Source organism: Ruditapes philippinarum, unplaced genomic scaffold, assembly GCF_026571515.1.
Source record: "Ruditapes philippinarum isolate M1 unplaced genomic scaffold, ASM2657151v2 ctg1168_1_1_1_1, whole genome shotgun sequence".
In the NCBI taxonomy this organism is placed as follows: domain Eukaryota; kingdom Metazoa; phylum Mollusca; class Bivalvia; order Venerida; family Veneridae; genus Ruditapes; species Ruditapes philippinarum.
The window spans coordinates 82,651-154,739 of NW_026866966.1; the positions used below are offsets into that span (position 1 = coordinate 82,651).

The following is a 72,089-nucleotide window of genomic DNA, read 5'->3' on the forward strand; positions in this document are numbered from 1 at the left end:
TAGCTTAGTACTTAATTTTGGCATACACTTATACTTTCTATGTGTAGCTTTAGAACTGATACGTTCAGGCAAGTTTATTATTAAACTCGTCGCCAAACGTTTTGGTGTAGGTCATCTTCTTTATAAAACAACTTACTTACATGTTATTTCTGGGGTTATAATTAATAAAAAATGCAGTTGCTTGTCAATAAATGAACCTAAAGTGAAAGTTTATCATTTGTGACACTTTACTTCTAAAACGCTAAAACCACTGTGTGTGTGGAAATATAATAAATACTGACACAATTTTATATTAAGTTCTCTAAATGAGTATCAAAAATAAACTTCCTTGTTTAAATTTCTTGGATTTTTGAGATCTGTGAACCGTGTTTCACCTTATTAATCATTTGACATTGGGTTTTAAATTTTATCAATTCTTTAGTGATTATTTAGCGAAAAACCAGTTCATTAAAAGTTTTGACTGCGTTATAAAAATATTAATTTATTCTTCTAGTTTTATCCATATTAACGAGACTACTGCGAATAATGCTCGCCATCCCTGAAACTGTTATGCATATGTGAAGAACTGGTACTCTCAGCAGATTATCTTCATTGTTTATGATATGTCTTTATGATTAGTTATGTGTGCACCTGATATCAATGACAAACAACGGTATAATTTTGTATATACGATATATCGTTAAAATGATTAATAAGTATAAGTGTAAGTTACAAAAGCTTTTTTCTATACAATCTTATGGATACTTGACTCATGGTACTTACGATTATTCTCATAATCGATATGATGATTACTAGTATTACATTAACTGTAAAAATATCTATTATTTGGTTTGCTTCTAAGGGATCACTTCTTTCCAAATTTACACATCACAACAACAGGTGTTAAGGGTTGTGTTTCAGCCGTAACATGATGCCCCGTACTTCACGTCAGTATTGTTGAGCAATGTTGAGAATTGAGTAACGCTCACGCCGGTGCAGGGGGGGGGGGGGTCGTGAGTAATATCGCACTTTTTCATTATCCTTCATTTACAGACTCAATTAAACAGAGTTTTCAATTTTCATATCATTTTGCTTAATATATCATTGATTCCAAGTTATCATTTTTTCGATATATTTGTAATACTATGTTTTAATTCTCATCTTTGCTGCAGTGAAGGGACAATTACAATAACGCTATTATCATGAGTTTCCCAATTAAGATATGCATTAACCATTGAAAGGAATAGCGTATTATGTGAAATCCTCGTTGCATGACAATTGAAAACGCAGAGCATAACTTCCAACGAAATCAAGGAAAAACACGTGATCGAAATCGATCATAGAAAATATGCAGAAAATTGAAAACATTATAAAGGATATATAGGGTATAATACTATAATATATTGACAAATGATATGATTAAAAATATTGGAATGTTAAGCTGGTTAATGATACAGTTTTTGTAGGTCGCATGTAGTTCTTAGAGCTTTGAAATTACGTCTTACGTAGATAAAGCAAATCACTTAATTTATATTTATTCGAACAGAAAATCTATTATAAATAAGTTTATACATCTTTTTTAGTTTTAGTTCGAGTGTGTTTGAAGCTATTACCTTATTGAATCATTCTCGCCTGACAGGATTTGACACACATGGTCAGCAATCTGTAGATTACTAGTCCGACGTGTGCACCGCTCGGTCTCACCGCCGTTAGATATAAACTACTAAGATTATTATCTTGTTTTGTTTTTTAATCAGCAAAATTCACACAAGACATTCATTTTCATGGCCAAACATTACAAATGTAAACATGCACAAACACATGACTGTTAACGATATATATTTTGGCTTGTGGCATAACCATGAAATGAATGAGACAGAAATCAAGCAAACACTCTTTAGACGGCAGCCTTTATACATTGTTGTTGAATTAGAATCAAAATAAAATATTCAGTGATTTCATCGCTTAATAAATTCGATGTGTTTGATTTCGAAGCGCAGAATTATATAATATGGGCTACGCTCTCGGAATAAAGTGCTGCTCATCTAACCGAAAGTACCAAATTTGAGGATAATAATAGCCAAGCTATAAGAACTACATGCAACGTGCATCAGTTTAACAGTACTTTTTTAATTTCTAAATCGTAAATCGAATAGGTAAAGAACAATTACGAATATTTATCACTACATACTATGACTTATAGAACGACTACAGGACAACAGTTTAAGTACCTTTATAGACTAGTATTACATCTGATATACTAACTACAGAAAAAAGCATGCACTCTTATATATTATATATAAAATACTTAGCATGCGTATCCTTATATATTGTAGAAAAAAGGCGGACTATTCTTAGCATGAGTACCATTAAATATTATATCTAACATACTGAATATTTGATAAATGCGTGTGTATTCTTACATATTATATCAAATATACTGGCTACAGAAGAAAAGCGTGAGAATAAATTCATATCATATTCAATAAACAACATACTTACAATATACTGACTACAGGGTAATACCGTATAAATTGTTATTTACTCTTATAATCAATAAGAAGCATACTGACAACGTGTCAAATTTGTGATTACAAGCGCAGCTATCCCAGCACATGCCTATCACTTATATACCGACTAGAGGGCAAAAGCGTGGTTAAAACCTTTACACATAATAACTAACATACTGACACGATTACTACTTTGAGATCACACGCATTAATATCCTACCTCATACCTATCAAATATATACTGACTACAGGACAAAACTAAACCATGGCAGAAGTGTAAAAATCAGAGTTAGCATAACTCGTGTAGCATAAAACACATATACTGACTGAAAAAAATGGCAACAATTAAGAAATACAAAACACTGGATTATATATTGCATACGTATATATGATTGTATGTTTTTCTTGGTTTTACTCCGTTTCAAACACAATGTTCTATCTCGTAGAAGGCTTTCATGGATAATTAACTAGTGCTAACTAATTACTCTGCAAGTGTTTAACCTTGATAAGCTGATTATTGATACACTAAGTATCTTTAGTTCGATTTAAAAAAATGTTACTGCTTTCAGTTAAATGACCTATTTTAAGTCCAGTTAGCATAGCAAAGCCAAGTGCTTAAAGCATAATTATATTGATGTAAAATATATGTGTGTATATACTTCTTTATTTCAAAGCTTGCCTTATTCAAAACAATGAGTAGCATAAAGATATAAATAGAAAGAAACTGCTGGATGTACAAAAGTGGATGGTAGGTAATAACGTAAAATCATATCTAAAGCCACGGCACAATCATTTGAAACAACAAATAGGTATACAAAAATATATGCGTAACAGATTCACTTTCTAGACTATTATTTGTCTAAATGTAAACGACAGAAAAAAGCGTTATTAAAGAATTTAAGATTCTATTATTTTCCTTGATATGCTTTGATATGCTAGATCTAACAAACTGATGAAATCTTAAAATCGTGATTGCTAATACGATTGATTACTAGTTATTCTATAACATACATATCAAAATCTATATATATACAATAACAATGTTAGAGTAAAAAACAATAATCGTATATACCTAAACAAACACACTTTTAGCATTTTCGAATAAAACTCATCATACACGTTCCTTGTTAAAAACATTGACTAGCGTATTGAGAAAAGTACTGCTCGATGTACAAAACACAGCATGCGAATGTTATGCAAATAGTTGACATAAAAAACCGTGACATAAACATTCCAATTATGTGAAATTGAATCAACAATACAGGTTTCTAAAAGTAAAATTTCAGAAGTTAGTTTAATAAATTCATTTACTAACCCATTTGATTCTATAAGATAATAGAAAAATAGAATATAATACAGATATCACAAAGAACGAGACAATGTTTATCTGAAATAAATAAATAAATAGATAAATAAATAAATAAATAAATAAATATAAAATAACATTACACATGACAACTTTTATCTAAATGTCTTTTAATAAGAATTTGATATACGCGTAGATTTTTAATATTCAAAATAATTAAAGAAAATTTTAGAAACTAACATTTGTGTATGAATTTCTCTTTAATAAAAAAATATAGAAAAGACATTCTCCTGATTAGCCATTTCATTTTGAAATCCATGGTCAAAGTATAAAACTTAATGAAATTGAAAAGAAGAAACATGTATCAAAAAAACTTTTTGAAATGAAAACATTTATCTGAAAAAGTTTGAGAAGTTTATATAAGCGGTTTTATCTTAAACTCATAAAAACATGAAACTAAGGTATTGTTTGCACTTTGATTTAACTGTTAGCAACTATACAGACGCTCCAATTCTAATAATTTGATAGAAAGTTGGATAGAAAATCCCTACCAATACCTTTTGGGCGAGACCCTGACAGCATTTGTTCTGTTTAACCTGTAATATTAACTTATACTGAGCACAGGTTTACATTTAGTATTTCAAAGCATACATTATGCATAGTTATACGTTACAAATGTTATGTAAATATTGAAAATATAGAAAGACAAGGAAAATTGTTTGGCAAACTTTTGTTTGGCAAAATAATTCTATAAAACATTTTTTCAAGAAGGCAACATATAACATATTTACATCCATAGGTTGGACAGTAGCCTTTCTTTTCTTTTCTTTTCTTTGTAACAGTTTGATAAAACATAGAAAAATACCAAAAAACATCTTCTTTCCTACATTTGATATTTAAAGCAAAACCTTGTTTAAAGTCAAAATATTTAAAAATATAAAAACGGACGTTGTCTGAGAATGTTTATGTTTTTAGAACAGAAGGAAAAATTAAAGTAAATAAAAAAATAGAATTATCATTGCTTTACTTTTATAAACAGAAAATAGAAAACACACACATACCTTTGCACAAAATTTACTGCAACGCGATTTACAACATCCACAACAGTATTCCTGAACGAAAATCAATGATTCGTTCTCCTCCAATAAATTATAAAAGTTGTTTTCTGTTTTCTGTGAAAATAAATGACAATGTAAAAATGTCCAAACTTTCATACCCCACTGTAAGATAAACATGTGCAAAAAGTAAAAACGAAGTACAAAATCATATTTACTGACGATTCTTCATACATGTTTATGTTTGTTCATTATTTGAAAAAGATAACAAAGACACGCCATTTTTGGAGGCATATTAAACTTAATTGCTGTATTGCGACTTTCCAGCCAGTGCTTCTCACCATTTTATGATTTAACCTAGTAAAAGGTAGACTGATTTATGTTGTTCCAGACTCTGCATCAAAGACAGAAAAAAATGCTATACCATGTAGTTTCATTAAAATTCAAAGGACAGTTAATGATTTTATGTTTGAACTGTAGAACTGGCAGCCTTCCCCAGTTATTTTGTAGAACGTTGCGGTATACACGGAAAACGAAAAACGCTCTCTGTGGAAAAAAGACCGCACACTACATGTTAAACGAAGGAGCGTAAACGCTAAATGTTTGAAGTTTACAAAAAATTTGGGTAGACATGTCAAATCATGGTACGTTTTGAGAAATCAAAGATGGCCGCCAAGATGGCCGCCAAATTATTGAAAAATGGCTAATACGCAATTTATATGACAAAATAAGTTATTTTTTGTATTTATTTTGGCACAGGTGATGTTTAAAACTTCACATCCTATTGGAACAATATGAAAAAATGGTCCTTTTCCTTTTTCTTATACATATACTCTTGTTTTCATAGAGAAATTTTGCTAAAAAAGCATGAAAAAGTATCAAAAATCGACATAGGGCTGGCATTTTTTCCTATCAGTCGAGGCATAGTGGTGAAAACTAATATTTTTACCATATTATACAAAGACCTAATCAACAACTCACTAATTGTACCCTTATTTTTATTTTTATTGTGTAAGAATGTGAATTCTGACATTCTAAAGTGGGTGGGTACACGAAAATTGAGTCCCAATTTCTAGTGAACTGATATATAACGATTATTAAGACTAAGGATAACCAACAAGATTACATTTTAAAATGTTCTTAAGTCTTTAATTTTTTAAAAGGTAGATTTTCATTTTACCAACAACATTAATTGGTTCTGTTGCCATGGCAACACAGTGGTTAAATGAGAGAAATCCGGAAAAGTATGAGGCTTTCAGTTTTATCATTTTAAGCATGTTGTAGAAGTTAATGTCATGATTATGCATTACAGAATACAGAGTTGGATACATTTGAAACATTAAAAACATCATTTCAAATTTCACTACATTTACTTTCCATGAAAAAACACAAATTTGAATTAAAACATCGGTAACATTTTGCTGAACCGTTTCTGTAACAATAACAACGCTTTAAGTTTTAGAGGCAAAAGATAATAATGAAATCTAATCAGAGTTATATTGAAAAATAAAATTTATCCTTGATGTTTGGCCCGATATGAGAAAAAACTTTTTAACATTCTTCATTTATTGGTCATTAAATGATAATAATAAATAACAAATAAAGCAAAAAAGATCCCAGAGATCAAATGTGATAAGAAGGAATAGACAATATGTCAATATGTTATGATGAAGAACGTCTTCAAGATAATGTGCCATAGATGCATCTGGGAAAACCTAAATGATTGTGTTCTCATCTCAATGCAATACAAGCCCAGCTGAAATATTTTAACAGTTGGAGAAACATTTGATAAAATCACCATTTTGTGTTAGAAATTTGACACTTTCTTCTATTCTAAAAATATAGAGCAGCATAAATTATAAATCCTGTGAAGATGTCTTGTTACGCAAAACAAATAGGCCATATTCCACCGTTGCCTCAAAATTCTTTATAAATCATTTTGTGACCTACAGGTCAGACCACCTAATGCTTTGTTATACGGTCAGTATGTCTTAAATGATCATCAACAAATTCCGCACTGTTCATCAAATGGCATCTTGTCTTATTACCAAAAACAACCCCTTCATTTATAAACACATTAAACTAGAGAAAAACAGAATCCGTAAAACGTTGTATAGAATCTCCATTGTTTATTTATTGAAAATCGGATACAGTAGGGACAAACTCCAGTATACATTAAGAACAAGCTACAGAAGAATGTACACAAAAGTCTCAAATTAATTATACAATATAAGTACAAATGTAATTCCGATATGTAAACAATATGAGTTTTATTACCGCAGTCTCACTTCGTCCTTTAGAAATATGTGACTATTTAAGAAGATGGCGGTCTGTTTCATAATGTCATAATAAATCACGTTGAAAAGAATTTAAGAGTATGTTTATATGAAAATAGTTTTACATAGTCATATCTAGATTTGTATAATTGTTGAAATTTCATTTAATGTCGAGTATTCCTTTTAAATGTTTATAACTATGATATAAATTTGTTGATTTTAACGCATTTGAGCATGTTATATATATCAGAAAGGCACTTAAAACATTTGGTGTAATGATAGATTTTGCTTTTGTTTTCGACCATTTTTTACCAGTTATAAGAAAAATATGTGTTTGTAAAACTTTGGGAGCGATTTTTGTTCCACTCACACAAAAAGTGTGTAAATTGTCGTCACGAAGTAATAAGCTATAACTGATATACAGGTAAGCATTCAAATAAAATCTCAAAGACATTGGTAATTATATCAACTGTTACAGTGTTGTTATTTTCTCATCATCAATAATTATCAACAAATCATGTGGAATAACCCGCGGCTGAACGTATCCAAAATTCATATAAGCTCTCTGTTTTAAATAAGTCATTATAAAAGTGCAGTCTTGAAACCATAGTTTCAATGTAATTGGAAATGAGGAAAAACAGCATTTCTCAAATTGTCCGGTAGCATGTAATGCACATGAACACTTGTGTGTTCCAAATTAAGATTAAGTTCAGGACGTATTTGAATTTGGAATTAGGATGAACACATGACTTTGATTTCTTTATTTTACAAACAATTTTAGTGTTGTCTTTATTTGAATAAGCCAAATTTCACTTTCTTATAGACTTTGTAATTCTGATTTGCCTTGAAAGATGACCAGAAGGTTTCAATATTATGAAATAATGCACGGAGGGAAACATATTAAGGTCTTCCTCAGTAAAGCAGGAAAGTCGCCACAAAGCCTTTGACGTAAAATAGGCTATATTTGAAAGAAATTTACAGAAATTTTGTTTTGTTGTTGTTTTTTGCACAAATCGGATAACTGTATTTCTTAGTCACAGAAGTTAAAAATAGAACTGACAATGCGTAATGTTTTCAAATATTCCCAGAAATAAATAAAAAGATCTTGAGCTTTTATATGTATGGCTTTTTTAAATGGGAATAAAACAACATTGTTAATCGCCTTCCGCGTAGCGGAAAGGGGATTATAGGAATGGACTCCGTATGTCAGTCCGTCCGTCCGTAACACCTTCGTGTCCGCTTCATAATTTTTTAAACCCTGAAAATTTTTTGAAATTACTTAGCACAATTGATCACCATAATGAGACAATATGCAGAGCGTCGCAATAATTGGGTCGCTACCCCCAAGGTCAAGGTCACATGTTAAAAGTTTTCATTTAATAATAAAAAGTCTACATTTCGTGTTCGCTCCATAACTTTTTTAACGGTGTAAAGTTTTGAAATAACTTTGCACAACGGATCACCATTATGACTAGACGTGCAGTACGCAATAATTGGGTTGCTACACAAAAGGTCAAGGTCACACTTTAAGGTCAAATGTTAAAAAGTCTACATTTCGTGTCCGCTCCAACATTTTAACCGCTGAAATTTTAAAAAAATGTCTTGGCACAATTGATTACGAGTATAAGAACATGTACAGAACGCAAACTTTGGGTTGCTACACCAAAGGTCAAGGTCAAATGTATAAAAATCTGCATTTCATGTCCCCTCCATAAGTTTTAAACCTATGAAATTTTGTTTAGATAGCTTGGCACAATTGATCACCATTATGAGACGATGTGCAGATCGCAATAATTGAATTGCTACCCCAAAGGTCAGGGTCACACTTACAGTTCATATATTAGAAAGTCTACATTTCGCGTCTGTCTCTAACTTTTAAACCTCTGAAATGTTTTTAAGATACATTGGCAGAAATGATCAACATTATGACACCATTGGCAGAGCACAATAAGCAAGTCACAACCCTGAAGGTCAGGGTCACACTCAACGGTCCAACGTAAAAACTTTATTTTTCATGTCCGCTCTATAACTTATTGACAATTCAAAGGTTTTAAAAATACTTTATCCCCACCACGACACAATCTACAGACCTCAAAATCCAATTCGCTGCAACCAAGGTCAAGGTTATATGTTCTCCATAACTTTTTGACTTTATGGGAGATTTGAAATAACCTGGCACAAATAATCGCCATCTTGAGACTATGTGCTTATGATATGCATGACACCACAGCAAGGTCATGGTTGGTAAAAGGTCAAGAAGTATACATTCATGTTTCTTGCGAAGCCCCGGAGTAAACTGTCTTTACACAGTGTAAATATAGGAAAACATGAAAATATTCTTCTCCATAACTGCAGGACCTAGTAAAGAATACTATTAATTTGCTTAAATCACGACCTTGTGGTCAAATTCATTTATGCCAGGGGTCACTTCAATTTACATATAGGATAAGCTAAAAAAATAACTTCTCCCAAATCCGATGCCTATAGCTAATTATTTCTGTTGTAGCCTTGTATAGATCAGTACAAAATTTATTCAAATGAAAATTTAACCCACCCCTAGGGTCAACTTATTTCATATGGAGACACAAAGGAAAACTTTTTAAAATCATATTTCTTTCCAAAACCAAATGCCCAGATCTTAGATTTTGGGTTAAAAGCATTGTCAAAAAAAACTTAATTTATTTTTTGTAAATCTTGACAATCTGGTCAAAGTTGACCTAACCCCAGGAGTCATTTTACTCTGTGTTATAAAGAAAAGGCTTTGAAAACTTTCTTTTCCATAAATAAAATGCTTTGATATTTAAGTGTGACGCATTCATTCTATGACCATATCAATTTATGTCACGATAAATTATATAATAGTAATAATAAATTACTTCTAAGTCATGATCCGTTTGATTATAATTACCTTTCCCAAGGATCAATTGATTTACATAGTCTAACTTATATATAAAATCCTTTATAAAATCATCCCTTTAACCCCATTGTTTAGAGCATGTGAAACAATTTCTAGAAGACTTTTACCATGTTTCAAATCATGAAAGGGCCGGGTCTGGGTTATACGCCAATTTCAATACTTCTTTTTTGATAGCTCGAAGGTTGGTTAAACTATCTGACTTTCATGGATAAATAACCAGAAGAGTAATGACCAATTTCTACTAAGCTACGGTACTAACTTTTTTGACAGACAAAAGACCGTAAAACTCAATGTCCGAGATCAATTGTTGTCTGTAGATCAAGAGACGCCTGGATTTCACACCCGACACTCTCCGTAAAGTGCTAAGTTTGCAGGCATCAAATAATGATCATGAGTCTGGATTAAAACAATAGCCGGTTGAACCGGGTGATGTTCCCCGACTAGGTTTTGGACACACACGCCCGGCGACTATATGCTCCCACATAATTTTTCGGGGAGCATAAAAATGGCCCTGCCTAGATGTCGATTTTTATATAAAAAACTCTTTAAGTCAGAAACCACAATGAAAGACCATTTGGTTGGAAGAATTGTCTTGTGTTCCTCTTTGATTGTTCAAATCATGGCCCCACTGGTATAAGTACTGACCTAGAATTTAAGACCTTGTGACCTACTTTCTTGTTTTTGAAGTTACCGAAATTTGGATAACAGATACAATATATCATGCCAGCTGACCTTAATCTGTTCTAGTGATCTCTTTGTATTTTGATTGTAAAACTTCAGATGTAGAATTATACACTGAGATCAGTAGACCTAGAATTGTATCTAATGCCAGTTAGAATTTCATAATACAAGCTACAACCAAAAAGTTTGAACTCAACAATAAATTCGATTGTCATTAAAACTTGATATTGGTTGACCTAGAATTTGAACCAGTGACCTATTTATTTCTCGTTTTAGCTGCAAAGTCTTAAATGTTTACCCTATGTACAGTTTTAAACATTTGATAATGTTTATATACATTTCTACCTAAGACTGCCTTTTACTTATTATTATCACCATTAATCATCCTTTCCAAACATAACAACATTCACATTTGACATGACCTTTATCTATGTATAGCAGTTTGGAAAAAGCAAATGCATAATGCAAATTCTTGAAATAAATTTATTCAACTAATTTCAAAATATTGCCTGTTACCTGTGTTGATAATTTGCTAGAATTAAATGTGACTTCTTTAAATGTTACTTTTTTTCAATTTGTTACCATGGCATAATGCACAGATTATTTATCTATAAGTTTGTGTCATTCTTAACAACATGCTTAAAATGCTAAAAGTTGAAAATGTCATACGTTTCAGGTGTGTCTTTCATTTTACTTCCCCGTTGCAATGGTAATAGAACATGTTTAATATTGATAAACAAAATATCAGTCTAAGTTTCTTAATTATTTATAACTTTAGGTACATGCCAAAGTGCAATACATGTTGACTATTCATAGTTTAAATTATCATAACAAACCAGTTAACAAAATACTGAGACTTACATTTCGTTACCCCACCCACTTTAAGAATATCAGAATCCACATTCTTTTACAATAAAAATAAAAAATAAGGGTGATATTAGTATGATCTTGTTCAAGTCTTTGTAGTATATGGTAAAAATATTCATTTACACCGCTATGCCTTAGCTGGTAGGAAAAAATGTCAGCCCCATATCAATTTTTTATAATTTTTTCATGCATTTTTAGCAAATTTATCTATGAAATTCAGAGAATATGAAAAAATAATAGAAATGCCTCCATTTTCATATTGTTCCAATAGGATGTGAAGTTTTAACATCACCTGTACCAAAATAAATACAAAAATGAACTCATTTTATCATATAAATTGCGTATTAGCCATTTTTCAATAATTTGGCGGCCATCTTGGCGGCCATCTTAGATTTCTCAAAACGTACCATGATTTGACATGTCTACCCAAAATTTGTAAACTTCAAACATTTAGCTTTACATTGGTATAATATTTATCCATGGACCTTTTTTGCACACAAAAGGTCCTCAGGGACTGTACTTTATCAATTCTAGGCCATGAAATTCTAATTATTTTATTAAGAGGTAGCTTGAAACGTTGATTGTGTTAAGGTTTATATAAACGTTAATAAAAAAAAATTATGGTTTTTAAAAAAGGGAGCGAGAAATCAGCAGAATTTAAGATTTTTATTTGGAAATACAAAAATTGAAATAGTAAATAAATTCACATATTTAGGAATCGTTTTTACAGTGGGGGTGTCATGTTCGAAAACCTCCGAAGCACTTTCAGGACAGGCATTAAAGGCAATTTATAAACTTAACTCTTATATGCAAAACATTCCTAATATCTCAGTTTCACATACACTCGACCTTTTTGACGAGTTAATAACACCTATTTTAAGCTATGGATGCGAGGCATGGGGTTTTATGGAAGCAGAAAGATAGAAAATATACATTTGAAATTTTGCAAAAATATATTAGGAGTAAGGCCACAAACTCAAAATAACTTCGTTAATGAGAGCAATTAATACAGCTTAGAATGATACGAATCTTGAAATTTTGGTTTAAAATATTGAAATCGGAACAACATTTGTACATTAAAAAAGTTTACAATATGATGATATTTAATATTGAACAAAAACCAAATTATAACTGTTGGGCTAATTCAATTAAACAATTACTTTAGAGACTAGGGTTTTATCATGTTTGGGTTAGTCAGGGAGTGGGAAATGAAATTTTATTTTTGAACTCGGTAAAACAGAGACTTAAAGATAACTACATGCAAAACCTGACAGAATCTCTACGCAAGTCATCAAGAGCTTCCCTTTACATTTTTTTTTCAAACTTTAATTTTAAATTGTATTTTGAACAAATTGACATACAGAAATTTAGAATAGCATTAACAAGATTTAGAGTTTCAGCACATAGATTATTAATTGAAACAGGGAGATGGCATAAACCAAACAAAATTCCAAGAAATGAAAGAAAATGTATAATATGTAGCAAACTCGAGGATGAATACCATTTTTTATTAGAATGTACTTTATATTGTGAAATAAGAACTAAGTATTTACCAAAGTACTGCTGGAAAAGACCAAACATACCTAAATTTATCGAATTAATGTCAAATGAATCGACTACTATGATAAGAAAACTGTCCACGTTTATTTATAAAGCTTTTGAAATCCGTACACCGATTTACTTTTCTTAAAAATATTTTCATTCACGCTTTTCTCCTACAACGTCAATTTTACAAGTATACTCGAACCCCATGATACCGTTGACAACACGATACCGGTGTATTCGTAAATCTTAGGATTTATTCATCAAAGCGCCACTTGCCGATTGTTTACATCGTCACGCAATAGTAACATTCAATACATCATCGTATAAAACCATTTTTACTGAATTGGAGAAATTTCTGGTAAGAATTTTATTTAAAACTTACTTATTTATAGATTTTCTTTCCTTTTCTTCCATTTTTAAAACAGTTTTTGCCTATCTATGGAAAGTTTCAATGTTTTAATGTTTATTTCCATACGATAAAATTTGACAGCTAGTGACGTCAGTCTAAGATATCTAAGATTTCACGTGATCCATTATTGGCGTGAAAAAAATTAAGCTATGGAAGACCATCATTGTCAAATTTAATCAGTAATTTTTCCTTTCTCTTTTTTTTTCTTTTTTTTTTCTTTTTTCTTTTTACAGAGACCTCCAAATAAGAAAAGAATGCGCCAGTATGATGGTTAAAACGCGATGGCACGATACTGAAACCGCGATAGCACGATGATGAAAACACGATGTCGCGATGGTACGATGGTGCAAACGCGATGGTACGATGGTAAAATCGCGAAGGTACGATGGTGAAAACGCTATGTTACATTGCGTTTTCAGCATCGTGTTACTCGCCATCGAGATTTCACCATTTTACCATCGTTCCATCGCGTTTTAATCATCGTACCATCGTGCGTCTTTGGTACAAACTAAATAAAACATCATGATTGTCCAAACGGAACACCATTATTACTTCTATAAACTGACAAATAATCCCCATAAAATGACAGTTTGTCTCTTATTGGTAAACTGGCAAAGTGACCTGAAAGTGAATAACGTCATGGCCAACGTTGGATCTGGGTAAAGAAACAGGATGAGAAAGACAGCAGTTTGTCTTGGACTTAAATCTGGGACATTCGCATTACTTGATTCCCTCTAATTATTGAACAGTTCTTACTATGACGTATTTAAAATCCTAAAGCATGCGTATTGAAATGTCTTCACAAACCTCCAAGGGTACAGATAATACTTTTTAGTTATAAACCATCATGACCCAACATTTTGTGCCAAATATCACAGGGTTAGAGACATACACAGTCTGATATCCGGAATTCGAAACCAGGACCCCATAGGACTTATCCGTACCGGCTAATCAATCTGGCAGCTTACACATTAGTTCTATACAGTAACATGAATGAAAAATATTCTGTTAGCCCAAATTGACCTTCAAATCTAAAAAAATCAGTTCAGAACAGGTTTAAAGATTATTGTGCATCTTATGCTAGCCTTCAGTGGAACAAGTATGCTTGGGATACAAGGGGACAAGGCATTTTCCCAAATGAAATAAAACTCCTCAGAAATTGTGTCAATCTCCATAAATAAAGCGATGCGAATAATTAAAAATGTCCAGAGAGCACATCCATGTATATACAAGTGTAACATTTGACATATTATTCATAGACAAAAAGTCATAAATTTGCAATAGTCAAAATATGCACTGATGTATTACTTATTAATGATATGCCATTTGTTTACCGGCAACTAAATTTAAAATGATTTATACCTGAAATAGCCCTGCATTGTTATTTGTTTCATTTTCAAATCCACCTTGCAAAAAAGATTTTGACGAGCGATGAACGGGATCAGCAAGCCTGATTTTATGGGGATGTCATTTACAAACTTTGTAAAATCTTGGGTAATTATATTTTTTCGGTTGTCTTTACTTAAATTATAAATCGTTTTATTAAAAGAGGTTATGATCCTCCTATTTTAAGACATATCGCATGCCTCGTGTAGAAGACTTTTACAGTTGGACGCTACGCTTTCCTCTTTTGATTACAGCTGACGGACCAAGAGTGAGACTCTAAGATTGACAGTTCTTAAGCCGTTTTGGATCGAATTGCCATAAAAGTGTTCTTCTGCCTTGCTTCGTCAGGTCCTTGTATGTGATTTTCCTGTTGCTCTGTCTTCCGTTAAAACATCGAGTACTTTGTTATGGTAATTGGGTTTTAATTCAAATGTTTATACATGATCATTTCGGTGTTTTACTTATTTTGCCTTTTGTTTTCATAACAACTATTAGAATTTCACTCGGCGGGGATTCATTTTACTTACACCGTCTCGTTTATAGGAACACGTCGGGGCTAAAAGTGAGGTTTGGTGCCCAATTAACCAATTTAAACACCCTAGCAGTACTTTTGAAGCTGACCGTTCCAAGGCGGAGACCGTCTGTGTTCCTCAAATGTATGTATGTCTTTCTTTTTTATACTGTTTTGGTGACAATTTTGTTTGTGTCACTTGCTTTATTTTTTACCCCCCCCCCTTTTCCCCGTGTCTCCTATCCCCTTTCCCTTTGCCCCTTTGCTTTTTGAGCCTGTTTTTCGAAAACTTATTTGTTTTCTTTGATTTCCTTATCATTTGTTGTTTCTTCTTATGTATCAATTTAGAGATAAGCGTGTCCATGTTCGCTCTGCCTTGCGTCCGGTTTTTGTTTAGGGTCCTATCTGGTTTCTTGCCACAGGTTCTTATTGCTGGGTCATGTGGTGGTTCCGTTCATTGAACGTCTATTTTCCTTGTTGATCTTGTTAATCATATTTTAATCACATGCACTATTACCAAATCTGGTTTCCATAATGACTTTTATAATCATGTGTTCACAATTTTAAATAATAAATTCATAATGCTAAAATTGCAGCGTTAAATGTGTTAATGTTCGATTAAAACATACATAATCCTTAATAAGAGTCCTTGAAACAAAACAGATTTGTTATTTATCGCAGACGCACGTTAAATGCTTTTGTGATACATATCGCAAGCTTTCAAATGCAAGATAGACGACTTACGAAACACGAGCTAACGCACGCTTTCAAAAATGATTGTAAACGATGCACGCTTGAGAAACGCCTTTATCAATTGCATGTTGCACGATTCACACACGCATAATATACGATAAACGCACGGCCGAAAAAAATACCTAAGACAACCAAAACGTTCACCCTACTGTTATTACCTTTGAAAATATTTGGCAATTGATCATTACAAATTGTTCATTGTACATCCAATATATGATGTCGATGTATATCCGAATTATCATCTTCTATTTTCAAGAGTTGAAGACATTATAATATATCATTTTCAATGTTTAAATTTGCCCCACGATTCGGTATCATTCATTGAAAACGAATGTTTGTTAATAAAAAAATTCATTAGAGTTAAAAAAGGCCCTAAAACTGAGCCTCGAGGCACAGCAATGTCTCATCAGAGTATGTTGTGCCTACAAACCTTTTTGTTTTCTATTTTCTAAATAATTTGAAAACCAGTTTAATAAGTTTCCAGTAAATCCATATTGTTTCAGTTTTAAAATAATACCCATATGCCATATTCTAACAAAGGCTTTACAAATGTCACAGAAAAACAAAACACATTGCTTTTCCCTCATCGAAAGACTTACATGTCTGATAATAAATGACTATTAATTGGTACGAGGTTGAATGTCCAAGAAGTAAGCGGGCCTGATGTATGTATGTTAGTTTATTTTCATGTAAAATGTTAGTTTATTTTCATGTAAAATGTTGTCTGAATAATAAAAAATAATACGTTCCAAATTTTTCCTATACAACTTATAAGGGAATTTTCCACAAGTTTAGAGATGTGTTATTTTGACTAGATCTATAAGTATAGTCAAAGGCTTACAAATGGTGTGAAAAGTTTTCTTAAGCATTTTGTGACTGATTTCGTCTGTTCCGCTGGCTTTATTGTCGACTAGATGAGATAATATGTCTGTAACATCTTCATTTATGTTAATTATATAGCTTTAATGTTTTTGGCTCGAATTGTGGTAAAATAGTATAATAGTTTTAAATGACAACTTGGGCTTTCTTAATGGATTCTGTATTTATCTTTTTTATGGTCACATCCGTGTTATTTGTGCCGTGTGGCGGCTGTAAAAAGTATCCTCGTACATTTAATCAGTGATGTTATAGTTTCGATCCTTGAAGATCGTTCAGTACAACATTATTGTTGTGCTTGTAGTATTTTAAGTTTAAACTTTTCGGCATTTTCTAGTTGGGTGGTTCCAATATTTCTACTTGAAAAATGTTGAATCACCCAGAGGATATGATGCCTGCTTTTTAAATTTGTCTTTTGACGTCTTATCTGTGATATTCAGGCTTCATAACATCAGATCCCCTTTCTAAATTCCATTAAAATTAGTTCCGCCCATTGTTTTCTCGTATTTTGTTTTCTTTGTATTTATATATTTTAGTTTCAGTGAAACATAAAACGTAGAAGTGATGAAAGTTGTTGTTTACATAATCAAATTTGTTTTTATACTTATCTCCCTTTGACTTCAATTGTTGAATATTAATAAAATGACACATGATGTAAAACCGATACTTCTATTAAAAGTATTTATGTATTGTACCTTAGCTATAAATAACACCAAAAATCTAAAGAAATGTAATACTACTATAACTAATGATATAAGGAGTTTAAAATTAACGCGCTTCTTAAACCATTGTCTTCCATTATTAAACAGTCCAACAGCCGTTCGATAAGCTACTATATCAATTATCTTTATGGGTACAGTTCAACCGCTAAATAAACTATGACCGACCAGGGTAATAAAAGATACCTTCTCAATTGAGACAAGGTAGCGGACAGGCAACGTAACATAGTGCTATATTCAGAGACAGTGGTAAGAATTAAGAAAATAACAGAAACGTAAATACATTACTTAATTAGATAGGAATAAAACATTTTCTAAAGTGTGATGATGAAGTAGAATAAAATAACTTAATTCAGGTACAAAAGACAGTGCATGTATGTAATGGATATGATAACTAACCAGAACAAATATTACAAAAAAATACAACTTATTGGTTAGTTTGTTCACATTTTTCAAATTTTGTCATAGAAATGAAAAGAAAATCAATGACCCTAAGGGCGGACCAAATTTGACTCCAAAGCTTTTATTTGAACAAACTTTGTACATGTAGTCACTTACTATCCGAGCCATTTGGATTTTTTTTAAAGTGGATTATTTAAGCCTTTCCAAAAGAACAAAATCTGGAAAATCAATGACTCCCAGAACGGGCCAATTTTGAACCAAAGGCTTTTATTTGAACGAACTTGTTAGACACTCACTTGAAGAATTTTTATGCTAAATTTATAATAATTATATAAGCTCTAGCTCTTTGGGTTTTTTTTAAAATAAGTTTATTTGTCTTTCGGTTGACATGTAAACTAGAGTTCTTCATGGAATATGAATTAAACTCTTTGAACAAATCTTAAAGGTGACCACCAAATGAACATTTCTGTGAAGTTTTGATGAAATTGGCTCAGTGCTTTATGAAAGGATGTCGTTTAAAGTAAAAGGACTGACACCGGACGGACAGACGCCGGACGAAATGTGATCACCAAGCCACAGTGAATAAAACAGAGATAGTTAAATTTGACAGTGCATAAAAGTTGATGTGTTATATTATATAGAAAAGAAAAATGAAAAGTAAGGATACATTAATTATAAGTGGTTTCCATTAGAACATTGACCCCTTAAACATTATCCGAACTATTTTCTCAAGTTTAATAAAATACTTTACAAAATTTACCTCTCTGACGAATTCCGAGTAGATTTGTTCTAACTCACTCTCCCCAAAAATTTGTTTCGCTAACTTATAACGTTCATCAGAATTCAGAATTTTCTTTGCCTCAGGAAATTTCTGGTAGAAATTAAAACAAAATCATAACATCATTGCTGTTCCATTTAAAAGTACATTGTAACAACTGTTTCTGAAATTGCATTATGTTATAATTATTCTGACATAACTTTTATATAATATCTTACGTAGGTCTGTTATTCTTTATTCGCACCGCTCTAGTGTAAATGCAACTAACAAAAATCAAGAAAGACACAGTTCTGTGGTAGAGTGCATTGTTATTTTCAATTTATAAACACATTTTGTATGATACGTAAAAATTTGAAACAAAATTTATAGAATTATTTTTACTTTGAAAAATGCTGTACGCCAGGTTTTGCATCATAGTGAGATGACACTTCACGTACAGATATTTCTGATTATTTATAAATGTATCAATAAGACAAAAATGCTCTTATATCAGAGTATAAAAGACACGAGTGATGAATTTTATAAAAAAATGTACTTTATATTTAATTGTCCTACCATCGTCAGATTCCTCGGTCTAAGCACAAAGATGCAACGTTCAAGATAAAAATTACGTAGCATGTGGTTTATTACAGGTTACCATTTACAATTACTATTTTCATAACAATTAGCATCTTTAAAGATCCTGTAACACATTTTTTTCATGGTTTTATTTCATAAATATGATGCTCAAATTAAGATGTGTCAATATTGTAAGTTCCAAAAAGCATTATTTATAAAGATATTACCGATTTTGATATTTCATGTAAATAAATGGAGATAATTAGAAATTTATTTTCTATAAATTCTAAGTCAAATTTTGCAATAAGAAATGAATGCATATAATTTATTGATTAAATATAATGTGCTTAAATATTTGCAGTACACATTTTACATATTCTTCGATGTTTGAAAATTGTTTTACTTGCATAATTATATACATATATATTTTTTTGCAAGTGTGGTATACAGACAGTAACAATATCAATCACAAAACATACAGGATCTTTAAAGGATAATAATAAGCTAATTAAAATTATTTCTTTCACATGGTGATAATATGTAACTTAAGATATATATATAAAATAATATTTACCTGATTCATATCTGCTTCACTTGTTGGTTCGTCATTTGTTTGACAAGGAACAATTTTGTCCATCTGTTTATTCTCACCATTGGATGATGGCCCTGGCTTAAAACACAATGCTTAATTTAGACATTTTAAACGAATATATTCGGGTGATTAATGTCCCGGCTGATTTAATAATATCCATGAGGCATTAACACGTTAACTTTGTTTAGGTCACTGTATATACATGTATTATAATCAAACAAATGGATATGCCGACCCTGAAAGTGCCGTGCTACAAGAAAGACACCAATCTCGTACAAAGACATTGAATAAGGCGATGAATTATTCCGCTATTTTAAGTACTGTTTTATGCGTTTAACAATTATTTTGTACATTTACGTTTCAAGACATCAAACTTTCATATTTTATTTCAAATAAAACATATGTATTATGTTGGTCTCTTGTTTACAAAGTTACTCAATATCCTAAATACTTGCAAGTTAACTCATGGGAAACAATGAGGACAATGTCATGCTTGAGCGGCAGACAAATGTAAAATTATTAATAATATGCTAAAGAAACTAAGTTTGTGAAATTACACGTGAGAAATTCAATGATAGTACCGATACACCGTGTACACAGAACTTATAAAAAACCGCAATATTTCAAGTTCGAAATATAATTTATTTTTTATTTCTTGAACAAATGAAGAAAGATGATGATGTTACGTATCATATGATATATACCTGATCCTGGTGTGTTTCACTTGTTGATCGGTAATCGGGGTATAGGGTTTGTAAAGGGACTTTTTCATATGCTTTATTTACAAAACTGGATGATGGCTCTGCCTAAAACAAAATGCTCTGTTTAAATACTATCAACGTTAATATTTGCAAAAGTTATGTCACAGCTGATAAACGACATGACATAATATGTAAACTTTGTCATTGTATGTATTATATTTCAACAAATGCATACGCCGACATTGAAAATATGTCGTGCAGGAAAATAAGTAACAAATCTCGAACAAAAACATTAAATAAGCCGACGTATTATTCAACTATTTCAACGTTTTAAAGCATAAACTTCCATATCTATTTGAAAAATAAACATATTAATTCCCAACAATCATATAAAAATAATTGTTTCCTTTTTCAATTCAACCAATGATTTTTGCAACAGCTATATAGCTTCACACTTTAAAAAACACATAACAAGAGCTACCAAGCGCTATAATGTATTCGGTTGCTCATGGTTTAGACATTACTCAATTTGCTTGCTTTACACTTGTTAGTTAACAAACTATTAAGATGAAACAATGAGGATAACATCACACCAAACTCACCAAAATACCGCAATTATTTAAAGTAAAAATATTTTCCATTACTTAAATTAATTAAGATTGATGATGTATGTATCATAAACATGCAGTATAAGCCTGATTTATATTTACGTTAGACGTTGTGTATGACCTTTTGTTGATGAGACGTAAACCCATTTCACAAAAAAAACAGGCCATTGAGGTTTGTTGCTTCGATCCGAATTGAGGTGCAGAAAGCATTTCACTCATCCAAATAGGGAACTTTCTAGATTCATATTGTTTTACAACAGAATATTAATTGTATTCCTATGTCAACTAAGTGACCCAAAATTTGGTTGAGCAAATACAGGACATGACTTTTATAGTTTTATTCAGAGGACGACAAACAAAACTATTTAGGCCAAGTATCTTAGTTATGAATATTATTGTTGTTTATAAGAAGGCTAACTTCAGAAAGATTCCTAATCAAAACATTTATACGAGGGGTGATCCAGAAAGAACCGGACTGGGCTCATAACTTAGAAACAGACAAAGGCAGAATCCCGAAAAGATATCTGAAATTAATTTCAATGTTTAATGCATGACTCTTGAAAATATCAATGCATTATGGCAATAAATCACACTAATATACATACAAACACAATATGTGTGATGCGTGTGCGGGGACAATAATCCAATAAACGTTGATGACGTTGACGGTACCCAAAGTTTTATTGACAGTCACTTTTCTATGTAGTCACAGTTTACATCCACACACTTCTGATCTGGCACTGACTTTAGACATATTTAATTGTTCAGTGATCACTTGCTGTACAGTCCCGTAACTATATCCAGTAACATCGCAATCATCTCGTATGGTTACACGCCTGTCGCTGAGAATAATGTCTTTGATTGTTTCAACAAACATATAAAACCTTCTCTTGAATCATCTTCTAGAGATTGCCTGCTTTCACGGAATCGTCGATGCCATTCAATAACTTGTGTTTTTGATACTTTCTTTCCTGCAGATGACTGTTTTTTTCCATTTCATAAGTTTTTGAAGGTGAAAAACGATGTTCGCAACAAATCTTAATAATTTTGCGCTGTTCTGGATACAGATGTGACGCCATTGTCAAGACACAAGCAGAGATGGTGTCCGGTTTGTTGTTTGATAAATGAAAACGTTATGACATTGAAACTTTGATAAAAAGACGTCAATGACGTTATGTCAAACTGACGTTAATTGGCTTCAAAATGCAAAGTCCGAAAACTGTTCAAAATAAGCTATAAAATAGCAGTTTATGAATGAAAAAAGACTTCCCCCACTCTTGCGCTAATACGCATAAAACAACGGAAACCATCTAAAGAATAATATTTTTATTTTCGAACCGAATCAGTTTAATCTAAATTACGTTAAAGAATTAATATTTTAGAGAGTAAGTCCGGTTATTTCTGGATCACCCCTCGTACTTTATAACAAATAGTTTCTGAGAAGTATAATAGGAATCAGTCTACAAATTAAGATAAAACCTCCAAAGGCAGCTTTGACGCTGGGCTATTGTTTATATGTATTGACTTCTGAAATTAACATCAAGGTAATGCTACAGAGACAAAAAAGAACATTTATGTCAAGTTTGGGTATAAGAGAAACATATTATGTTTGAGAGGGAATGGACAAAGTACAAGAACGGTCATTAGAACGTTTCCCTATAAATTTAGTACGCTTGTTGCTTTTACACACAGCTGCTTTATTCTTAAATGAGAAATTACATACGTATTATTCTTTGAAATTAAATTCATATGCGGACAATGCAAACCAATATAAACGTGATACTTGTACATACAACATGAATATAGAACACACATATTACTTATTACTACATGACCAACAAAAACGAATTGTTTGCAGTGAGAGGTTTACTTAAACATGTTAAACGTATATAATCTAGATTGGGAATCATGTTGCTTGCTTCAAAAATATTTCTTGTAAATATCGCATAGAACGAGGCTCGCAAAAGACAGTCTAAGCAACTGATTTTTATGATTTAATATTATTTGTGAAGATAAACAAAGCACAAGCATGGTTTTGTAGGAAAGGAACATAAACTATATCTCAATTCAAATTAGAAACTCTATGTATAATTCCCCGGCAATGCCTTTCTTTCATATGTATACCAAACAATGTAAGTAGATTGAGGTTAATAATTATTTATTCATCTTTGAGGATGTTTTTATGTATTTTTCTTTTAATATTTTTAACAATGACGTTTAAATGTGTTGATAAGATGTGCAATTATTGATTGCTTGTAAGCGAATTTATTTGTAAGTGCAACTAAATTCTGCTTAAAATGTCAGTTAAATAGAATTAAATCTCTTTAATTTTATTTAGACTTTCCAAACAGCAGCGCCCCTTTGCAGTGCCCCGTTTAATGCCACGTGACATGTCCAAGGGGATTCTGGGAATTAACACGAATCTCTGGTCAGTTTTAAGCTTGCTTGTTAACGCTATACATATAATTAATATGCTGAACAATTTAAAAGAAGAAGAATGATTAATAAAAGTAGACTCATAATATCAATATGCCGGAAACCGATCCAGACAAAAATAGTGAAAATTTAGAGATGGATTCAATTTTGATGAATTGGCAAAAATCCTAGGACTTAAAATATAAGTGATTCAATGCCTCAGTAAGTAAGAATTTGTTTAAAGGCGACGAACTAGTTGAGATCGGGGACCTTTAGTCGATTGGACTGACCTTATGTTCCATAAAACTAATAATGGACCAAGTAAACAAATGGAATGCCTGCATAAGTGTCGTTACCACCTGAAAATGACGTTCTACATGATGCAGCAGCTAAGACTCTTGATAATTTGCTGCTTTCTAATAAAAAAGACACACAATTGAGAGACACACCTGTCACTTACATGGACCCAAGAGCGACCTTAACCTTAAAAGCAAGATTTAAAAAAGCTGTCAATATTACACATTACCTGACATAAAAATGTAAGAAAAGACGGCAAAATAGACGGAAGGAATTTATCCTAAAAACAGGCACAGTCGATGCTGAGATGCTGGTCTTGCGAACTGAGAAGGATCGCCAATATTTGGGTTTCTACATTGAAGAATGAGGAGCCGCTAATATGCGACTGCTCAACCATCTATTGTTGACAGTGGAATCGCAGCGCACCAATATTGAATTATTATCTAGCGTACACAACCATAATCTACGAATTCGTCGAAATATACGAATGAAATAGTGTGCTTAATTTTGACCACTCGTATAGAGAACTTCAGGCAGAACACCAATTCCAGAGGGGAACATTTTCACCCCACATGGAACTACAAATTCTCACTGAAGCGTGTCCAACAGAATCTGACATCAGGTACAACTTCCAATCAGCCACGTGAAGATTGTCGTATTTTCAAAGCGAAGGGATCCTGCCCGTTTGGTACAATTTGTCTATATCGACACAATAAATTACACAGCAAACAGACAACTTCCTCACAAAATGTGCAACAGGCAATACCTCCATCTTCCTCTATGTATACAAATACGTCACTCAATTATGACGCATTAGAGGGCAACCTTCAAAATATACGTGATCGTGAATTTCTCTTAACAAGAATTAAATAAGGCTTTCATATAGTCGACCCAGAAGCTATTAGAAAATATGGACAATTATGAATCTGCCACGTCGGGAAATATGCGCGCGCGATCTGAATCTCAGATCAAAAATGAACTAGCAAATAGACATTATAAAATTATGCATGACCAACCTTTCATTGTGTCTTCACTTGGAGCTTTTCCTAAAAAAAGATTCAAACAAAGTTAGGTTGATCCACGATTGCAGCCGCCCACCGGGTTCATCTTTAAATGACTTTACGTCTACTAATCACTTTCAATATCAATCAATACAGGATGCCGTGGACTTAGTGACACCTAATTGTTAATTTGCAAAAGTAGATTTAGCGACCGCGTACAGATCAGTGAAAATTCATCCATCTAATTACAAAGCAACAGTACTAAAATGGCAATTTCAAGGAGACGACCACTACACTTATAAGATAGATCAACGTCTGCCATTCGGTGCTTCTCCTAGCCCAGAAATATTTAATAAAATCACACAAGCCGTACGTGAAATCATGGTTCATAAAGGTTTTATAACTATTGTTTGCTATTTAGATGATTTTCTTATTATTGCAAAGACTTACGACGAGTGCATAACTGTCTTAAATACGCTATTACAGTTACTGCGTGAACTCGGATTTGCTATCAACTATAACAAAATCTATAGGCCTGTACAAAAAATACAGTTTTTAGGACTTAATCTGTGTTCCGTTTCTATGACAATCAGTGTACCAAATGAAAAATTACGTGAGATCAGGTATATTTTCGAAAACTTTATTACCCTGCGAAAAGTAACAAAGCGCCATATTTGGCAGGAAAATTAAACTGAAAAACACAGTGTATTTATGGAGGACGATATCACATGAAAAGACTTTTTGAACGTGCATCAACATTAAATCCGGCATGGCATAGAACGAACGTAACCCGTGACAAGAAATTAAACATAAAGTGGTGGCTACGTTTCATGAACATCTTTAATGAGGTCATGCCTATGATTGATAGTCGTCCAGGAACAGCAGTCAGCATTGATACGTGCAAAATAGCAGCGGGTGGTTTCTAAAATGGGGACTTTTTTTACACTACTTGGCCAAAAGACATTTCTCAAATGCCAATTAATTACCTGGAAGTTCTGTCTTTAAAACCCTCCGCCATGAGATGGGCCCCTTTGTGGGCAAATAAAAAGGTTTATGTACATTGTGACAATAAAGCTGCCTGTATCATAATTAATAAAGGAACTTGTACAGACCATGTCGTTATGGACCCGTTGAGACGTGTGTTTTGGTTATCAGCTATATTTAATTGTCGGTTAAAAGCTGTCTATTATAGAGGTATCTCTAATTTTCTAAGTGACAGTGTTAATAGGCTACATGAAAAAATGATTATAATAGGCTTATATGTCACATGAATAACTCGGGTTATTACATTTAATTACAGGTGAACAGGAAGCCGAGCTAGATAAAGCAGTACAATTCTTTAAGGGGCGTGCTTTCGCAGACTCAACAAAATGTGCGTACAGAACCCATAGGAATTCTTATATTGCTTTCTGCTGCATATTCGGATACACTCCGGTCCCAGCTTCGTCTTTAACTATTTGCAGATACGCTACATATCTTGCACGGACTTTAAAATACAATTCAATTCAGCAATACCTTAACGTTGTATGTATTTTTCACGAAGAATGGAACCTTCCTAGCCCGTTAAAAAGTAATTTCACTCTTGCATGTACCCTCAAAGGCATAAGGCGACATTTGGGCGATGCAGTGGTTCGTAACTAGCCTATTGCGCAAGAACTTCTTCGCAAAATCTTAGCAAGATAGGATATGTTTGTAACTCTAGACGCCACTGTATGGGCAGTATGTTTAACTATGTTTTATGGTTTACTTAGGAAAAGCAATGTTCTTCCGGATACTTTCGATCCTAGGAAATATCTAAGGCGGAGAGATATTCCATTTCTTCAGTGGGGTGCTAAGGTTCTCATAAGATGGAGCAAAGTAATACTGTTCCAGTCTTGCACCTTTGAATTACTTTAGCCTCGTTTAAAATCAAATAGTTAATGCCCTGTTCAGGCAATTTTTAATTGCTTTCAGTTTACCTAAGGGGCCAATCTTGACAGCCCGGCTTTTGTTTACAAAGTTAATGGTCACTTATTACATTTAACTTGCTATCTGTTTATTACCCGTGTCCGGCGCTGCCTAACTCTCAGTAGCGTTAACCCTTCCGAGATAGTCATATTTTTGGAGAGGCGGAGCAACTTTTTGTTATGCAATTGGCCTCCCTGAGAAATCAATAAATTGCTAGGTGATTGGCGCTCATCTTGTTACCAATCTTATTTAGATAATGATACCAGCTCTTGTCTAGCTATAATTCGCCACATGCAACAGGCCCTTTAAGACCCTCATTATTTACCTCAGTACCCCCTCTGTTTCTTACGTCCTACTGTCTACCCTACACTACTACTGGGATTTGAACGATAATTAAATTTTTATTGATGTTCACATGTACATGTATATTATTATTAACTAAGTGTCACATGAATTTTATATGTTGCATATTGTTTAAGTTAATAAAGCTCTCAATATTCCCTTATTTGTCATTGTTTGTTTTGTTTAAATATAATTGAAAATCTCTTTACTTTATAAACAAACAGCAGCGCCTCTTTGCAGTGCCTCGTTTAATGCACAGGGGGATTCTGGGAATTAACACGAATCAGTTTTAAGCTCGCGTTTTAGCGCTATACATATAATAAATATGCTGAGCAATTTCCCACCCTTACCCTCCCCTTTTCTTTAATAATATATTTTTATTTTATGTTTTTTTTTTACCAGGAGTAGACGACGATAATTAAATGTGTTTTGATGTTCACATGTACATGTATATTATTACTCACGAAGAATCACATGAATTTTATATGTTGCATATTTTTTGTTGTCTTATAAAACTGTTATGTAACATTTCTTGCTTAATAATCATTTGTCTTACATATTTATGTTTTTTCAACTGCATATTGTTAGTTTAATATTTCTGATTCTGCATAATAATTTGTCATAAATTACGTAATCTTACCTGCTGCGCATTTCGTAGTTGGAGCTATAGATAGTTTTTAAAGCTCTCAGTATCCCCTTATTTGTCATTGTTTGTTTTGTTAAAATTATCTGTTTTTAATTGTTTCAAAAATAAGGATTTGGTTTGGAGTTGAAAACATAAATGAAAACAGAGATAGTTACATTTGACAGTGTATGAAAAATTGATGTGTTATAATATCTAGAAAAAGAAAAATGAGAAGTAAGAAAAATATCTAAGTGGTTCCCATACGACATGTACATTTACCATCATCCGAACTATGGCCTTTTATTGAAGAGTTTACAAAATTTTACCATTCTTTCGAATTCCGGGCTCAAATTTGATAACTCTTTCCCGCCAAACATTTGTTTTTCCCACTCAATACGTTCATCGGAATTTAGATTTTCCTTTGTCTGATGACATTTCTGATAATAATTAAAACAACAGCACAACATCTTTGATGACTGTTTCAAAAAATTGCATTATTTTACAATTATTCAACTGTTGTAACAAACCTTAACTAGCATTATTTACTAGGATATATTAAATAAGTCAGTTACTCTGTATTTGTACCGCTTCAGTGGGAATGCATCTTACAATTGACAAGTTAAGCACAGTATGTAGTAGAGTGCATTCCTATTTTCAAATTGTTATAACTTTGTGTATAATACGTAAAAAATCGAAACGAAATTAATAGCATTGTAATAATTTTCAAAAAAGGCTGCACGTCAGGTTTTTGTTTACACGTGTAAGTTAACAAAGGAAGAACAATGAGGACAATGTCTTACAAAAGATGTGACAAGTTTTCTTAAGCATACTGTGACTGATTTCGTCTGGTCCGATGACTTTATTTACGACGATACCGGTATTAGATAATATGTCTACAACATCTTAATTTGTATTAATAATATTGCTTACATGCTTTTGGCGGGAATTGTTGTGAAAAAAAAGTATCATAGTATCTAATGACAACTTAGTTTCAGTCGAAGTCAAGAAAGTTGTTTAAGACATAATCAAATTTGTTTCTTATCTTTCTTATGTTTTGATGAAAAATAGAAAAAGACACAGGCTCATGACCTGGATTATTTTCGACATCACCAGACAATAAAATTAAAAAACTCAATAATAACAGGTAATAATAATTAATCAATTCAAATATATAATAGTTTGTTATCTCCCTTTGACTGCAATCGTTAAATATTATTATAATGACAAAATATGTAAAATAGAGAGAAATAATAATCCCTAAAACCGACATTTCTATTAATGTATTGTATCCTAGCTACATAGATAATATCTTATACACTAGCAAGTTAACAAATGAGACTCATTCGGAAAAATGTCACGCTTGTGCGAGAGTCAAATGTTAAACCATAAGTATGACGCTGTAATAAACTTTTGAATTATTAAGTGAAAAACTTAAGGGATTTTTCGATTAATCTTGCACACAGAACTCACCAAAATACAACAGTATTTCAACTTATAAATAATAAAATATATGAATATTATTGTTGTTTATAAGAAGGCTTACTTCAGAATGATTCCATAACAAAACAATTATACTTTATAACAAATATTTTCTGAGATTTAAAATTAAATACGTATCAGTCTTCAAATTAAGATAAAACTTGCAAAGACAACATTGACCCTTGGCTATGGTTTATAATTATGTATTTGCTTTTGAAATGAGCTTCTAGGTGATGCTACATATAACAAGCAAGTATCATAGTATTGCAAGCAATCCATAAGTCCCCTACCGGTAAGAGCCAAAGCAACATTCTGAAGGGCCATTCACTTATGTTTCTATTTTAAGTAAATTTATTGAAAAAGTTCTTTAAAAGTGATCACAGTGAACAGTTTTTATGTACAGACAGACGGACTGAAAGACACTCTAAAGTTATTTTTTAAACATCCCTGTTATCAAAATATAACATTTTTAAAAAAGCAAAATTTTAAAAAAAGGAGATAACAATGTCATACATGACGTGAGTGTAACGAAGAACAATTAGTAATGAAGGTATGAATATTGAATGTTTATTTTGAATTTGAAATAAATGAAAGTTAAAAGAACGAATAGGAAAAATTAAAAGTTCAAGGAGGAGATAATTCTGGAAATATGGATGCTAGATTTATAAACCTTGTCATATTATTATGATGTGGGAGTTTGAAGAAAATCCTATCATGATTGAAGAAGTTGGAGTAAAAATTACCAATTTCTCAAAAAAAAGTCTAAGTTCAAAAGGGGCATAATTCTGGAAATAGTCTTGCTAGAGTATTGAACGCTCACAAATGTTGAGTGATAATAAGAAACATTTATATGAAGTAGATACGTTCAGAAGAAAAGAAGTTATTAAAAAAAACAATGTTTTTTTTCATGAAAATTTTAAGTTCAAGGGAGGTAATTCTGATAAATTTTGTGTTAGAGTTGTAAACTTTGTCACATATGATGTGGTTGATGACTAGCAACTTATATTTAAAGTTTGAAGAAAATACCTTAAGAAATAAAGAACTTATAGTGAAAAAAACTTAAAAACTAGAATCAGAAATCTTGATATTCAGTCAATTTGTTGCCATAGCAACCAGAATTTTCAATACAGGAAGATAAGAAAAGAATATGCATAATTTCGATACTGCCATCTACACATATGTCAAGTTTCATAAAAATATTTTCAGTACTTTTTGCGTTATCGCTGGATCCAAGTTATGTGTAAAATTTGCCATATTTTCAGTCTATTTGTTGCCATAGCAACCAGAATTTTCAGCATAGGAAAAAAAGAAAAAGACGTGCATAATCTCCATACTACCATCTATCCATGTATCAAGTTTCATAAAAATATTTTCAGTACTTTTTGCGGTATCGCGGGATCCAGGTTATGTGTAAAATTTGCCATATTTTCAGTCTATTTGTTGCCATAGCAACCAGAATTTTCAACATGGGAAGAAAAGAAAAAGACGTGCATAATCTCCATACTGCCATCTATCCATATATCAAGTTTCATTAAAATATTTTCAGTACTTTTTGCGATATCGCAGGATCCAGTTTTGTGGACCGACGGACTGACGGACGGACAGACGGACGGACTGACGGACGGACGGACAGACGGACGGAGGGTAAACCTAAAGTCCCCTCCGGTAAACCGGTAGGGGACTAAAAAAATACTTTTAGAGAAACATACTGTATTTGATGGGGAATGTATAACCATGGGCAATGTACAATGACGATCATTAAAACGTTTCACTAAAAACTAAGTGCGCTTGTTGCTTGTACAACAAAGCTTTTTCATAAATGAGAAAGCACATACTATTAGTTTTAGAATTTCGTCTCATTTGCGTTCAATACAAAACATTGGTACACTCCTCGTGATTTTGGCACTATAGCAAAGAAATAGAAAAAGGGTGTAAAACTGCCAATATACACTGTTAGGGACTACTTATATATGCGGCTGTTATGTTTTCCCCCTCGATTATATACCTTGCAAAGCCTTTTAAAGCAACAATAAAAACATTTTTATTTATTTTTCCAGTTCTTATAATGTTTTCTTTTCATACAATACCGAAATAATATCTCACATACACTAACGCCACATATTTGATCCATATCAGTTAATAAACATTTTCACAGAAAGGCGCTAATCCGTAAGCAGCGTTATGACGTCATCCTAAGCATAAACAAGCTGACGTTATTTCATGCAAACAAGAATGATAAATTGTTGCACTGATGTTAACACAATATAATCCATTCTAAGAAGTAAGTTTGTATTGTTGAAAACTTGATAAAATAATGTTGTTTATTTTCTTATAATTTCTTTTGTTTAATAATTTCTATATCTTCGTAACAGAAGGGTGCGAAAATCGAACAGCATTATACGAAAATCGGCACTGGCAGCTCTTTCCGCTTGATAAAATAACATTAGTGATCTTCCTTATTTTTTGTGTTAGAATCGAAATAATATCGGTCATAGAGGTGTTAATCTGCTATTTAACACTGGTTTTGTCGTTTTGATGCGAAACAATTAATCACTCAGGCCTACGTCCTTTGTGGTCAACTCAAACGCATCAAAACTCTTAACCGGTGTTAAAATAGCCGATAAACACCGCTTAGACCGATATCATTTCTAAAAATAGAAAATATCATAGAAACACATATTACTACACGACTAACAAAAAAGATGTTTGCATTTAAAAGTTTACAAAGGGTACATAATCTAGATTAGGAATCATTTTGCTTGCTTCAAAAATATTTCTTATAAATATTCCCTAGAACGATGCTCGCAAAAGACATTCTAAGCAACCGATTTTTATGATTTTATATATTTCTATGAAGATAAACAGAGAACAAGCATGGTTTTGTAGGAAAAGAACATTAATTATATCTTAATGCAATTAAAAAACTCTATGTATAATTTCCCGTCCATGACTTTTATTCATATGTATACCAAACAATGCAGGTAAATTGAGGAAGTGATTATGTTTTCATTTTTGAGGATGATTTTATGTAATTTTCTTTAAATACCCTTAGCAATGACGTTTTAATTTGTTGATAAGATGTGCCGTTATTTGTTGTTTGTAAAGCGAATTTAACTGTAAGTGCAAATAAATTTCGCTTAAGTGTCATTTAGATTATCTGTGTTTAATTGTTTAAAAAAATAGAATTTAGTTTGAAGTGGTCATTAGAAACATATATGAAAACAGAGATAGCTACATTTGACAATGTATGAAAAATTGATGTGTTATAATATCTAGAAAAGAAAAATGAGAATGTCCTTTTATTGAATATTTTACAAACTCTTACCACCCAGTCAAATTCCGGGGACATTTTTGATAACTCTTCCTTGCCAAACATTTGTTCTGTCAAATTATAACGTTCATCGGAACTTGAATTTTCATGACATTTCTGGTAAAAATTTAAACAAAAGCATAATATTTTTGATGACTGTCTACAATTATTCTACTGTCGTAACAAACCTTAACTCGTTGATATAGGATATTTTATATAAGTAAGTTAATCTTTAATTGTACCACTCCAGTGGGAATGCAACTTACAATTAACGAGAAAGACAAAGTTCTGTGGTAGAGTGGAATGTTATTTTCAATCAATTAACACGATTTGTATGATACGTAAATATTTGAAACAAAATTAATAGAATGAGTTTTACTATACAAAAAAACTTTACGCCAGATTTAGCATCATAGTGAGGTAACACTTCAAGTACAAATATTTCTGATTATTCATAAGTGTATCTATAAGACCAAATGCTCTAATATCAGAGTAAACTAACTAAAGTATTTAATTGTCATTCCAGGATTAGATTGATCTGTCTAAAATACAAGAAGCAACATTCAACATAACAAAAACATAGCATGTGTTGTTTATTATATGTACTTGACAATAAACATTTTACAAAACAATAAGCATCGCCAACAGATAATAGTAAGACAGTATCACATGATTACTTTTAGATGTATAAACTATGTTACTGAAGATACCCTAAAAATTCGAAAATAAGCCTGTTTCTAAAATAAGCCAAACTTTTCCATAAATTAGCTGGAAAAAAACACGGATTTGAAAATTCAACTGATAATCCAATACAACCTTATATCTCCAAACTTCATAGTATAAAAGCTGTATGACAAGTTTTCTCGCAACTGATAAATACGTATTTAATCGTTAGCTTTTGTAACCTGATTTAATTGTGATGAAAACCGTTATGGGTAATCACACACAAACTGTTTGTGACACACACACATGTTATGCTCTTGATGAATACATTAGACAAAAATATCTTTATTTCGTTTTAAAGTGTGGTATTATCTGTAAAAGTAAAGATACCATAGTAAAAAAGTGAAAAAAAGTACACAACTATCGAACTACCGAAAAAACTTATCGTAAAATGTTAATTCAAGCATTATACATGAACGATTTCTGGAAAATGTCAGCTACTGAAAAAGTTATCTACATTTTTGAAATGACCTTGAAAATATGACTTCACTTCACCCAAATATATGCCAACCTTGAAAATAAGCTACCAAAATCTTACAAAGAAATTATATAATCCAAGGAAATATTCTGCAATGATCCCTTTAGCTATGTTTTATGAACGCGCCACGTACGTTTTATGGCAATAAACTTCAATATCTGAACAAGCATTATCCACGGGATATATTCTCTTATTGAATTCAATCAACACATTTTCAGCTAATTTCGTTAAAATTTAATACAATCTAAAAAATACATATCAAAAGCTGCATAATTAATTCGTTTAGTTAACGACTTAGACGGTTACTTAATATTCGTATATACTAGCAAGTAAACGAATGAGACATATTTAAAACAGTATCATGTTTGTTTGCAAGTCAACTCTAGAACTCTAAATATTACGCTTTGATAAACTTTTGAATTATTAACTGTAAAACTTAAGGGTTGTTTCAATAAATCTTGCACACAGAACTCACCAAAATAAAACAATATTTCAATTTTTAAATATGAATTAGTTTTATCTTTTGAATAAATATATAAACATGATATAATTGTTTAATATAATATGTACCTGTTTTATTGCTTCAATTGTTGATCCGTTAATGGTTTTATCTGTGTGAACTGGAACATTTTTTTCCACCGGTTGATTCACACCACTGGGTGATGGCCCTGCCTCCTTAAAACAAAATGCTATATTTAGACACTATAAACGACTCTATCCGAGAAATTAATGTCCCTGCTAATTTAAAATTACCCATGAGGCATTAATACGTTAACTTTGTTTAAGGCACTGTTTACATTATTATAAAACAAATGTATTTCCGACCTTGAAAGTAAGCCGTGAACAAAAAAATGCCACCAATCTCGTACAAAGAACTTGAATAAGCCGATGAATTATTCCGCTTTAATTTATTTAATTACTGTTTGATCCGTTTAACAATTATTTCGTACATATTAAACTTTCATGGTTATTTTAAACAAAAACATATCATATTTATTTCAAACAAACACATACAATGTATTTTTTTTTAATTCAACCAATACTCTTTCGCATCATTTATAGTGTATAGTTTAACAGACTTTAAACATCACATAAGAAAAACTGCCAAAGATTAATATATTTTGTTGTTCTTTGGTTTAGGAAGTTACTCAATATCGTATACACTTAAGTTAACTATTGGGAAACAACAAGGATAATGCCATACTTGTGCGGCAGACAAATGTAGAATTCTAAATAATAAAAATGCTTAAGAAATTGAAATTATGGACTTTTACTTGAACAAGGCAGTCTGAAGGACAGCTAAATCACCTTCCGAATAATGTGTACTTCCCGACCTTTAACCAACTATGACCTTGATGATTTTGCCTTGCACATCATAAGCAAATATTTTCATACTCCTGATTATTTGTGCCATTTTATTTAAAATTTTTCATGAAGTCAAAAAGTTATGGAGAACATATAACCTTTACCTTAGACGTAGAAACATCAATGTAGCTTCGGGGTAGCAATCTTGATGTTGTGCAGGGCAGATTATGTCAGGTTGCGGATCATTTGTTCTAAATTCTTAACAGACCTTTGAATTGTTCAATACGTAATTAAAAAAGACATGAAAAATAGATGTTTTACATTGGACTTTTGAGTGTGAACCTGATATTGAAGGTAGTGTCTTGTTTGTTGTGCTCTGTACATGGTGTCATAATGGTAATAATTTCACCCATGTTATCATAAAAACAATGCAGTGGTTGGCATGTTATGGTGTAGAAACGAAATGTTGACTTTTAAACTGTTGACGTTTAAGTTTGACTTTGCTTCTTGTGCTAGCAACCCAATTATTGCGCTCTGCATGTCGTCTTTTAATGGGGATTACTTGTGCAAGTTCATGAAGTTCATTTTTTAACGTTCTGAAAGTTATAGAGCGGCAACAAAGGTGTTACTGACGAAGAGACAGACAGTCTGACAGACGGAGGTCATTTATATAACCACCACCAACTTTGCAGAAGGAGATTTACTATTTGAAGCAGTGAAACATTTATTGTTCAGCTTTTCTGCACATCGTCTCATAATGGTGATCACTTGTGACAATTTATTATAAAAAGAGCTGTTTAAAAGTTACAATGCGGAAACACGAAATGTAGACATTTTTACATTTGACCCTGTGGCATTGACCTTAGGATAGTAACCTAATTATTGCGTTCGGTACATCGCCTTATAATTGTGATCACTTGTGCCGAGTTATTTTAAACTTGTTTCAGCGGTTAAAATGGTATGAAGCGGAAATGAAATATAAACTTTTTGACACTTAACCTGAACGTGTGAACTTTACCTTGAGAATAGGAACAACATTATTGCGTTCTGCAAATTGTCGTATAATGATGATAATGATCACTTATATCCATTTATGTCAAAACACGAAAGTTTCTTTTTACGGACTGATGGACTTGCAGAGAGACAGTCAGAGGCCATATCTATAGAAATTCACTGGGTGTACAGATAAATATTGCTTTCAGAACTCACTAAATCTCGCAATATTGTGTTCAATTTAATTACATATACTTGACATATGTATGTTACATCAATATATTGTAAAATTCAGATAATTGAGATAAAAGTAGTAACTGCAATAAAATTTAACACAGCAATTTCAATATACAAATACAGAAACATCATTTTGTATTTTTAGTAAATTGCTTTACAATGAAATGCAACCTATTGAAATCTTCAAATGTTCATACCGATACACTTTGCATTTAATTTACTTCTAGCAATTTTTTAAAAGAATATTCAAATTGTTCGTTTGTGAAAAAACAACAGAAACAAACTTGTGCCAATTGTAGACCAATTCACTTTAAACAATCTTAAATTTAATCATAAGAAAATAATTGATTATTGCAACGATATTGTATATCTTAAGTAGTAAGTTTCCATGGACCAATTTGACAGTTTATTTTCCAAAATGTTTGTAGTTTTAACAATTGATAAAGCTACATTTAAGCTTTTTTTCAGCCCATTCTGATTTAGAACAATACATTTTCGTTTACACAAATACATTTATCTTTTGAATTCTAGACGAAAAAAAAAGACTTTTGTAATAACTTTCAAAATGTTTCTTGGGATGTAAACCTGCCTTGATAAATGTTCATTAACATATCTTAAACAGATTTGAACCTTTTTTGCCATTTGTTTTGTATAGTTCTCTCCCACTTTTACTTTTGTATATAATTGTTTGTAATAAGACTCTGCCTACTGTAAATTATCTGTGTGATTGTTAACTAGGACCCACCATTTTTCTGTAAAAAAGGTGTAGTTTCAATTATATAATTATTTGTTTCTAGATTAAAGAAATAGTTGGTTGGCTTTTCACAAAAATTCCTCAATCTACTTAGCTCTTAGATCTTATAAAATGACTTTTCATTTAATCTTGTCTTAAAGTAGTCCTGTTTTCTGTTTCATTAGATCTATCTTCTTAATTTTCAATCTGTGTCATAAATACATCTTCCTAAGACATTTGTGTTCATTTCAAACGCAATATCTTAAGATATTAATATTTTATTATTTTCTTAATAAATGAAGATATATGATGTTCTGTATCATATAATATGAACCTGATTCATATCTTTCGGTAATTGGGGTTATGTCTTATTTGCAATGAAACCTTTCCTTTTTGATATACACTATTAGATGATTGCCCTGCCAATAAATGCTTTATTAAGAAACAATAAACGATTGTATTCGGAATAGAAATGTCCCACTTGATTAAAAATAATCAATTAGACATTAATTAGTTTACTTGGTTAAGCCACTTTATACATGATAATTTAACAAATTTATATCATGACCTTAACTTGAAAGTAAGCCGTGCTGGAAAATGTTCCATCAATGTATTTAAAAAATATAACTATCATATTTATTACAAACATTATATATAAAAAATATATATATATATAATGTTTTAATTCAACCAATATTTTCCGCAAGAGACATTTAGATTAATACACTTCAAAAATCACATAACAAAAGCTGCACAATGTTTTCGGTTGTTCCTGGTTTAGAAAGTTACTCAATTTTCTTTAGACTAGTAAGTTACCAAATGGGAAACAATGAGGACAATGTCACGCAGATCTCACAAAAATACCTTAATAATTTTAGTTTTAAATAGAAATATTTTCCATTTTATGTATGAATTCAGAAAATGACGTTATATATCGTATAATATGAACCTGATTCATATATGTTTCCCTCGCTGATTGTTTATTGGGGTTATCTCTTTTCTGCAAAGTACCATTTTTTTCCTCCAGTTGATTCACACTTTTAGATGATGACTCCGCCTTAAAACAAAATGCTTTTGAAGAAACTATAAACGATTCGGAAGAGTTATGTCCCGGCTTATAAACAAATGTCATTAATTTATTCAACTTGTTATCATCATTGTATATATAATATTAAATGAGAAATCGAAGGGTTTCATTTTCTTGAACCGCTTTGTTGGATAAGTTGCAAAGGCATATAGCCAGATGCCGTTTACAATATAATGCAGTTACCACTATCCCTTCCGCCTAATGGCTTAATGGCTTTACAGGATAGCCACGCTAAACCCAAAGTGAGCTTTGACCATTATGTTTATTTTCTGTAAATACAAAACGATTAAAATGCATCTTTGTTTGAACAGACAACGAAAAGCTTGTTTATTATTCCAGCGCTCTTGATGTATGATAACTATATATAATAAGCACCAAACGCGTTAAAAACAATTTCCGCACCCATTAAAAAAAATAATAATTAGGCTGCCTTTTACAAATTATAAAATTACATTATCTTCGGAATTAATTTCAATGAAAACTTAATATAATAAATACAAGAAAGCAAAGACAATTACGTTCAATTGTATGTACTTAAAACTACATGTTGTCTACAAATACTATTATTCCTATGAACAATAATATCTTAAGATAAAATTAAAATGAAATATTTTAACTTGAAAATCGGTCGATGGATGTTCTTAGAAAATAACTGCCATGTGCTCGTTTGCATTATATACATGTATGTACATGCATACTGTTCATAATAAAACAACAAAAGTATAACGTCAAGTTTAACAAAATTCTGCAAAAAAAATCTATAAAAAAAATAAAAAAGAACAAGCAAACAAACTACTAAAACAAAAATGAAAATAAACTTCATCAGTTGATACAAACTTCAAAACATATACATTACGCTCACACCTGTAATTAGATAAATCAAAATATCATTTAATGTATATTTTGGTGAAATAAATGCTTTCTTTTAATGTTCCAAATAAAATATAAGACTTTATGATCAACATGCAAATAAACAGAAACAGTAAAACGCATCTGACAATTGAAAGAGACGTCCTGGAATATTGCCTGAATAAAATTGTTGAGGGTTACGTTTTCAAAGTTTTTAAATAAGAAACAAAAGCTGGCATATAAATTGTTGTAGTATCTTTTTCATAAATGTCATATGCCGAATTTTTCATTATTTGACTTCAAGTTTCTCACTACCATGAAGTTGTGACGACAATGATTTATCTTGATGTTGAATACATATTATACATTACCCAACACAATAACAAGAAGAAGAACAAGAAAAATACTGCATTTGTACATGTACTTTTATTACAACAAAAAAGAAAGAAAACAAACAAATTTTACACATAGTTACATGTATATGTACAGTACATGTTACAGTACATGTACGTACGTATACTGATGTTTAAATACAGTAATTAATTTTTAAAATTTAAGGTTTCCACCGCGTTGACCGGTGTTTGACCGCCGCGTTCCTCCGCAATTTACCACTGCGTTCCGCGGGGGAAACGGTTTCAGCCGCCGATTTATGTCCGCGGTGGTGAAAATTTTCTGTCCGCGGGGTCACGCGGACAATATCTGAGCAAATTTTCGTCCGCGGTAAACCTCATCCGCGGGGTCACGCGGGTTTTGAAAAAGTCGCGCTGAGCGTACTGTATAAATTACAATAACTTCATTAAAACAAACCTGTACCTGTAGAGGAACAGCAAATCTTTTACACCACCGAATACATTTTCTGTCTTTGTCCTATAGAAAAATACAGAAGATACACATAGCGTCATCGGAATTTTTTGAGCCAATGTTTTAATAACAGCTTTAAGACACAAATTTAGAGAGGAGCCTACACTGATATCACTACATATAGAAGTTACTTTTGTAATTGCGGTTGATATTTTGTAGTAACACATGTAAGCCGTAAAAATGATATGTACGGTGATTTCACGAGATGTTTACCGTCTATAGTTGATTTTATGTCATGTATTTTTTTGACCTACCGAAACATTACTTTTAATTGTGAGTTTTTCTTATGTGCAAGACTTTATGTCTCAGCTTATGAATATTGCTGCTAAAAAATTATGATGTGTTTACAGTTAGTTCTATTCTGTTTCAATAACATTCATGTATGGTATATAGAACAATGTCGTCGTAAATGTCTTAAAGATATTTAAGTCACCTTGAATGGCCCTAAAACACATGTTATTGAATGATAATTAAACTGTAAAATTCATAAGTCAAATGTGGTGTAAATAACATACAATACTGAAAATCATTTTATGGTCTGAAATCAAAATAAATGGAAACTTGCAATGTTTGTCCCAAATTGTGCAATTCAATTTTCTGTGGCATATGGTATGGATGAAATTGAGTCCAACAAAAAATATATATACGACTTTCGACTCAAATGTACAAAACGGTTTCGATGTAACTCGATATTTCTTGTAACTTACTGCACGAGTGAACAATGAAGCAATAATCAAGCCAATACATTTTAAGTGGTATGTTGCGTTATGAAAGCTGTGGTTGCCCAATGCCTTAAATTGTTTTAAAAACGTATATAAAAAGGGTAAATGGTATGAATCAACAGAAAAAAGGTTTCCGATTTCGCAAAAAAAAAGATTATCGGACGAGTTAAAACCGCTTTAACTTGCATAAGCTATATGTATTTTTTGCACAAGCTCTTATAACCGTTGCAAGGTATATTACTAAATGGTATTGATATACACATTAATAAATGCTTTATAAGTACGCAAACATATATCGATTTTAACAATTGATCACATCAATGATCATATGATATACATGAACACTAAATATAAACTACTTAGTGCACCTGACAATTGGTGTCATTTGGTATGCACGTATTTTCCGGGATCGTGGACATTATTGGAATTCTAGCTATCTTTGACAAAACTTCAAGAATGTCATTTATATTTTGGTAAATTCTTATGTTGAGTTATATATTAACACAATTACTACAATATTATGTAACACTATTTTAAAAGCCGCGTATAATGTTTATTGGGAAGAATTACAAAGATTTTAAATATACGAATAATTTAGATGGGAATTTTGTTTCCGAAACATCTTTTAATTAGATATTTTTAAAATTCGTACGTGTAAACGTTTCTGAAAGATCCTATAGATTATCAAGCTTATTTAAAATGGCCTATAAGATTCCCTGATTTCAGCTTGAAATTTTAAAATGAACAAAAAATCTTTGCTCGGTTATAATTATTCCTTGTAAATTTTAAAGGAAGTCTAAACGTCTAAATTGGACAACCTATCCTCCTATCCAAAATAATGCACAAATCTTATAATTATAATAATTATCAAAAATAACGTCAGAATAAGTTCATTTATACAAGAAAGCAACCCTTGCTGAGTGGTAAAACTTAATCTTATAATAGAATGTAAACAAATGTTTTATATTTTCCATGAGGTTATATGTATGTCTTATCCTTACCTTTTGATATTTGCAATGACATATCAAGGCATTTGCTAAAAGAATGATTCCGAGAACAATTAAGTGTCCACACATCCAGTTATCTAAATACCCCAATGTGGAATCAAGTGATAGTCGAGCGTATGTTCCTGACCACTGTACAAACAAGGATATCAAAGTACCCGTAGGAACACCTATGCGTGGTGTTATATTGTCTCCAAGGAGAAATGATGTTAGCGCTGTTACAACAAGAATGACAGAAGGAACTGTGATCATCATATTATATGATCCATCTGGACGTGGTATTTCTATTTCTGTTCTAAGTGTTGAAAATTCTCCGGCTTCAATAGAATAGAATAATAGAAACAACTAATTCTTTGCATATTAAGACACATTGAAACAAATTTACGTGAATTTGAAAAAGTTCCATCGTTCCTTAAAACATGCAGAAGAAAATGTCAAAATGAATACAATGTTGTTTTAAGGGAATTGTTTATCGATAAAATACGATGTTTAGCCTTAAATTGAAAATGAAACGTTTCTACATACCGGGCATTGAAATCGTCAATAATATTGTTGTGAAATATTGATATTAAAAAATGTACCCCTGTAGCTACATAACAACGACTGAATACATACAAACAACCAATGTCCGAAGTAACCTTCAAATTGAAATACAGTTGTAATTTTCTAGAATGATAGTTTAAAAGAAACACCAAATGTATTACTTATCGGGTAGGTATTTCTGGTCTCAATGCTTTGGCCCTGGGATGGTATTTTAGGTCTGATTGGATCAGATGCAGGGTCAATTTGTATGGCATTTTCTCCATTCCAGTGAAGAAGAACATAGTCTGTCGAATAAGCATCTGAAAGTCAATAATCGTTTTAATCATACTAAACTGAGATAAATTACTAAGTCATTCACTGTAAACAATCTTAACCTAACAAACATTTTCCTTTTGAATATTATTTCAATGACAACATGCATGACTTATTTTGTCACTTTTCAAACCAACCATTTATTTTACTTATATCTAAATGAAAAGAAATACTTACAGCTTTGAATTTCTATTGGGCATTTTTGTGTGTCAAATGGGTATTTCTCAAAGCTCATTACACAGTGTAACTTAATGTTAAACCTGCAATATGAATCATTATTATGTTTCAATAAGTTGATATATACAATTACATATACATCTTAATGTTTACTATGCTACTAAAGTAAGACATCCGCTTTTTACTTTGTTTGACATAAAACATGCATAATTATTGTAATTATTTTAAAATTCTGAAAATTAGCTGTCATAATAAATAAAATATCATTAAACAATTTTACACGTAAGGCTCAAAGACTGGTTTTAAGGTATGATCCACCTAATGCATTATTTCTACTTTGAAGCGTATTCAAATAGGCTCAAACTGCTGTCAACTGTATTGAAGCTGAATAGCACGGATTCAAGCCCCATAAGGGGCAACTATTTTTTTCCTTTCTAATTTTTTCTTTCAACATTTTTTGTGTCTTTTGGATCACTCTTGGTAAGAAAAATGTGTTTCATTTTAAGTATAAAATTTTTATTGGTATTTGATTGCTAAATTATGCCAAATTTATTATCAGATATGATACCTGATATTTTCAAAGTCTAATAAAAAAAAAAACAAGACGGTAAAAGTATTTCATATTTGTCAAGATCAACCAGTATACTTTGACAAAAATTTAGGCAAACTTTGAAAACAGTCCCTCATTTTTGTAATTTTAGGGCTATTAGGCAAATTGTCAATCAAGGGTTTGAAATGTAGTCGGGTAGGGTAAAAATTGTATACATATTTCAAACATTTTTAGTAGAAACACTTAAATTTTTCTTGTGTCATTTGTTAGTTTAATGCTATTATTTGTTTCAATGATCAAATGGAGATATTTTCTTCATATTGATTATATGATAGATTATTGAGAGTTTCTCATTTCTGAAAGAGAGCCCTTCTAGTAGCCAAGTTTTAAGTATGAACAGTCACTTTACCTCGTCAACAATACGGTAAACTTTCTTTAAATGTTGCATACAAATGTCCGTTTAGGTATATAACAGATCTATGTTGTCAATATTATAGTTCCTTATAGTGTCCATTGGGGGCTCATACCTTAAATACAGGTTTATTACATTGTTTGCATGAATTTTAGTGCATCTTTCAGCGATTATTTAGTCATTCCGAATAGCTGCCGTTTTCTTTTTGCCATTCTAGTCAAATATAACCCGGTCTCTTTTACATACTTAAGTATAATTAACTTTTTAAAATTTTGTAATATCAAATAGGTTTTTAAGTTAATATGTTCCTTTTTTTATTCTTTACTACATTTCGTAGAAATGCATTAAATTTTTCATTTGCCATAGCCAATTGGACTTTGCCATGGGTATTCAGTACTTTGGCATGATCAATACGCTTTTCACTAAAAAGACATACAGCGTATTGAATGTTATCCTTACACTTACTTTAGGGTTTTAAGACACTCAAAATTTGTAGTCTTGCCATTGCAAAGTTTTGCCATTTGAAAGTCATTCAAAGCTGTAGAAAACGTTTTCATAGCTATTTTGGCATGGCATCGGCATGAAAAACACTGTCCGAGGCAATCTAATACATTTTGATTATCAATTACATTTACAGATCTGAAAAGATTATTTCAATCAATAGTACAATATTATCAGTAAAATTTGTCTCGTCAATCTCTGTGCCATTGTTACCATAATCATTGTAATCACAATTGGTGGGCACTAAACTTTGATTAGAAAATAATGTTTAATAAGTACTCAGTCACTTGCGAACAAAAATAGTTATTAAATTTGTTATTCCCACGTCTGTCGAAAAGTTGGTCGGCCCTGAGATATATCTAAACTGTGTAAAACTAGAAAAAAAATCATCCCCTTCAGAATCTACATTCTAACCATCATCAGCAGCAGCTAAATAATATAAATCATCATGTATTATGAAATTATCCAATACAATAAGAAAATAATAATTAATCATCTTCATCATCGCAATTGACAGCATCATTTTCATCATCATTTGTATCATCATTCTCATCATAATCGTCGAAATCAACAACTTAATTCCTATAATCGATATAATTAGCAGCGTTATCAGCATAAACATGCACTAGTAATTCTCTGAACTGATTGTAGTTTACATCTTTATCGTCATATTTTTGATAAAGAATTATTATTAAATTATAGAACAAATTACATATAAAGTGTCGTCATCATTCTCATCATTTGTTCAAGCATTATCATCATTTTCATCATCAACATCATCAACATCATCACTATCTACCAAAATCATTATGCTCATCGTCATCATCTCTTTTGTTCATGATAATCATTCGCTTAGGGTTGTATGTATGCTAATCCCTTGTTATTATCCTCATCTCAGCCACAACCATCGAGACTAACATTATCGTTAACATTATATATTCATTTGCCTGTTGATTTTGATTACTACTTTTTCCCATTAAACTTTTTATTGATGACATAAATCATTCTCAGTATGTACTTATTAATAACACAGTAAATTTAGTCATAGTCGACTACGAGTCGAACTGAGGATTGACAAATATATCAATATGATTGATTTATCATTATTTGATAACATATGAAATGTATAACTTTTGAAGGTACATATAATAAGTCATAAAATCATCAAAGAAAATGCGTTAAAATTCCATTTTCATCGTCGAAAGCCAATTTTCTCAAATATACACGCGATTGCAGATATTACCTCGGATGGACGGATGAATAAATGTTAAACTGCACCTTTTTTAAAGAATTCGCCGACCCTACAATGAGTGGAATGTCTTATGAAACATATTATTTAGAATGGTCCTAATTCATATTTGACTGTGAATTGAAAAATAAAATATCATACGTCGATCAGCTTTTCTTTGCAGATTTATGTACTACTGCAAACAAACGAGGACATATTACTTGCGTTTAAAAATCGTAAAGAATAAAACCTTCCTAATCAAACGTTTGTTACATCAGGAAAATATAAACTTATTTAAATAAAATTAATGACTGAACATTTGCTGACGGTATGCGAGATATATCTTTCATTATAGCACTCCTCGTGATTTTGTCACTATAGACAAAGAAGAAAAAAACCGGTGTTAAAACTGCCGATTAACACTGGTTAGGGACTGCTTGTATATGCGGCTGTTATGTTTTCTCCCTCGATTATATAGTTTACAAAGCCTTTTAAAGCAACAATTAAATACTTTTTTATTTATATTCTCAGTTCTTATAATGTTTTCTTTTCAAACAATACCGAAATAATATAATAACATCTCATATACATTAACGCCACTTATTTGAACCATATCAGTTAATAGATATATTGACAAAACGGTGGCAATCCGTAAGCAGCGTTATGACGTCATCCTTAGTATACAACTCATTCATAAACGCTGACGTCATTTCATACATACAAGAATGAAAACAATGATAAATGTGACACCGATGTCAAAACAATACAATCCATTCTAAGGCGTAAGTTTTTTTGCTGAAAATTTGATAAAAATAACGTTTTTCCTTATCATTTATTGTGTTAAATGATGTCTATATCTTCGTAACAGAAGGGTGCGAAAATCGGACAGCATTATACGGAAAGCGGCACCGTTGAAAAAATAGCATAAGTGATCTTCCTTATTTTAGTGTGTTAAAATCGTAATAATATCGGTCTGAGCGGTGATTATCGGCTATTTAACACCGGGTTTTTCGTTTTGATGCGAAAAAAATAACCACTTACACATACCGCCTTCGTGGTCAATACCTCAAAACTCCAAACCGTTGTTAAATAGCCGGTAAACACAGCTAAGACCGATAGTATTTCTAAAATCTCTCGTTTCTCAAATTTATACATATATTTACAGTCGCATCACTAAAAAACATATTTGATTGCATTTATATATCCTTTAGTCGACCTTTTATATGATTAGGTGAATATTCAATGAAATATTCCATGACAAGAGTATTCAAAGGCAAATTCATAAGAATATAGATTATTTATACATTCACACAAGTTTAATTAGCCGAGGGTAATATCAACTTATGGGAAATTGATTGGAAACTATGAAATTACAAATATTACATGACAATTGTACACTCGGATTGATTTGGTCCCTTTATGAGAAAAAATAATATGCCAACATCTTTCACGCCGCTTTAGGATATTCGCTTTTAAAAAACCAACAATGCTCGTACATTAATACACTGTTACACAGACGATACGGATGGACGTACATACGAGGCTGTACATATAACATCATGAATACTTGAGAGAGAAAAGTGCCACACTTCAACTAGTTTTTTTGTACAAATGTCGAAATACAAATTATATTTTTATATCATGTATTTTCCATAATATACCTTTGGAGGTCTAAAAGGGCGTGGTATATAAGTACCCTAACTGTACGTTACTATGCTTCAAGTAACTTGGGCTATGAAGTCTGCACATCACAAATATGACGTCAAATGACAAATTTAAAATGCATGCAACATACCCTAAGTTTGATCCAACATTATTCAAATAAAATGACCCAAGTACAAAAATGCCAAAAAAGTAAAAACTAAAAGGCTTATGTGATATTTTCAAAATAATTTGAAGCATAAATGAAAACCCTCTTAGAAACAGCGATTAATGTGGGCGCAGAATGAACATTAAGCCTACATTAAAGTCAATAAGAACAGTGTGCAAGAGATTTCGAATGAGTTATATGGTATTTGTGTATTCAGTGTAGAGACCCTTCCAAACCGGATCTCCGATTTCCAGATAATGTTGGTGTCTGTTTTTTTTTTTTTTTTTTTTTTGCATCTTCCGAGAAATATTCTATATGCTTATATCGCGTGGCTAATAAAATATTACCAAAAATGTCGGACATCGCATTTGTTTAAACAGCTGTCAGCAGAACAAGATATAAAATCATATTAACTGAGCGTAGTATAAACTGTACAAGGTAAATGTTACAAGGCAGTAGGCTTGTGCTTGCCGAGCAAAAACAAATATTTCGCAAGTGATTTTGTACTTGATCAAACATGATTAAGAGAAGACCAATATTGCTTATGACGATAATGGTATCGACGGCATGATAATGCTATCGAAGGCGACAAATAATATGATAATGATGATGCTTATTAGGATAATTATGCTGATAATGTGTTTCAGTTCAAAAAATAAATGAGTGATAATTTTTTGTTTTTCTATATGGCAAGTATAAGTCATAGCCAAATTACAAAGATTGTGTGAAAACAAAATTTGATATTTGTTTGAAAAATATGTGTAAGAAAAAAGTAAATATAGCAAGGAAATATTATAAATTTGACACCCCTGTAAATTCGTAGTCACAACAATATAAGATAATTTTCTTCTTTCTAAAGCGAGTAAAAGATCTAAAAGGAAGAAGCAGCTGTATAATAAGAATGCATACCTGCCACTGTAGAAAACGCTTCCATTTTTGTAAATGTATGCCAGCTGGTTTCGTTCAAACAAGCCATGTAATTGTGACTTTCTTTCATTTAGAAAATATAAGTCAGGCATCCAAAGGCTGTCCACTATATCATCTCCAAATTTGATTACGTCATATGTTGTATTGTTTCTGGTAAAGTCTAGTCGGGGATCTGTCCAATTTATTCGAAGGTTGAGTGTAAACTCAATTTCCTTAAACAATACCAAAATATCATTACATTTAGATATAACATAAAGTAAGATACCAGTCGAGAAAAGATAATAAGATGCTTATAAAATGAAATTTATATCTTAGAAAGAATTGTTTTCAGCTGCTTCATTGCTGTTGTTGTTGTTTCGTTTATTAAACATATATTATTATAATAGTACCGGTATGTTCTTTTGTTATCCGCCACACATCCACTAAGAAAATGTCACATGGTCTATAATAGAAGGTCTTTGATACAACGAAAGGATTATACATTGATGATGTTGACAAGTTTGAGATACATGGACAGTTATGACATACATTTATAAAGAAGATAATAAAAGTCATAACGATTGAAATGATGTAATGTAATACTAACTCTGTCCTTATCACTCTCCGAGTTAAAATCAGTGATGTAAAGTTGAACAGACACATCAGTAGCATTCTCTGTAAATAAAGTGACTGGATATAAACTATAAAGTTATTACTTAATTCAAATAAAAGCAAAGGAAAATATTGAAAACATGTAGTGACTTTAGTAAACAACTCCTTATGAACAAGGTCATATTTATTTTAAAAATTTAAGAATTGGATAATAAAGTCTGAAAAACTAATTTTAAGCAAGGTTGATATGCAGGACTATACCTGTACTCGGTGGAAAGTTGTGATCATACTCAGCTTCTTTCAATAGATAACGCATGAGTTCATTCCTGAAATAAACAATCATGGTCTTTTTTAATCTGCTGTTAGCCTTTGGACTCTTTGTTTGTATATTTTTAGGTACCGTTTTTATTTAAGTTCATGGTCCAAACAGTAAGAAAACAAGATTTATAAAATAATCGCTTAACCTAATCGAGAAACATGTTGAATTTATCGTTTATGCCTGCGTTGTTACAACAGGTATATGCCGAGACAATTCTAAGGAAAAAGGAACGTCTTTTCAGAGGCTCTGATCCATTTCAGGCTGATTTGTCGGCACTACTAAACTGCCTTTTCACATAATATTTCTTTGTGTTTGAGGGTTAATTTGGCTTCGAAACACCAGGCAAATAATGAAGTAAACTTTTTGATCGAACAAGAGAATTACCTACAACTTTTTATTCTATACGGAAAGACAGGGTAAAGCAGACAAATTCAAAGACATTTGAATAGTTGTTATAGAATAATTCAGTCTTAGTTGATATTAGCAATATGTACTACTAAGAAAATATTTAAAGATGGTTAAATAGTATGTATACCAGTATTAATGTATCTTAAAATAACCTTTGTCGTGTATAATTGTCATTCTAACAATCTGAAGGAGATCTTATATAATTGATGAATATTGGAATTAAGTTTTAAAATAACTGTTCGGTAGTTTACATAACTATTTTAAGACAATACTTAACACGCTTTATTTGTTGTTCACTAAAGATATTATGTATACAAGGTAGAATACAAAATGCTTAGATTGAAATAAATGAATAGTGCGTATAATAAGAAAAAATACGAAAATTAAATTGTTACTTTATAAATGACATAGACAAAAGTCAATGCATTTTCATCAGTTAGATTTATCAAGTCTGTATCAAGCACTGTGCTATAATCAACTTACTTATATGTACATGATAACAGTAGAAGGTATGCCTATTTAGCTATATTTCGTTTCTTGTCTTTGTATGTTAATACTCAATCGCAAGCGGGTCTTTTTTCAAAAAGCGGTGACGTCCAAAACAAATTGATTGTTCGGAAATAATTTATTCTATGGTTTTCCACTAAAATGTCATAACTGGACGTTTCATAAATAAGATGTCATTGTTAGATAACATATATGACAAAGAACGCAAAGCATGTTTGATATTATCATTTTGTAATATCATCTGGTGTATAATTTAGTTATGATGGTACATGCATTTTACTTTTTCCCAAGTATCATCGAAGCATTCATTGTGAACATTCAATAAAGGTAGAGAGAAAATTACCATTGTTTTAAGTCAATTTAATACTGTTTATTAAACACAAATCCATAAAGTATAAAAACTTAATACAGAATGTTGTTTTACCTGGTAGGTTCTGTATAGACACAAAAGACGCAAGTCACTGATATTATCGTTAAGCATCGACAAAACAGCTTCCGATAAACAATCATGATGTCGTTTGTTCAGACCTGAAACTGAAAGGTTTCTTTTATCAATCAAAAGGAATACATGAGACAAAGACTTTGATGGATCAATAAAAAACGTTTCGTGTCCATACGAGGGGTGTTCAAATATGAATGCAACTGGGCCAATTTTCAGAAGTGCTAAATAAACGGTGCCAAAATAATTATCTAGGTCCTTTAAAATATACATCATCATGTGATTTACACAAGTTTAGTATTCTAATGCAATTTTTAAATACGTTTTCATAATCATTTCGAGGTTAACTGTTCAGACACTGGAAAATAGTTGAACCGAGCTTTTTTCGTGTTTGATATTTTCTTCCAGAAAAGTGTTTTTTGAGCCTCAGAAATAGGAAAAAAGTCACAAGGGGCAAGAACTGGCCAAATAAAGTGTGAAGCTCGACAACCTTTTTCTGTTATTAGTTATACTTGTACAATGGCCGCTTTTTGTGACGAATTATTGTCATGCAAAAACCTGACTGACAACACAGATACTAGTTGCTGGTTAGAGACTTTTTAAATATTTTTTACGCATGAAAGACCATGCCTTTGTAAAATTTGGCATTTACAGATTTACCCTTTGGTAAGGCAATTTGAGTAGCAGGACCTTGATTAGTACAGGAAATTTCATGTATTTCTGACGCTCATGGTGCGTTTCACAATGCAAGGTCTTTGACTTCCTTTGGTTGCCAAAAGATTGTTATGTATATTTCTCCCCGAAAAATAAAATGGACAGTGATGATATTTGCGAAAGATCGATTGTTGTATTTATTGAACAGTTTCAACAATTGTTTGGAGATTCTTACTTCAGCAATTTGTTGCTGTTTTGTAAAAAAATGGGGTATCCATCCGGCAATTATCTTTCTCATTTTAAAATCACGTCTGAAAATTGTATGAGCGGCTTCTACAGAGATACCAACGCATTGTTATACCTAATCATAAATCATGCATCAGTAGCAATCAAATCCTTTATTTTTTAACCACATTTTGGCAAAGTTGCAGTTTTCGGACGGCGTGCATGAGGTGAGTTTTTTTTATTAAATCTCACATATAAATAAAAAATCTCATTGTTCCCATAAACACGACTTATTTCATTTAATATGATTTTCGCCTGTTTACAAAGAATACAGCTGTTTATGATATAGGAGAAATAGGACCGTATTTGTTCAGAGATTCAAGTTTAATCCTCGCTGTATCTTATAAAGATTTATCATTCATGACTCATCACGCAAATATATGTATGAGAATACTTTGGGTTACAATCAATTTTAATCAAGAGAAGCGGAAGGCTTGGTGTGATTTGAGTTATTTGCATTAGAAAACGACTCTTACCATAAAGAACAAACCGCCAGAGGCTAGTAGATTAATGCTTAAGATATAGAACCCTAATTATTTGTATCATCCTAAGTTTGAAATAATTATGTCCCTTAATATGTCCCTTGATTATTATGTCCCTTAATATGTCTCATATCAAGAGAAAATTATCAATCATTGAGTTATATTCGATGTTTATATGTATTTTGTCATAAAAAAGACAACACATTATATGGAATTCCTCTAATCTAAACTAAAGCGTTGCATTTTATTCCATTGAAGTAAAGATACTGAAGTTACACGATTTTTTTTGTTTGATTCTTTCTTTCAATATGAAATTTAAGTATTATGTTTGAAGTCATGACACAACGCTTTGTAGAAGGAGATTAGATAAAAATTGACCTACACAATATCTCTTTGTACAAACAGAGTAAGATAATCAATTTAATGTGTTTAAAACTATCGTTCCACACAGTTTTTACACTTTTATAAATAGGACAGAAAGTCTCGCTTATTTAATCTAAGATGTGAATCAGAATAGAACCTATATCATCCAATTAATATGGGGAATGTTTCAACCAATTTTAACCCTAAATGTTTAACTTTTTTTCAGCCTTTATCTAATATAATTATAGTAATTGCACTTCATAAATAAAAATTTATATCATTGACTTACAGCGTCATTTAAAGATACGTAATATAATTGTTTAAAGAATAACATGTACCAACATTGCTTTGTTGCTGTTACAGTCGGAATGAAAAGAATAATATTGAAAGTACATATTAAGATTTCCCTTGACAGTCTGCCGACCTTGATAGGTGCCCTTTTTTTCGACAACCAGACTACTGACAGTTGTTTTTTTTTAATCATTAATAAAGTTTTAATCATATTTTTATCATAATGTAAGTTTTAATCAATAAATATATTGAGTAGAAGAACATTACTGTGTTGCGTGCGTTTAGCTATACTCAATTTCAATGCCAAATTTATCGTTTCTATGCAAATGTTAACCATATATCTATTATCAAAGGAAGAAATGGTCAACTGTTGAGTTTATAAGTACCCAAACAATTAAATATACTTTGGCTTTTCAAGTTGAATGATAATCAATTATAAGTCAAGCAACTAAAGAGAAGTGTGTCAGTTCTTTGGAAATAGTTCTCGTTTTCGTATCTTTACACTGGAATAATTATCAACACTTCAAAAGTGTAGACAGTGAAACTATAATAACAACTTTAACAAAAAGTATATTTACATATTGAGAAAAGAATTGGAAACAAATAAAACAAAAAAGCCTTGAAAAAAAATGTTAAAGTTAAATAAGTGATTGGTGGGAACATCCTACTGTGTTTTCCAAATGCTCTAAAACATTCAAATGTTTTAGAAGGTCAGCAAAAATAGTAGAAAGATACCAATTTGTTCATACAATTAATTAAGTTTAGTAAGTAAGTCAGAAACTTACCTGACAAATATCTGTCTAATATAAATCTCTTTAAATGTCGCGAGGAGAGTCGTAGAACACGTCCTCTTAGTGCAAATACTGACTTGAAAAGAAAGCACGCAACGCAAGTTATTTTAAACAACAACAATCAAACGTTATCTTGTGAGAATTTACAGTCGAGACAATATGGTGGAATACCATAGTGACACTATCGTAGTGTGTGTACTCTGTTAACTGAACAGTTTTTGTCCCGTGTAAAATGGTTGAAAACTAATAGTTATAGATAAGATATGTAGTATAGATATATCTGTATTTTTGAATCACCTGCCCGCAAAGCTCAATTAGGAGAGCCATCGGAAGAAGGAACTGTAGTGTCCACACACTTGAAGGTTCGAGCCGTGATTTTGAAAATATTTATGTTTTTGGTATATTTTAATTATTTGTTTATATCCAGCTACATTATTGTTATTAGTGAACATTCACAATTTATATGATTTATAAGTGATTGAAAATTTAATGAAGAAATAGATGAAACATCTAATAGAAGTATGTTATGCAAGCGGATGACCAAATACTGATTGCTTACAGTTAACATGTTAAAGTCAATAATAATATTATTATTATTTATTATTTATTATTATTATTTTATTATTATTATTATTTAAGCAAGGTATAGTATTTCTAGCCTATAATTGTTAACAGTATACTTTGAAAAAAATGGATCTGTAACTTTAAAGGAGTGGTTTTAGCACCGAGATATTATATATATGTAATAGAACATCATCACTTATATCATTTAACTTGGTTTTTACAATAAAATGTAGGGGTACATTTTTTACGTGGATTGATTACAAATCAATATCTCAATAACTATTCAATATATTTCAATGAAAATTTGACACATAACGCATCTTTCTTGGATTCACCAAATTATAGGAAAAAGTCAAGCTCAGTAAATTCTTCATTTACGTGTTTTTTGCATATACCCCGTCGTAGGGCTCCTCTTTCCTAATAAAGTAGGAGCTGTTTCGGCCTGTAATGGCTCGGCAACAAATAAAACAATTTACTAAGGTGGAAAGAAAAAGCAACGCAGTTATTTCATGGCGAAAACCAATGGAAGTGTTTTCAATGTGCGCCTTCGTGCCTTCCATTCCGGGTGAGTAAATGTTAGGAGGCCCGTCCACAAGAAATAAGTTGTTATGAATAATATAGAATGACATTAAGTGTTACATGTTTCAATAAATGAAAAAGATGAATAAAAATGAGAAAAAATAAGGGAAAAGGACAGATACATATATGATATATCAAAATGACAAACGTACAGGGAATATATAAGACATTCATAAAAACAATATATTATACATGTCGGTATATTACCCTCGTGACATATACAATGTCATTCATCATAAAAAATACAAGGTTTACAACGTACCTTTGATGTTTGGCCACCACCTACGTCTTTCTACTGATGCTTTTCTAGGGTTGCATACATACAACTTAACATCTGAGACACAAAACGAGTATGCGGTAAAATTATGTGGACCCCTCAAGTAAGCATATGAAAAGGCATGAGAAGTTTTTAAACAAACAGGCCTTACAAATAACGCAACCTATTACGAGAAGGCTAGCAGCATTTTAATGCATCAAGGAGTTCTTGTCCTCGATGTCAGAACAAGTGGGAAGCAAAAGTAATAAGACCGCTGGAAACAATATACTTACGTTGTGGTCCGGCAACTCCACGGTTATACACCTTATTACGAAGTCAGAAAAGGAAGGGTCATGATTCTAGATCTCTAGGACTTTGCATCGTAATCGTCTTCCTTTCATGACGATTGTCGATGGCATGACGCAAGTCAACAATTTCTGAAATTCAATATTCTGGTGATGAAGAGGAAAAGGATCAATCGGACTTACAAACCAATGATAAAGTTACAATGTACGTGATACCAATGAGAAGATCACAACTAGCACTTTTACCAGAATTGTCAACAAAAGTACTATCCTCTGCGAGACCAAATCAGATCCGACAAAACCACGGTAGATGAGGAGCGGTGATTTTGTATCTTAACCTTTTAAATATCTACTTAATAACCTTTAGACTGCATTTTAGTGATGTATTAGTGTATACTTGCCTTAAGAGAATTGAGAATTTAGTACTATTCAAGCCGGTGTTAGAGGGCGTGAGGGATGTTGCACTTATTCATTATCCTTTAAGTACAGACTCAATCAAACCGATTCTTAAATTCTTATGTAATTCTGTTGTGATTAATGCTTTAAACGGATCACTTTCTTTCAGGATTTTAAAATTTAATACTTACCTGTTTTTTTATATAGCATTGGTGAAGTTATGTTAACAACTATATTTCCGAAATAAAATGAGACACCCTATTTACGCATTTTCGTTTGAAATGATTGACGTACTGTTCGTTGCTTTGACCAATATACCGTTTAAGATAACACCTACCTTCTCGCGACTGGTACTTTGCGGTCGAACAAATGCTTGTTCTATAATAAAAGCATATTGTAGACGTTATCTTTGACTAGAGTTTACGTTCCGCAATGTTAATTTTTGTTGTGTTTGTTTGCTTTTTGTAACTTATCATTAAATTTTGTAAATTTTGTTGACTTATGTTGTATGTTTTTAATTGTCTTTTCAACAAGATGTACTCCGATGTACCCCGATGTTGAGACCGTATTTGTACTAGCAAATGGAGTATTACATAGTAATCAAACATAAATAAATTATAAATAAATACTGATTGTTTTTTTTTTCAGTCTTTAATCTTTAAATGCAAAATGGGTCTCATAGAAGGTCAAACATTTTCTCTTCTCACACCAACCTGTACTTTACCTCAGTAATACCGTTATCCTATTATTATATTTCTGTAGTAACATGTAATAACCGTTCACAAGTGTATATACACAATAATATTTACGGGCATCATGGCATTCTGTCACTGTTATTATTGTGTATAGACGTATAGTTTTAAACTATAATAAATTATCTGTGAATAATTTATTTTCATTCACTTATTTTTTGCCTATAAGAACCCAACAATTTACCAAAAAATTTTACAAATGGTCTAAGTTAGCCAATGTAATTCAGTCCTACGTCTGTATGACATCTTGCATGATCTCTTGAACAAACCGGACTGTGACACAGGTAACTTAAATAAATAGTACACATGTTTAATTTCAATTTCTCTTGTACTTAAAAACCAAAAAAAAGATTAAAAATTAAATATGTATTATTAAAACTAAACGTAAAAAAGGGTTTAGATTTTTACTCAAATTTTATGTCCTCAGTTTTAAAAGAGAACGTCCTAAGTTTCTGTTAAAATAAAACACCCCAATTTGGTAATGATTTAAAACAGGGTGAGTCTATCTTTTTAAATAAAAGTTATTAAAAAACCTTATTAAAAAAGATACTAAAGCATTTTTAAAGAATTTTGAATCAAAAAACAAAAATCGGTGTTATTCCTTAAAATTTTCCACCCATATCAATTTTTTCCCCGGCCACTGGGTTTTACCCCTGTTTTGTTTTGCATTTTAAACCCTTTGGGGGAAAATTAAATTTTTTTTTTTTTTTTTTAAATTTATTTTCTTTTTGTTTTTTCTTTGTTTTTGGGACAAAGGGACATGCATTTTCCTGTATTTATTTCGGGTTACACCCCGACTTTTCTTTGGGAAAGGGATTTAAAAAATGTTTTCCTTGAAAAATTTCCCTGATAACCCCCGCATTAAAACCCCCTTTTTCTTGATTTTTCCTAATTTTTAAATTTCCCCTGTTTTCATTTTTGCAAATTTTATGATATCGGGTAATTAAAACCGGTTTAGGGGGGGGGGGCGTGACTTTAAATTTTCTATTTATCGTTTTTAAAGAAAGGCCCCTTTTTTTAGAGGGTTCCGTGGTTTTTTCTTTTTTTTAAATAATGGGGAAAAAACCAAAAAGCTTGTTAAATCCCAAAAATTAATTTTTTGATTTAATATTGATTGTTTTTTGGTTTTAGTCATTTTATTTAAAAATTTTGTATAAAAAAATAGAAAGTTCATTTCGGCCAAAATGCTAAATAACCATAATTCTTTGTTTCCGTCCTGTTTGAATATTAAAGAAAAATAACAAAAGTTATTTGACCTGTTAAAAAAATCGCATTTACAGATGAATATGAAAAACAATAATTTTCGTAACGTTTTTCTCCTAGGAGGTAAAGTTTACTCTGAACATTCGAATAAATTCTACAGATTTTAGTCTGCATTGTACTGCAAACAACACTACATATAATGTTTTACATTTGGGGATGAAATTGATAATAGTCTTCGAATATTAGACTTAAATTTTCTTTAAGAACGAAAATCCACTTTACATCGTCTATTTACAGACAACCAGTTGGTATATATATATACAACAATGCAAGCAGTATCTACATTGGCGGGTATTCATTTTTTTTTAATTCATTTTATCTAAAAATCGGCTTATCTACGATATATCTTGCTTAACAGAAGCACTCAATAATGTCACTGACTATTGTATCCTTCTAGTCGGATTCTGAAATATAATTATACAGAAAACCCTGTAGATCATATTCTGGCGGAATGCGAATATATGTATTGGATATAATTTTTTTAAAAGATTAAATGACGCTGAAACCTTTTTAAAGAGTCAGTAAGGGTTGAAATAATAATAATAATTAAAAGAAAAAAAGAAAGAATTTATATGTGTGCAACTGTTACGAGCCAGGCGTAACGAGAAAGAAAAGCCAGCAACAAACTTGTAACAATAACAAAATTTATTACAGAAAAATTATTAAAGAAAATTAAAACAACAAATTATGTGTACAAATACCTGAAGTCCAAATATAAATGTAAAATTCAAATGTCTAGTCTGATCCTGGAATGATCCCTTTTTGAATAGCACAGTTAAATCCAAGAACACTTTAGAATAAATTCCCACAATAAAATCCACAAGAATAACTAATAATCCAAGCTCCTATAAATCACTTAATTTCCAAGTTGAATAATACTCCAAATATATTGATGACTTAAAAGATCACTGATGACTAAAAAGGTAACTGATGACTTAAAAGGTAAAAGTAATGAAAAATGTCACTTTATATATATTAACTAAGAAAATTCCAGAAAAGTCTATTATGTTCTAAATTAATCATAATCTAGCAACTTCAACAATAAAGAACATTCCAGAAGTTTCTATCTAAAAAAAATGCATGAGTTTTCTACAACAGTTAAGAAAGTTCTAGTACATACATGTAGTTAATGTTCTAAAAATAGAACAATGATAATATTGGAAATACCAACTGGTCAGATATAAATTATATACATGTAATATGTTGTATACATAACACTTCCCCTCTTCAAGAAAAAGAAATATGAATGAAATGAATATTTCTTTTACATAAATCCAAACAATGTAACTTACAAATAACATAGGAGAAATGTTAAACAATTTTATACATTCATATATATATGTGTATTACAAACAATAGCAAACAACAACAAAAAATAATCAATCATATCATATAAATGTTAAATTTAAAATACTGCAAATAACAGTTTTAGACTCGTGAAAGTGCATCAGGGATCAAATTATCTTTCCCTTTAATGTGTCTAATGTCAAGACTATATTCTTGCAAAAATAAGCTCCACCTCAACAACCTTTGATTTTTGTTTTTAAGTTTATGCAAGAAAGTGAGGGGATTGTGATCACTAAAGACAACAACAGGCAATTTTGAAGAAGTTAGATAAACTTCAAAATGCTGAATAGCAAGAATAAGAGCAAGGCACTCTTTCTCTATAGTAGAGTAATTTTTCTGATGTTCATTAAACTTTTTAGAAAAGTAACAAACAGGATGGTCAACACCATTGTTGTCTTCTTGGATCAATACACTTCCAGCACCTATGTCACTAGCATCTACAGCTAACTTAAAGTTTTTATTAAAATCTGGTGCCAAGAGAACTGGTGCACTCTTAAGTATGGCTTTAAGGCTGTCAAATGCCATTTGACACTTGTCATTCCAAATGAATTTGTTTCTTTTCTTCAGCAAATTTGTCAATGGTTCTGCAATAACCGAAAAATTATTACAAAATTTACGATAATACCTTGCCATACCAAGAAATCGCATCAGTTGTCTTTTACAAATTGGCACAGGAAATTCAGAGATAGCTTTGACCTTAGCTTCTATTGGTTTTACTTTACCCTGTCCCACTACATGTCCTAAAAATGTTAAAATTGCATGACAAAATTCACTTTTTGCAAGATTAACTGTCAATTTAGCATCACTAAGTCGGTCGAAGAATGCTCTATAGTTGTGAGATGTTCCACCCATTCATCAGAGTAGATGATTGCGTCATCAATGTATGCGTCACATCCGTGTAGCCCAGATATTACCATGTTTATAAGTCTCTGAAAAGTTGCTGGTGAGTTTTTTCATACCAAAGGGCATGACTTTATATTGATATAAGCCGTCTGGTGTTACAAAGGCTGATATTTCTTTAGCTCTATCAGTAAGTGGAACTTGCCAGAATCCTTTTAGAAGATCAAACTTTGTTACATACTTTGCTTTTCCAATTTTGTCAATACAGTCATCAATTCTTGGTATAGGAAATGAATCAGTTTTTGTTACAGAGTTCACTTTACGATAATCTGTACACATCCTATATGTTCCATTTGATTTCGGTACCAGAATACATGGAGAGCTGTAATTGCTTTGACTTGGTTCAATAAAGTCATTATCCAATAAATACTGAACTTCTTGTCTTAGGTATTTTTGTTTTACTGGATTCGTTCTATATGGATGTTGTTTTATTGGTTCAGAGTTTTCAAGAATGACGTCATGATGTATTTTGTCAGTTCGTGTGGGAATATCAGGAAATAAGTGTTCATATTCATAAATAATCTGTTTCAGTTCATCTCGTTTCGACGGTTCTAAGTGAGCAAGTTTTTCATCCAGATTTTTCAGAATATCAGAGTTTTCAAGCTTTGCTGAACCAGGATCAGACTTTTCAAAAACGTTCATAACTATTAGATTCAACTGAACATTGATTTTGTGGAACAGAGTTTACAACAGATATAGGTTTATTAATTGTGCTATCTCTGTCAAAATATTCTTTTTAACATATTTATGTGACACATTTGTTTTTGCTTTCGCCTCCCAGGAGTATTGATAATATAATTAAGGTCACTGACTTTTCTTTTCAATAGTATAAGGACCAAAGTATCTTGCCTGTTAATGGTTTTCCAGGTATAGGTAAAAGAGCTAGTACTCTATCACCAGGGTTAAAACCTCTTTCCTGAGCATTCTCATCATACCTTGATTTCATTTTACTTTGTGTTGATTTTAAATTAAGTCTAGCTAACTCACATGCATTAGTCAACCTATTTCGAAAAATCTGATACATACTGGAGCAAATTTAAAGAAATGTTATCTTCAGACAGGAATTTCTCTTTTAGAAGTTTTAAGGGTCCTCGGACAGTGTGACCAAATACTAATTCAAAAGGGCTGAAGCCAAGAGATTCCTGAACAGATTCTCTTACAGCAAATAACAATAAATGGATGCCTTCATCCCAGTCTTTTTCAGTGTCAAAACAATATGACCATATCATATTTTTCAGAGTCTGGTGAAATCTCTCTAATGCACCTTGACTTTCAGGGTGATAGGCTGAAGACCTATATTGAGTAATTCCTAACTCATGCATGACCTGCTGGAAAATACCAGACATAAAATTTGACCCTTGATCAGACTGTACTGATTTAGGTAAACCAACAAATGTGAAAAATTTCACAAGAGCCTTGACAATAGTTTTGGCTTTAATATTTCTTAAAGGAATAGCTTCAGGGAAGCGCGTAGAAGCACACATAATAGTTAATAAGTACTGAGAACCTGATTTAGTTTTTGGTAATGGACCTACACAGTCAATAATAACTCTACTAAAAGGTTCATCAAATGCTGGAATAGGCTGTAAATGAGCTTTAGGTATTGTCTGGTTAGGTTTTTCCAACCATCTGACAAGTTATGACAAGATTTTACAGTACCTAGATACATCTGCTTTAAGGCCAGGCCAATAAAAATGACAGAGAATTTTATGGTAGGTTTTATTAACACCTAAATGACCTGCCATGGGTGTTTCATGAGCCAAGCTTAATATTTCCTGGCGATATGATTTAGGGACCACAATTTGATGATTAACAGTCCACTCCTCTTCAGCAGGGACATCGGGCGGTCGCCATTTTCTCATTAAAATCCCATTCTTTTCATAATAACAAACAGGGACTTGTAAAGCTTCATCTTCACTAAAAGCCTTTTGATAAAGGACTGAAATCTCAGGATCATTTTGTTGTTCCTGGATAAGCTGTGACCTTGACAGCGTATCATGACCTTGATCTTTAGATCTTGGTGTAGAAAAATCAGATATTGAAAAATCTGTCTTAGTTTCTGGCAGAGTAGGAGTAAGAGAAAAATGTATTTCATTATCAAAAGACTGACCTATAAAAGTATCAGCTAAGTCAATATCTGAACAAAAATTGTCTTCTTGAATGGCCTTCTTAGCCATAGCTCGAGTAACTGCACATGAAGGGTAAAGGTCAGGAATTTCCTGCTCAATGGGGTCAGGTATTTGATCCACACAAGGAGTGTTCAGTTACAAGTGGATTAACCACTACCTTATCTCCAGCTAAGTCATTACCTAGCAATAAATGAACACCTCTAAAGGGTAAGAAAGATCTTATACCTACAGCCACCGGCCCAGTTACCAAATCTGAGGACAAATAAATATTATGGAGAGGGACATTAGAAAAACCACACTCTACACCCTGAATAAGGACACTAGATCCAGAAGAAGTCTTCACAGAAAAGGGCAATGTATCTGCTAAAATAAGAGATTGAGAAGCTCCTGTGTCTCTTAAAATCTTAATAGGAGTAGGTGGGCAAGTATCACGATAAGTGACACGGAACCTTCCGAAGGAATGGTTCATAAATCTCCATTATAGAATTCAGACTTGGGTTCTTTGACCTTCAAAATTGCATTGTTATCAATACAAGACTGAGGTTGCAGACCTTGAAGTGGTAAGACCTGTGGGTTTGGCCTCATCACGTTGCTGTTTGCCTCCTTTTCAAGATAAAGCAATCAGAAATAAGATGTCCAGTTTTCTTGCAATAATTGCATGTAGGACGAGATAAGGGACTATGACCTTTATGTTCATCAGATGACTTTGGTTTGGGAGTATTTGACTGACTAGATGAGCCAGGTAAATTACCAGAACTGAACTTGGAATTAAAATGTGAGGGTGTGGACTTCACTTTATTTAAAAATGAGACTTTGTGGGTTAAAGAATAATCATCAGCTAGACGGGCAGCTTCTTTCTAAAGTTTCTACCTGTTTTCATCTAAGAAAGATTTAACATCAGAGTGAATACAACGTTTAAACTCTTCAACCAACATGAGCTGTCTGAGCTTTTCATGATTTTTTATTAATTTTCTTTAGATAGACACCACCGATCAAAAAGTTGTTCTTTTTCTCTTGCAAATTCGACATGGGTTTGACCAATTTCTTTCTTAGAATTTCTGAATTTTTGCCTGTAGGCCTCTGGTACTAACTCATAAACCTTTCAAAATTAAATCTTTTTACATTATCATAATTAGAGCTTGTTCAACAGTAAGTTGTGTATAGATTTCACGAGCTTTACCAATTAAGACGCTCTGTAAAGTAATGTCCAGTGCTCTCTTGGCCATTTTAAATTTTCAGCAACCTTTTCAAATGAAGAAAATACTTATCAACTTCTTTTTCTTGGAAAGGTGGAACAAGCCTAATATTTTTTAGTGACATCAAATTTTGAATTTATTCTATGTTCAAACTGATTTGCTCTCTCTTTGATTTTCTAATTCTCTCATTCTTAACTGAAATTCTCTCTCTCTTCTCTTTCTTTTTCTAATTTTCTCTCTTCCCTTTCTTTTCTAATTTCTCTCTTCCCTTTCTTTTTTCTAATTTTCTCTCTTCCCTTTCTTTTTCAAAACTGTCTTTCTCTTTCTTTTTCTTCCCTTTCTTTTTTCTAACAGTCTTTCTTCCCTTTCTTTTTCTAAACTGTCTTTCTTCCCTTTCTTTTTCTAGCTGCATTTTCTCTAGCTCAAATTTAAATTGAAGTTCAAGCTCTTTTATTTTATTTCAGAAATGTCAGAGTGTTTTTCAACAATGTGAGAAAGTGCATCTTGTCCAAAAATATTCTTCATCCACAAAAATAATGAACCAAAAGATTTTTAATTTCTTGTTTACGCATTGAAAGATTTTTTAATTTCTGATAAATTTATACTTTTTTGCAAGATCAAGCAAATCAGTTTTCTTAGCCAAATCTAATACCTCCTGGGAAGGTTCAGCTACAAACTTTTCTAAATCAAAAAGACATGACTGCTTGCTGCTGGTTTTAAACCAGAAAGTGATGTGTTTCAAAAATTTCAAAATGAAAGGTACACTTAATAGAACAACTATGATATCAACTCAGATGAGTAAATACGGTAATAATAAAATGTGAAATAAACGGTAATAATTTCCAATAATGTAGCCAAAAAGAAATATTCAATCCCGGACGAGCCCCCAATTTCTGTTACGAGCCAGGCGTAACGAGAAAGAAAAAGCCAGCAACAAACTTGTAACAATAAACAATTTATTACAGAAAAAATTATTAAAGAAAATTTAAAACAACAAATTATGTGTTACAAAATACCTGAAAGCTCCAAATATAATGTAAAATTAAAATGTTCTAGTCTGATCCTTTGGAATGCAATTTCCCATTTTTGAATAGCCCAGTTAAATCCCAAGGGAACACTTTTAGAATAAAATTCCCACAATAAAATCCACAAAGAATAAATTAATCAATTCCAAGCTTCCCCAAAAATCAAATTAATTTCCAAGTTGGGAAAAATTTTCTCCAAAAAATTTTTGAGACCTTTTAAAAGATTTATTTTTATGGGCTAAAAAGGTAAATATGACTTAAAAAATTTAAAAATAATGAAAAATTCACCCTTTTTAAAATATTAACTAAGGGAAAATTTTCCCCGAAAAAAGGGCTATTTTGTTTTTTAAATTAAAATAATCCCGCAACCCTTTAAACAATAAAAAAAAATTCCAGAAGGGTTTTTATCTAAAAAAAATGCATGAGGTTTTTTACAACAGTTTTTAAAAAAGTTTTCCCAGTTTCCCTACATGTAGTAAATGTTTTTTAAAAATTTGAAAAAAATGGGTAAATTGGAAAAACCAAAATGGTCAGATATAAATTTTTTGTACATGTTAAAAATGTTTGTTACATTAAAAGCAAAATATTGATCTCCTAACTAAGACTAATGAAACTTTGGGTTAAAAAAGAACTAGAAAAAGGGGCCATTTTAAACTTGTCTAAACATAACAATTCTAGGTGATATAAACGAAGAATTTCGTCTTTATGAAATTTTAATTCAAGAAGTAATTCACTATTTCAAGTTTACAATATGCGATCAGGAAATAAGTATTATAAATACAATACACATAAAATGACAAATAAAGCAAGTACACCAGAAAATATCAGTCAAAGTTTACTAAAAGAAACAAGATAGTCTGTCTGCGCTCCAAAATTCATTCTTTTTTTATAGATCTGTGGTTTAAAAATATTTCCCTAATTTACGGATATATGCAGTTGTAATGCCAATACATACATTTAAAATGGACAGTTAAACATACCTGTGAATAATAGACATTGTAAATTCCTTGAATATGTTTGATAGGGTCTGACACAAAAGGCACCAATATGGTATTGATGGCCATCTATTATCTACCAGTCCTGTGCCCGTTGCTTTTTCTAGTCTACGCTTATACTATTGCTCATAATTTCTTAAGCATAAACCGCCTCTTTGCAGATTTATTTCAGATTCTACGAGCGACAATCTTTAAATCTGCCCAAACAAACAAAGTATCATCATTCATTTCTTATAGCCCAAGACATAACATCTAATAAAATTATTTTATTAGGAAAAAGACGTACATCAAAATCTTTGGCGACTAATTGAATGATACACTTGCCTGTATCTGATCTAAAGCTACACATAGAAAGTCGTAAGTGTATCCTATGACTTGTAACCAAATAACGACTAAGCTACGACCGTTTCAATAAATATTTGTATCTTGGACTTAAATTATTTCAATTTCGTAGAAAAGTAAAGGCATACAGTCGCACACGCTTTTATCCACAATCTGTTTATGTTTTTTCTATATGGCTATTAGGAAATTGAACATGTATTATCGTATAGAGTCGTATTTATTTACATTGACACACAAAAATGAATCTTTATGTCTTAATACTATTTGAGATTTATGACACTTTCCATGATATATTCCCAAATAGTTAAACGAGTTTTTTACCATCTTACGATTGTTTTTTTTTTTATTACATATTGAATAAATATAATTTTGTATCTTATTAGAAGAATGAATAAGTTAAACATAACAAGTGTTAAATAACATATTGATAATAAAGGTACTTATGGTGTTGATACACTTATACAAAAGATTCGTTTGCAACGTCCTTAAAAATACAAAAGTGTATAAAGGCATTAATATCGATGTACAGCATTGAAAACAAAAGGAAAAGGAAAAGACCAACTTCGACAACAATAGAGAGAAAAAAAAATTAATACACTATCATAGAATTTATGTCAATAACTCTTTTTCCCAGGAACCAGGGAATCTCCGAGAGTCTTTGTTTCCTTAGGTGCGGCAAGATTCATGGAATATTTTTAAATCACATTTTATAACCTTCTACTATCTAGATAGCAAGTTTGATCAATTGTGATCACAACAAAACAGTTGCCATTGACAGAAATGCAAATAACGCACAAACATACATTTGTTTGTCCTTCTGCAAAGAAACCTTTTATTTTTGTGAATTGTTTTTCTGTATATATTCTGAATACTAATGTTAACGCTTAAAACATAATACAACTAAAGAAAGAGAGAGAGATGAAAAAAAGGGGAAAATGTTCAACTGAAAAAAAGTATGTCAAATAATTTTAGCTTGTAAGGGGAGTCATATTTTCATGAAGATTAAACAAAAAACCTTCCGCAATGTTGTTCATTGTACAATCATACATTCCAGAATTGGTATCAAAAGCAATGTCGATAATCTTAGACTTTGGAGAATTTGTAAAAATGCTGTCGCTTTTTATTTTCGCCTCTGTAGGTATTTTTGGCTCTTTCCCTTCTCTAACAACATGCAAAACTATCAATATTGTTCTTTGGCTAACGGCTCCTGTAAGATAATAAATCAAACGAAACTGCATTAATTTCTCCCTTAGGATACATATGCAGTACTTCAACATCTAAAGTGAATGAAGTTGATTTTTTGTTTAAGGAGTATGTAAAAGAATACAAATAAAATACTTTTTAGAATGAGAATGTTGTTTTTTATTTCATTAAATCAAACTGTTACTGCAAAGAATCATTGCTAAATGGTAAAGAAATCATTACGAGCAAAAAAGTAGCACAATATTTTGTTTTGCAACATTTTTATTTTGTTAACGCGCAGTTTGTTAAAGCGTGTACATTATATCATAATATAAAGTAATTTTTATCAACGACAAAATAACATTGGTTCCAGAATATAAAAGTTGATTCTATAAGTTTATTCTATAAATACAGGATATGTTTTCATCGAGCGGTATGGAAATACATATTTCACGAGTGGCAGTAGCCAAAAGTGGAATATGATCATTTTTATACAACAAGATGAAAATAAATCCTGTACTGATGAAAAAAGTTGAATTTAATGTTTATCATCTACCAATTGCCTTTTTAACCTTATGATCAGGAAGAATTCCCTTTAAATTGTGTGTTATCGAAGAATTTAGAAAAAAGTAGTCCGATTAGACACCAGTGAAAATACGAAAATATGTTTCATTGAAGTGAAAAAATAAATTTTTGGAGTGAAAATACGAAAAATGAAAAATACGCATGTTATTTCATCAATAGTACTAAATAATTCATTAATTAGTAAATAATAAATGACTCTCGATAATGATTGTGTATTGCAATTTCATTTAAAAATAAGATATAATAAAAATCATTGTAGACGAGTAACGTGTGTCATTACATGAATTACCATGCTATACATCGCACCAAAATTATGTAAAAATTCACCTTACAGCGCTAGTCATGCAGTAGAAATATGGTGATAAATACTCTAGTTATATGAAGCACACAATGTGTTAATTTGTTTTGAGTCTTTAATGCTTTTCCTTGTCTTAAAATCTTAGAACCTGTTTCTCAAGTTTGACGTTCCGAAATATTTTGGCTCATATGAAGGCATGCAGCTTTAAATCATCAAATCATTAAATATTTTAAGAATAACATACTTAAGTCTTCATCACAGCAACTATTTATGTCAGATTCAATGCGGGATGTAGCAATGCAAACTATTATCAACAAAAGATCATGGTCGAGGTTTTTAGCTTCTCTGGGCTCCTTTACATCAATCTCGATTCCCAAATCCTTCATTTTGTTTTGAAATATTTCAACAAAGGTTGACTGTGCATTCGAGTTAGACGGGGTGATCAAATAAACCTTTTTGTAGGAGTCTCCTACAAAATTAATAATTCGTTAGTGCTTTAGAAAAACGGAAACAAATAATCAATTTCAAATATTATAGAATGATCAAATATAATGTAATATATCGAATTAAGCAATATTTACAACTATGGACAAAGAATAAAGATGACGAACCATATTTGCTCTCGAGACCAATGGTGCATCTTTGCTCAGTTTCAAATTGCTTGACTTTGAATTCAGAAGTTTGTCCCTGGTCAAAGGCATTATCCATTGGATCTCCATTTGTCTCCATAGGAGCGGCAGGAACCATGGAATCTTTGAGATTCTTTGTCTCCTTAGGGGAAGCTGGAACCAAGGAATCATTGAGATTCCTTGCTTTTTTAGGAGCAGAAGAAACCATGGAATCTTTGAGATGTTTTTCTTCCTTAGGAGCGGCAATAACCATGGAATCTTTGATATTATTTGTCTCCTTATGGGAGGCAAGAACAATCGAATCTTTGATATTCTTTATCGTCTTAGGAGCGGCAGAAATCATAGAATCTTTGTTATTCTTTGTCACCTTAGGAGCGGCAGGAACAATGGAATCTTCGAGATTGTTTGTCTCGTTAGGAGCGGCAGGAACCATTGAATCTTTGAGATTCTTTGTCTCATTAAATGATGCAGAATCCATTACGTCATGTGGTTGCATTCTATCCCGATTAGAGGTAGAAACAATCAAGCTTTGGGCCTGATTTACCTTATGGTTAGAATGACGAAATTCCCTACAGAACTGCAAAATGTGTCTAATTGCTTTTGTATTCGTATCACACGGATATATGTTACTTTCGTCGAAACCTATGTCTACCACCTTTCCAATATTTCTAAACTTTTCTATCCCTTTAATCTCGCTACATGAAGACAGTCTTGGAAGTTTATCCTCTCTCGTAACGTGTAGAATAATCAGAATAATGTTTTTATAGTTATCTTCTGAAATATATTGTTTGCTAGTTTTTCGTGGAAATTCCATAATAAATTTAAAATAAATTTCAATAATGTGCCAATACCGGCAAAAATGATAAAAATTCTACTTTCTTTTTTTTAAATTCGATTTAATTGATACTTATATGGTTAAAAATTTCATCTTTATATAATCATCATTATAACTGTTTTTTTTTTTTTGTTTTGATATGTATTATCTTCTTAAAATAGCTGCCGGTTTCTTTTTGCAGCGCCAGTTTTTGGCAAATTCAACCCGTATTTTTACGCGCTTTAAAAAAATGAAAACTATCTTAAATTGTCATATTTACTAAAAAGTTTAAAAGTTAATATGTTTTGTGTTTCTATCTTTAATACTTTTTTGTAAAAATGCATTGAAAGTTTGCATTTGCCATGGCAAAGTGTGTTTTGCCATGGCATTTCGGCATTTTGCCATGGCAAGATTTTTCCTACTTTTGCCATGGCAAATTTGCCATGGCAATTATTTTTTTAAAACATCACAAAACATTCTTAAACTTATCCTATGACATGTTATTGGTGCTATTGTTATGTTTTTATTGCAATCTCTATTTTTTTTCATTTTGCCATGGCAAATTTTTGCCATAGAATAAACAAAGCGTTAAATTTGAAAGTCTACATTTAAAACTTAGCTGAAATGCGTTATCAGTAAGATTTAATGTAACAACAACACAACTTTGTATCCCTTTTCGTAACATAAAATTCTCAGGCCAGAAAAAATGTCAATACCAAGGGAAAACATATTAACTGCCATCGAGTCATAATGGTCCTTTAATATTGAATTCTAGGAAATATTCCTTGAATCAATTATGTAACTTCAAAAGGAAATGTTATATGTTTGACTTTAGAAAATTAATTTCTGAATATGAATCAATATTCCAGTGGTTAAAAACTTGATGTATAGTATTTACTTGACGTCTGTTCTAAAACTTCATAATGTAGATAAATAAAGTGTTACTTACTTCAAAGTTTAATTTGACTCTATATTTAATAAAATAATTTAAAAAGAATAACTGTTACACATAATAACCTGGTATGTCTTTCAGACACTGTTCAACAGTGGTATGAGTGGATCCGGACAGGAATGTGTTGCAAACAAGAATTAAAATTGTTGTTGGATGTGTCCCTTCAAATGTTTCAATAACAGTAGCATCAATGCGACCCTGTTTTTTTAACTCATACCGCAACGTGTTCGCAAACTTCGAGGATGCCGTGGTGCTTCTAGTAACAAGTATCTGTACTGGACTTTGTGACATATTGTACGGTTCTAGAAAATAATGATAACATTGTGAAAAACTGTTAAGTTCTTGAGACATATTTTATTAGATATATGATGGTTGACTTTCCTGATTGAAGATTTTGATAATTCCAATCAGTATCTTGATCATTTTTACATAACAAGTATTGTAAAGAAAATATACAATGGAATAAAATAGGTAAAAAATAGATGTTACACCGACCGGTAGTGAAACAAGTTGAAATGTTTGACATGTTCTCATTTCTATATTTGGTGTATTGGCCTGAATTTGAATATTCAATGACCCTTTGTCGTTAATTATCGGATTTTGAAGTAAACCATACGTGTCTTTCTATATGATACAACGCTAAAAGTGTAACTAACCAGCATACCACTTGACTGACCAGCTTCAGTCAGTGTCAGTGATCAAGTGTAAGGTGTCAGTTGAAGGTTCGGATCAAATGATTTTTTAAATGCTTTCTTGTATGATTTTTATCATATTTTGCAAAACTTTACCACTATGTTATATGCATGCAAGTCATTCATTGAACGAAATTAATGAAATAAAAAAAATGAATGTAAAATGCTATTAAAAGACACGTGTGTTTCATATAATAAACAGACATTAATAATCAGTTGATGAAAACTACAAATAATATTCGTCTGGAATTTGAACTTGCATGGTTACAATTCCGCCGTTTTTACCAGCAGGCCATCGAGCAATATTTATTGATTAATGTATCGACATCTATACAATCATTAAAATCTTAAGCGTAACTCATAACAAAGTACGTAAAATAACGAAAATAAACAAGTCTCATGTCAATTTTGACAAACAAGACAAGCCTATCAACGACTGTTAAATCTACATTAGATTTTGATATAATTTCATACCATTTCCGTGCTCATCATTATGTAGCATCTCCTGGAAGAAAAAAAACTGATTAAATACAACTCAGAGGTAAATGTTTATTGCAACCATACCTGCAGAGTTGTTACTTTGGATATGTTTAATGGTCACATCAAGTTAAATAACTTCCTTGCAATTATGCACGGGACATTTACCAATACTGCTAAATAACTAACGCATGAAGTATTAAGTTATAAGATTAGATGTATTTCAATGACCTATTAATTATTGCGGGTGAAAATATAGCACTCGGAATAATGCAATTTTGCATTAATTTTAATGATATAGAACAGGTTTGAAAATGGTTTGAGTAATAGTTATTTGGCGTTATTGAAAAAAATTAGATCCAAACTGCAATGACATGATCTAAACAGCATCAAAAATAAATTTTGAAATCCGAAATTTTCCGAAACTCTTTCTATTACTACCTATTCAATTGGAATTCCAGTAAGATTTAAACCCCAATTTTATAAATTGGGACAACGACTCGGTGTGGAAAGAATTCTACATATTTCTACATGTGTCGATTATCATATACTTATAATTAACTTATACGTATTTATGGAACATATTTAGAGAATTTTGGAATTATTACATTTGCAGGACACACCTTTTGAGAAAATGGAATAAATGTCCAAATATAAGAATGGAGGTTAAAGTAACTGGAGAAATACCCCATTAGTCTATAAGGGCATAATTAAAGAATGGGGAGAATTCCTACATATCACATTTTATTTTTTTTCCTTTTGTTATTATTATTATTATCATTTTATTTTTTTGTCTTCAAACCTGATCGGCAGTTAAAATTTCAGAATTTTCAACAATTTCTATTCGGATCCGGGTATTAAAATGAACAACAAATCATTATTTCTCACGCGAGCACACATTTTTTAATATGCGTGACTAAGGACACTATGTAAACTTAGATTTTATTGTCCAACTTTGTCTTTACCGTAGGAGATATTTAAATA

At 31.5% G+C, this 72,089-nt stretch overlaps 2 protein-coding genes across 5 annotated transcripts in view; both read right to left on the reverse strand.

Moving 5' to 3' along the window:
- Positions 1–3,778: 3,778 nt before the first annotated feature.
- Positions 3,779–53,536, reverse strand: LOC132734361 (glutamate-gated chloride channel alpha-like). 3 transcript variants are annotated; one of them, XM_060721089.1, is made up of 18 exons: positions 53,422–53,536; positions 50,547–50,656; positions 49,150–49,214; positions 48,884–48,951; positions 48,280–48,509; positions 42,870–42,952; positions 42,542–42,679; positions 41,835–42,154; positions 40,064–40,117; positions 38,264–38,371; positions 34,617–34,721; positions 32,861–32,962; positions 20,825–20,926; positions 20,103–20,198; positions 18,953–19,063; positions 4,857–4,967; positions 4,353–4,391; positions 3,779–3,876 (listed from the first exon to the last, which is right to left on the reverse strand). In XM_060721089.1, exons 2-18 carry the CDS (start codon positions 50,630–50,632, stop codon positions 3,793–3,795), a joined length of 1,902 nt encoding a protein of 633 aa, XP_060577072.1. In that variant the 5' UTR covers positions 50,633–50,656; positions 53,422–53,536; the 3' UTR covers positions 3,779–3,792. The 3 variants fall into 3 exon arrangements, with proteins under 3 accessions (XP_060577072.1, XP_060577071.1, XP_060577073.1); XM_060721088.1 differs by having other exon boundaries at positions 40,058–40,117; XM_060721090.1 differs by lacking the exon at positions 32,861–32,962 and having other exon boundaries at positions 40,058–40,117.
- Positions 53,537–65,674: 12,138 nt separating this feature from the next.
- The window catches only part of LOC132734360 (uncharacterized), a 10,838-nt gene continuing 4,423 nt past the window's right edge, over positions 65,675–72,089 (reverse strand). Inside the window, exons 4-8 of one of the 2 annotated variants that reach the window (XM_060721086.1) lie at positions 71,103–71,133; positions 70,002–70,238; positions 68,153–68,944; positions 67,786–68,010; positions 65,675–66,683 (exon numbers count right to left, since the gene is read on the reverse strand). In XM_060721086.1, coding sequence (XP_060577069.1) covers positions 66,445–66,683; positions 67,786–68,010; positions 68,153–68,944; positions 70,002–70,238; positions 71,103–71,133 — 1,524 coding nt within the window. In that variant the 3' untranslated portion in view covers positions 65,675–66,444. The remainder of the gene's footprint in view (positions 66,684–67,785; positions 68,011–68,152; positions 68,945–70,001; positions 70,239–71,102; positions 71,134–72,089) is intronic. The other variant, XM_060721087.1, reaches the window with a different exon arrangement.

Bases quoted from the DNA above. Each gene is read 5' to 3' on its own strand.
- LOC132734361 (XM_060721088.1), bottom strand. From the start codon at position 50,632: ATGATTGTTTATCGGAAGCTGTTTTGTCGATGCTTAACGATAATATCA. The intron at 48,952-49,149 runs GTATAGTCCTGC...CTTTATTTACAG, and splicing joins CAACTTTCCACCGAGTACAG to AGAATGCTACTGATGTGTCT. The intron at 4,968-18,952 runs GTAAATTTTGTA...TTATTTTCACAG, and splicing joins ACTCGGAATTCGTCAGAGAG to AAAACAGAAAACAACTTTTA.